Genomic DNA, 60,948 nt, shown 5'->3' with positions numbered 1-60,948 from the left:
AGCCATCGGCTCACACATGGCAATATGTCCTTCTCCAAAGTCCTTTTGCTTCTTGGTGTTTTGTGGTCTGTTTCTTGCCAACAGCTTAGTCCTATTTTCTGTATTTTCTTTAAAGGGTATGAATTTGGTTGGGTGTGGTGGCTCACGCCTGTAATCCTAACACTTTGGAAGGCCATGGTGGATGGATAGATTGAGGTCAATAATTCAAGACCAGCCTGGGCAAATAGTAAGACATTGTCTCTACAAAAACTTTAAAAAAAAAGTAAAAAATAAAAACACTAGCTGGGCATGGTGGCATACACCTGGGTCCCAGCTACTTGGGAGGCAGAAGTAGGAGGATTCCTTGAGCCCAGGAGATTGAGGCTGCAGTGAGCCATGATTACACCACTATACTCCAGCCTGGGTGATAGAGTGAGACCCTGTCTCAAAAAAAAAAAAAATTTCCATTTGATTACAGAATGCCTATTTTACTCATTCATGCTGATAACTGTAGGTTTATTCCATCAGAGAGACAATGTCTGGTTTAATTAAGGCCATCACTGATCAAAGAAAATTTTTGGACTTTTTTGGATTGAACTAATTTGGGGACATTCTGGGCTTTAGGATAGAGTCAAAAAATAACTTTGTTATGTACAAAGCCATAGTTTCCTGATCTCATCCTATTTTATGGACAATAACATATTTATAGATTGTACCTTTTTTTTAACTGGGGTTTTACAAGTCACTATAATAAGCCATAAATATATGTATATGAAACACTTCACTCTTTCAAGTCACATGCTATAAAATGAGTTTTATGTGGTCATATCTATATTATATCCTATCCAGTGTCTTTTACTGCAGAATACACATAGTTTAAAACTAAGAAACATCTGACAGGAAAATCAGTATCTTTTATGATCTGCATAAACTTTTTAATGTAATTTAAGAAAAATCAGTGCCAAAAATGATACTTCAAAGATAACAGAAGATTCAGAACGTAATGGGTTACAACAGTTCCAAAAAGACCACATTGTAAGGTTATCTTACTAGAATACGGTCTCTGACACATTTAATTAACATTCTGTTTTATTTCAGTGGGGTTACAGTGGAGAGGATTACAAATAAATGCCCTCGTCCACTAACAAAGAGCAGCATTGAGGCTTATTCTGAAAATCCAGTCCTGAATGGGCTGACACACCTAAAACAATCTTTGGAATACACCTCAAGTTAAAGAAAAACCCAGAAGTCATTTGGCCCTCCCCTCAATAAGCTCTGCGGCATTCATATGACCCCCAGGCAATACTCCCATCTTCTTTCACCCAAGGGGAAGGGTCATGGAGGGAACCGGTGTCTGCTTCCTCATCTGGGGAGAGTGGCCCCACCTTGGGCGGTAGGTCATTTGACACCGTCATGAAAGGGGTGAAGGGGTAAGGAGGCGGGGTAGGGTACCCCGGAGTGTGGTGCAGATCTTCCAGAGCATGCAGCGAGTATGACTGAGCCCCAGCCAGGGATGACCCCCAGCTTGAGCCCCTGTGCTGGGCGATGCTCCCGGACTCAAGCTGGGAGAGGCAACTCGTGCTGGGTGGCAAGGTCAGCAGGGCATCGGCAGACACAGGGTCAGGCTGGCTGAGACCGTCAGGCAACGTCTGCTCCCATGAGTCCCTCTGAGGAGAATGGAAAGGCCACGGAGGTTATTCACTAGGTGACACTCTGATGATACATTGTGTGCTGCCAGACTGTGGCTTCAGGGCAGCCTTCGTCCCCTCTCTCTGCTGCCTGAAGCCTGGCTCTCAGGCTGCTCTTCTCTCCGGCTTTTGACACCAGCAGTGAAAGTTTTCCTCCCTTCCTACTCTAGAATTAGATTTGCTATAGATATTGAGATTCCTTTTCCCAGAAGACAACATTAAATGAGTGAAATGTGAGACTAATAAAATGCACATGTATGCAACATTTTACTGTGTGCAATGCACTCTGTCTTGGATTCTTTTTGAGTCTCCCATTAGTCTGGGTCCTAGAATGCCATTTACACAGTGGGGAAGGTCAGCGCTTGGCCCACTCCTCGGAGTAGGCCTTCAACTCCATGGTGAATTTTTGAGGGGACTGAGAAGCCCACTCTGTCCTCATTAAAGCAGGAGGAAAGAGGTAGGAATCCCGTAAGTTTGGAGCTAGAAAGATTTGGATTCATTCGTGGCTCCTCCTGACTCTGAGCCCGACATTGCTCATCTGTAAAATGGGACTTTCATAAATATATCCTGAGTTGTTGCAAGTATTGAATGAACACATCACATTTCCTGGCATAGAGTATACTTAATAATGTGAATTCTCATCCTCTCCCTTTTGTCTAAACTCCTGTCTTTAGAGCTTCATTACTTTGTGGTAGAAACCTTTACTATTCTCTATGAGCATTAGCAATCTTCAGATCTTTATGAACTCACCTGTTTGGAAGGATTGAGAGAGAACAAGGATTTTTAGGCTAAAAATGTGGGGAAGGGGAGGCAGGGGACTTGGAAAGAAAGAGGAGCCCTATGTACCCTCCTTGGGAGATTATGATCCATCTCATTACTGCCTAGCATGTCTGAGATGCAGCTTCAGTGTTCCTTCCTTAGGGGCTGCAGGAATGATGACGACTGGCACTAACAGGGTGGGGGAACATCAGGCAATATCAGTAGAGCATTAACAAAATGGATATAAATCCTGCTGCACATTCCTCCCGGTTCCAAGCCCTGCGTAGACGCTCCTGGCTGTCATGGCTAACAGGGATCCTTGAACAAGGCTCCCTCGGAGGGTGTCCTGGCATCTCTAGGCAGCTGCAAAGCAGCCTCTGGAGTCTACAGGGTGAGCCAGACCTGGCTTCAACCCGGATGCCAAGCACAGCGGCTGGCCAGAGGGCGAGCCTCGCCCCTCTTTTACTCCCTCACACGAGGTCTCTGCATACTCACAAATAGGAAGTGAGCTGGGTCTCCGGGGAAGGGCGGTGGCAGGAGCGGCGGTAGGGGCGAGGCGCTGAACAGAGAGCCCGCGTTGGGCGTCAGCGCCGGAGGCCGGTAGTCTCCGTAGGGCTCCTGGGGGAAGTAGGGCTCCAGGAGAGCCGCATGGCTCTGCCCTGCGGAGGACTCACAGGGAAACGGCTTCCCCACGCTGGAGGTGTAGACGTCATTTGAAAACTGTTTACTGTTGTGGAAGTCTGAGTCAGATAAGAAAGATCTTCTGACACCGTAGTAACCTGACGTGACCGGCGAACCTGTTGCCAAATGAAAAACACATGGGCAGAAAATTCCTCCCAGGGCGGTCAAGGCCTCGGTTGCAGCTGAGTCTCTGCCTGGGAAACGATGTTACTAACGCGTGCCTGACTCCAACGCTAACATGGAAATAGAGAAATGTCTTGAAAAGCGTGAAATATTCCTGCATTAGCCCAAATAACTAACGTTTGAAAACATTGTCGCCTTTAGGGGTGAGTTCATTTTAGACAGTACCGTGTCTGTTCATTCATTCACATTTACTGAGTACCTTCCCGGTGACCGGCGCTGTGCTAGGAAGACATAAATGAAATAATCTCTTGGCATTCATATTTTAACCAAGGAAGCATCTTTTTCACAACATCGGAGCTACCTCTCCATATACATAGAACTGTTAACAAGAGGTGCTCCTGGCCTGTTATCTGAGATCGCTATGTCTGGATAAGGTAACACATATAACCCCACCTCAAAGAGGCAGGCTGTACTCTGCCTTCTAATTCTTCACACATTGACCTTACACTGGGTCGCACGCCTGGCAGACATCAATAAATGACTTTCTTTAGGATTAGATGGCCACACAGAAGCCAATTTTAGAGGCCTGTAGTTTTAGGGTTTTGATGAGTTTTATGTTATTTGCTGCCCTCTTGTGGCCTCATGGACTCCTTCACTCAACTCACCAGGGCCCAGCACGTTTAGGAAGACAGTGCCGGCTACATAAAGTTTCCCTTGGTGGTGCAGGCTCGGTGGCTCACACCTGTAATCCCAGCACTTTGGGAGGCCCAGGCTGGCGGATCACGAGGTCAAGAGATTGAGACCATCCTGGCCAACATGGTGAAAACCCATCTCTACTAAAAACAATACAAAAATCAGCTGGGCCACCATGCCTGTAATCACAGCTGCTGTAGTCCCAGTTACTCAGGAGGCTGAGGCAGGAGAATTACTTGAACCCGGGAGGTGGAGGTTGCAGTGAGCTGAGATCTCGCCCAGAGCAAGAGTCCGTCTCAAAAAAAAAAAAAAAAAAAGTAAAAAGTTTTCCTTGGTGGAGAGAGGGAGGGACAGAAACTGATAAGAGCTTCATTTAAGGTAAGCCCAGCAGTGAAATGGTTTCCAAGGAAAAAGGTGTGTTTGCTCAACACTTTCTGACCCCGTAGCTCAGTTGTAGCAGAAAACACTGATCATTCAGAACATGTTTGAGGGCATAGACTTGAGGTCTATAAAACTGATGGTTTAATTGTTCCAGCTGGCCTTGGGTGTGATCTAATGCTAACACCAACACCCTTAGGTCATAGGTCACAAAAAGGCTGAACTGGGGAGAAGATATAAGTGCCTGTCTTCCTTACCTTACCCCAACCACAGCAGCAGACCACTTCTGAGCTTCTGATTCTATAGACACAGAATTCCAGCCCGTTCCACAGGATGTGGCACTTTATATTATGCTCATTCCTCTTTCACCTGAGTCACAATGATCTTTCCAGTCAACCTGCGAGCCCAAGGGGGCAGATCTCATGCCTTATACATTTTCTTTAAACCTAGTAGTATAACATTGTGTTCAAGAATGGCATGTGAATTTATTCATCCAGAAGAAGAAATCAAAATTCCCCATCAAAACCTGTGGCACGACTCCACTCACTTCACTTTCATCTTACATTCTATAACTTCTAACCTGCTCATGCATTTGAAAGCTGAAGTTAGGGTTTTCATTATAAGCATACTTCCTTGGGAAAAAATCTGTGCAGCTGAACCTTAATATAAATAAATAAGGTTCTGTTTCATACAATGAAATTATATTTATGAGAGCGGTTAAGGTTGAGAATATGAAAACAAGGTTTCCAGGCTCTCATCTATACTCCCAATTTCCAAATCAAAACAACCACGAAGAAAAAAGCCTCTGCTCTCTTAGCATGGATTTTCTCTGTACAAAGAGAAAGGATAATTTCTAGATAAAGAGAAGCTATGGAAATTTTTCTTTTTTTTTTCTGTAGAAGGCAGGAGATGCCACCAAATTTCAATGGCACTATATATGATTGGGAAACAACATACAGACATTTAAATATTCGGGATCCTCGATTGCTCTTATTCCTTTCCCTTATCCAGCTCTGAAGGTGATAAAACTATTAGGGAATGTGCCGCGTCTGAGTTGAACTAAATGAGATTGTCTTTGCCTGTGTGGTGTGTGTTTATACAAGAATGTCCAACAGTATTATTAGGAATTCCCCTTTTACATCCCCACAGGAGTATTTAATGAGACATAGGCATTGAAATGAATTCAAAATACTGAACCAAATGCCTGACTCCCTCTGCTCGCAGACGGCTTTCCCCTTTCTGTTTGAAAGCAGATGCCTCATCTATCAGATCATGGTGTCAGAACTTTAGACAATTTAAAACTGTATCAAGGGCATAATTTATATTGCCTTTGCCCCAAAAGCTTGGGATAAAAGGGCTGCTTTCAAGACAAAATGAATTTTAAATTCAGAAATTACTGCATGAGTTCTGTCCTTCGCTGATTTTGTATTTTAGACAAAACTATTTTAAAGGAGCAGAGTTTTGGAAGTGTTGTAAGGTCGTTATGAAAGAATGGAAGCCCAGATGCTTGATTTAAATTCAAAAGGGAATAATTGCTTATTGAATTAAAGTACTCACCTGGCATCTGCACAAATGGAGACTGAGAGGAACTGACGCTGCCCTGGAAGGTAAACAGAATTCAAGTGTTTTCTTTAGTTGTAAGTTTGAATTTAATAAAAATTAGGAATACACCTTATAAGCTTGGTTTTATGATATTCAGAAGTATTATCTGGGGAGTTGGGTTGACCCTCAGGTCAACTGAGAATAAGAATTCAAGTACCATAGAACAAAGTTTTACAAGGGACAAAGAGCAACCACACTTTTACATTTTGATAAACATGCCAGAAAGCACTGGCTGGATGAAATGTAGTAATTTATCCTTCATCTTCTACTGTTCCAGTTAACATTCCCTCATCCAATATATATTAAGTGACTATATATACGCATATCCAGTAGCCTCCCCTTACCCACGAGGGATATGTTCCAAGACTCCCCAGTGGGTTCCTAAAACTGAGGATAGCACCACACCTGATTGCCATCATGTCCTCCACCCACAAACTCAATGCCTTTTCCATCTTAGCTAAGAATTTATCATGCATTGTGGCCACAGTTTTGCAGTTCGAGGTGCAACAGCAAAACTCGCATGAATTTCTTTCGCCTTCTTCACAATTTCACAGACAAAAGATTTGTTCTTACCATACCAATGTCTGACCTCAGCATACATTTTTTTTCTTTCCTTATTAAGTTGAGAACGTTTACTTTTTCATTTAAAGGAAGCACATTCCGGCTTCTCTTTGGCATATCTAAATTGCCAGTGTCACTACTCTTGTGCTTTCGGGCCATTGTGAAATACAATAAGGGTGACTTGAACACAAGCACTGCCATACAGAGACAGGTGATCCAATCACTGAGTCGGCTACTGAGACACTAACGGGCAGGTGGTGTAGACAGTGTGGATTGGCTGGACAAAGGTAAGATTCAAGTCCTGGGCAGCACAGAGTGGGACTGAATGAAATTTCATCACACCACTGAGAAAGGCATGCCATTTAAGATCTAGAAATTGTTTATTTCTGGAATTTCGCATTTAGTATGTTCAGACTGCAGTTAACCATGAGTAGCTGAAACCTCAGAAAGGGAAACCATGGCTAAGGGGCGCCTACTGTATGTGTGTATGTGCATACATGCACTTAGTGTTTGGCTTCAGCACTGAAGGGCCACTTCAATGTTTACTGTCTGAATCCATGTGGAGGAAGAAGCTCCACCAACTGTAGGGACCTTGACTGTGATGTGCCCTCAGTGCCTAGAACAGGGTGTAGTTCATAATAGACGTAAGAAAAATATGTGGAATGAAGACACAATCTTCAAAGAACCCACAGGCTAGAGAGCAGGGAGAGGTTGGGGAATGTGGTGGGTTGCATTATGTGCCCCCTCCAAAAGATATATATATATATATATATATATTTTTTTTTTTTTTTTTTGAGATGGAGTCTCACTCTCTCACCCAGGCTATAGTGCAATGGCACGATCTCGGCTCACTGCAACTTCCACCTCCCGGATTCAAGTGATTCTCCTGCCTCAGTCTCCTGAGTAGCTGGGATTACAGGCACGCACCACCACACCTGGCTACTTTTTGCATTTTTAGTAGAGATGGGTTTCACTGTGTTGGCCAGGCTGGTCTCGAACTCCTGACCTCAGGTGATCTACCTGTTTCGGCCTCCCAAATTGCTGGAATTTCAGGCATAAGCCACCCAAAGTTATATTGATACCTTAATCCCTGATACCTGTGAATGTGACGGTATTTGCTAATAGGGCTGTTAAAGATGTAACTACTTAAATTAAGATGAGGTCATATTAAATTAGGGTGGGTCCTAAATCTCATGTGACTGATGTCCTAATAGGAAGAGGAGAGGGACGCACAAAGACACAGATGCAGATGGGACAAGGTCATGTGAAGACAAAGGCAGCAGTTTGAGTGATACAACCTCAAGCCAAGGAACATCGAGGATCACCAGTGACAACTGCCAGCTAGGAAGAGGCAAGGAAGGATTCTCCCCAGAGGCTCCAGAGGGAGCATGGCCCTGCTGACACCTTGATTTTGGACTTCTAGCCTCTAGAGCTATCTATGAGATGATACATTTCTGTTGCTGTAAGTCATCCCATTTGTGGTAACTTGTTACTGCAGCCCTAAGACACCAATACAGGGGTGATTGATGACAAAACAGAATATTCGGTGTAGTATGAGAAGTGGCAGGGTCAGGGAAAGATGGGGTGATGCGGGCACCTAAACTGGTGTCAAGAATGGGGTGGGAGACACATCTTGCAGGATGCAGTGCCTAAGCTGACCTCTGAAGGAAGAGTATCTAGGCGTGTAGAGTCTTAAAATACGCAAATCATGGCTCCGAGATGTCCTGGAGCAAAGTAAGTGGAGAGGGTGTAGCTTCTGTGGAAGTTAAGAATCCTCAACATCCAGTTCATTGAATCCGAGCTCTTTTGCAGTGACTTTAATGATTCTATAGACTCTCAAGAGTTGGAAGAAATTTTATAGAGTCTCATTCAATGATTACATTCTCTCCATATTACTAACACCAGGTGCATCTAATATCCAGGCACACAGAACTTAGCACCCTCTGAGGAAACCCATTTCTTCTTTAGGAACTTTTACCAATTACAAAGTTGGCTGGAAAGAATAACTTTCTAGTTCTAATCCCTTTGGTCTTTATAGAATAAGTTTAACACTTCTTGCATACACAGCCCTTCAAATATCTGAAGACAAGCCTATGAAAAATACCATAGACTGCATGGCTTAAATAACAAAAATTTATTTCTCACAGTTCAGGAGACTGGAAGTCTGAGATCTAGGTGTGGTTTTTAGTGCGGGCCCTCTTTCTGGTTTGCAGAAAGCTGGCTTCTCACTGTGTGTTCACATGGCTGAGAGAGAGAGAGAGAGAGAGAGAGAGAGAGACAGAGAGAGAGATCATCTCTCTGGTGTCTCTTCTTATAAGGACACTAATCCCATTAGAGGGATTCACCTGCAAGATCTAATTACCTCCCAAAGGCCCCTTCTCCAAATGCCATCACACAGGGGATTAGCACCTCAACATTTGAATTTTAGGGGAATGCAAACGTGCAATTGCAATCTGTAATATCAACCTCGAGTTCGAACTTCTCCAGGCAAAATATCTTCCAACAACTCAGAAGCAGCATGGTAATTAAGAGTAAAGCCTCTGGAACCAGAGTGACTACATTTGAATCCCAGCTCTACCTCTTATTAGCTGTGGGATCTTGGGCACATGAAGATTAAATGAGATTATTACATCGAGCACTTAGAATAGTGTCTGCCACATGGTAAACAGCATATGTGCCTTAGCTATTATTACTATTATGCATTTGTTGGTTCCTTCAAATCTGTGGTATATTTCTCCAAACCTTTTGATTTATGGGTTTTCCTGTTTAATATTTTAACACTTTTAAGTGGCAGAAGGGAACTCTCGGGCATGTAATGGTCAGAAGTAGGTCCCTTAATATTTCTATGAGAAGGAAAGGGGCAGTGATTAAATCACAGATGCACTTGTATTTGGGCACATATTCCCATGTAGCAGGCGCCCATGTTATCCAGTGTTACCCTCCCATTTTCAGCTCTGTGGTGTGGCTGGGTCTTTCCTTGAAGATCTGTGCCAACACATATGTCTTCTGGCTTCAGCCTCAGCCTCCTTCCAGGTTAAGTAGGATGTGCCAGGGGGTGGTAGCTGTCCTGGGTGCCGCCCAGGGAGATGTCCCATTGTTCTTCTCCCACCTTCTCTTCCTGCCTGCTTCCCTTAAACTGCTCTGGCCAAGGCTGGGGCCAGGATCAAGGCCCCTGTGAGACACAGCACACATGCCCAATCCGATGAGCATCAGCATCAGCACCCTATTTGCCCTCAGCATGTTAGCCATTTATTTATCAGCTGGAGTGGCTCTGCCTCCTGCCTCTGCCCCAGGCAGGGAGAGAGCCCAGTCTATGTCATTGTGGCTGACACAGCCCCTTCACCTTTTGACATATCTGCTCTAAAAGTTTTTCTGTCTTTCTCCTCTACTGCCAGCAATCTCCAGCATCTTCTACGATGCCTCCTCCATCTTCTGCCCAGGCCTAATTATTACTGTGGAACTGACAGTACCGACTCCTCCCCAGCCCAATTTTTATACCAGAAGACTCTACAAAGATTTCACAATTAAAGGTCTAGTGGATTTTATTTATTACTTGATGAAGCTTTTTGTACTCTTGTCTCCTATGTGATTTTGTTCTCTACCTGCTGTGGAAATTGTACTCTCTGTTTTCATTCTTTATGATTACCCTTACAATTTTACCATGTATATTTAACAAAACCTACAAACAATATCTTAAACCTGCAATTGACAGATAAGAACTGTCCCTCTTCTAATTTATGGGTGTGCTATTCTCTTTTCTTTTAGCTTGTTTTTTGTTATTAAGCTGTCACAAATTAGACATCAATATCATCATTTAATTCAGTAATTCTGTATTAGATTTACTAATTTGAATTAAGGTTCAAATGTCTACCATTTGCTTTGCTTATTCCTTTCCCAGACTTTCTTTCTAGGTTCATTTCCTTCTTCTGAAGTAATTTTTTGGAAAATTCCTTAAGTGTCAGTGGTGTTGACAGTAAACTCTTTCAATTTCTATTTATCTGAAAATATTATTTGTTTTGACTTTGTATTTGAAAGATAATACCGCTGGATTCACCATTTTAACTTTGTAGTTTTTTTTTTTTTTCTTAGCACTTTGAAGATGTCATTCCACTGTCTTTTAGCTTCCACAATTGCTGTTGAGGCGTCTGCTATTGGTCTTTTATACCATTATCTTTTTTTTTCTTTTTTTTTTTGTGATGGAATCTCACACTGTCACCCAGGCTGGAGTGCATTGGCACAATCTCAGCTCACGGCAACCTCCGCCTCCTGGGTTCAAGCGATTCTCCTCTCTCAGCCTCCCAAGTAGTTGGGACTACAGGCATGTGCCACCATGTCCAGCTAATTTTTGTACATATATATATATATATATATATATATATATTTTTTTTTTTTTTTCTTTTTAGTAGAGATGGGGTTTCACCATGTTGGCCAGGATGGTCTCAATCTCTTGACCTTGTGATCCACCTGCCTTGGCCTCCCAAAGTGCTGGGATTACAGGTAGGAGCCACCGCGCCCGGCCAGTATCTGCTATTGGTCTTTCAGTTATTCTTTGTGACAATCTTTTCCTTATTTCTGACTGTTTCCAATATACTCCCTTGGTCTTTGAGGTTCTTCAAGTTCACCTCATTTTATCTAGAGGCAGATTTCTTTTTATTTATCTTGCTTGATAGAATGGGCTTCATGAATCTAGGGATTCATGTCGTTCATAAATTCTGAAAAAATGTCAGCCATCATCTCTTCAAATATTGTCTTGTCTTTATTATGACTGTTCTCTCCTCCTGGGACTCTGTTTAGATACATGTTAGAACTTTTACTATTATCCTCAAAATCCCTTAACCTCTCTATTTTCTCTGTGTCTGTGATTCTTTCTTCTATATTTTGGTAGAGATTGGCATAGATTTCTTCAGATGTGTTTTCAGTTCACTAATTCTTTATTCAACTGTAGTTAATTTGTTATTTAACTCACACATTGAATTTTTATATTCATGATTTTATATTTTTTTATTTCTATAAATTCCATTTGATTTTTAGAATCTATTTGGTAAATTTTGACAGCCTCTTGTTGAGTGCTCATTATGTATTAAGTGTTATGTATTTTGTGTTCAGTAATTCTAATATATGAAAGTTCTGGGAATTTAAATTTATTGTCTATTGTTCATGTGGACTCACTCATAGTGGTTTGTTTTCTTACGCATGGGTGATCTTTGATTGAAACTCACATCTTGTTGGCCTAATCTGTGAAGATCTGGGGTCCTGAATTGAGGCTGCTTTCCTCTAGAAGATTTATGTTTCTATCTATGGGGAGCCAGATGCCTTCCAGGTTCCCCACATTAATCCTGGAGTCCAAGGTTCAGCCTCCCAACCCTGGCAACAGGTCAAGAACCAGTCTTCACATGTAAAGCCAATTGGACACCTGTCCTCAGGAAACCTGTCTTTTTGGAATGATCACCTTCTCATCATTTGGTGCTTTGCTTTCTGCTCAAACCCTTTTTCAATCTCCCATGCCAACTTCTGCCCCTACCCCCAGCTTTGGAGATTTCCCTTACTTTCTGCTAGCTCAACAACTCACTAAAATTTGTATTATGTAAGATCCAGTTTTGTTGTGGGAGAGTTCTTCTCAATCCCCTAATACCAGAGTTGAATCTGTAAATATTGAGCCTAGACGTAGATACCTTCCTGGTTTTAACACAGCACAAAGCTTTTATTTTTCCATGACTCCCAACATTTTCCAGCAGACATTTAAATTATAACAGAAGTAATTCATAAGCACTTACTTATAGTAATTTCATAAACACACTGTTGGCCATTGCTATGGTCAACTGTGTTATATGTATCATCTCATTTAATTCTCACGACCATCCCAGAAGATAAGTAATATTATTCTCATTTTGCCAGTGAGGGAACCTAAGCATAGAGAGAATAACCTGATTTCCCTTCTAGGAGAGGATTGGTTGTGGCGATGGTGGTAGTCGGTGGAATTAGACAAGGGCCTTTCTGATATCAGAGCCTGTTTCTTAACCACCGCACCAGTCTGCTTTGGAAGCATTTTAATAACTCAACAATTAAAAATAGAAAAGCATCCTAGTTTGAAAAAATTTAGTATAATGGAGACTTAGGGACATCCAGAGAGATCATTTATTATATAAATTATATAAATTTATATATTATATAAATTATATAAAAGCTCACAAAGAGGATCGGGTGGGGTGCTTTCCTGTCTGTCTGTCTGTCTATCTGTCTCTGTCTCTTTCTCTCTCTTTCTTTCTTACACACACACATGCACACACACACACATCCTTAATCCTTTGAGTGACATTCTACTTTTGAAGGGGTCAGCTTTATTGAGATGTAATTTACATATAATAAAATTCACAAAATTTAAGGGTACAATTTGATGAATTTTGGCAAAATTTGATGAACACTTGTGACCTATCACCACAATCATGATGTAAAACATTTTCATCAGACTAGTCAGTTTATATATATAATTAATGCTGCCCCCTCTGTGGTGACCTGGGAAATATTTTGATGGATAAACACAAAAGTCAGTGATAATGGACCTCTTCAGTTGGTATCACAGACCCTAGAAGACTCCTAAAGGGCCTGCATGGGGCTGGGAAGGGTGCCACTGGTAAGATTTCAGAGCTACCACTTGCTTCTCCATCCCATTTCCAGATTTCACGGGTCAGGAGAGAAAAGCCTAAGCCAGGGTCCTTCAGCATGTGCACTCAATTGTCATTTCCTACGTGAAGGGAAATCTTACATTTCTTTCTTGGTTCAATATATTGTATTCACACAGTTGCCTCTTATCCTGCAAATCCTCCAAAAAATAACATTGAAATTAACATTGAAGAGCCCATAACTTTTGACCAAGCGAGATGGTATATAATTTTTATTTTGCATACTGCAAACAACAGGATCCTGCAATGCCAGCTAGCCAAATTTAGAGGTTTATATTTGAATGAAATTTGCCAGCCTGCAACTTCCTGCAGCTAACACGGCAGGCTCACAGCTGCCCCCAAAGCCCCTCCATGAAAATGAGTTAATTTGAACTAATAGGTCACCAAGGTAGTAAAGTGATAAGATTAGGAGTTTCCCTTGAGTACATTTATAGTCATTTTATTATCCTATAATAATATTTTTAGGTGCCAACCTAGTTGAAGGACATATTGAAATGTACTAAGGAAGTGATGTCTGACTAGCATGACATGTTTCATACTGCTGTATAATTTTATTTCTTAATTCAAATTGAGATAAAATTTAGTTTAGAAAATAAGTCTTCAAACTTAAAGATATTGCTACTAATGCTTAAGTAATAATAATCATAGCCACTTGTGAACAGGTGATATCCCTCTTTGAGATATTCATAGTATTTTATACATTTAATTTTTCATTGTCATCATTTCTATGGTTGTGAGGCAGGTGGAGCTGATGATACCATATTGAACATCTGACACCACATTTTAATGTCTACATTTAGATCCACCATAGGTCATGTGGTTTTCCTCCAACTTTGGAATTAAAGGAAGGTTAATGCTGGATGTTAACACAGTTAGTCTTTAAATGGGCACTGATGTTAGGTTGTAACATCTCCCCAGAAAAAAAAAATGGATATAGAGATTTACATGCCTTAGTTAACAGGAGAAGTATATAGTAGAACCAAGGGCATTTCGGTTGGTGTGAAATCTGGTGTGTTGGCTAAACTATCTCAAACATATCTTATAAATCTTATTACTTTTGAAAAGTTTGAAACAGGTTTTGATTTATAGGCCACTTATCTGAGTTATATATTTGATTGTAAATAAGAAAAATACTCTATAATGAATATAAACTACAGTTATAAGCATCTACTATGCATCAGAAAAGGGGCAAATCAATGTGTGGAGGATTTGAATTGGGTGCTGAAGGCTGAGAGGATGCAGACAGGAGAAAGGAAGCTCCCAGGAAGGAGGAATTTTGTGAACCAAACACAAGGTGGGAAAGCACAGCTCTTCTTCAGGGAATAATAAGCAAGTTGGCTTGTCTAGAGCAGAAGTTTCATTTCATTCATTTTATTAAAATGTATTCTGTGCCTACTCTGCACCAGGATTGTGGTAGTTTCCAGAAATACAAAGAGGAGTAAGACATAGATTCTATTCTCGACAGCACACAGTTTCATCGCAAAAACAGGTGCATAAATATATATGTAATTGGTGCAATAATAGAAATAAGGGTTGTGGTTGAGAAGACTAGCATTTCCTGGTGCCACTTCCCGCCAGACTCTGTGTCTGGCACTTTACATATGTTAGTGTGTCTGTGTGATCATTTTTAGTGACAACTAATGTCTGGGTTCTTTATGTACTCTGTAGAGTGTGAGATGATTTACATGCATTATTTCATTAGATCATCACCATTAACCAATGAGATAGATTGTTATAATCCCTAGCTTATTGATGGGAAAACTAATAGATACTTCTGAAGGACTTGTCCAAGGTCACAAAGCTGCTAAGTGACATAGCCTGAATTCTAAATGTGATTTAGTGCAGGTATGGGGGTGGGGGCAGGGATGAAGTTTGGGGTGGTGATGAGGTGATTTACTGTCCTGGGGGAATGTGATTTAGCACATCAAAACATAGATGATATCTGAGTCTGGTTCTGAAGGCTAGATAAAAGGAAATCAGTTTAAGGGCTATTGTTGCTGGAGGGAGAAGCAAAGGCTCAAAATGTGAGGAACTGCATGTCACATACCTGGAAATGTGGGCAGGAAGTGTGAAGACAAGAAAGCTGAAGAGAAGCTGGAGGAAGATGCAGGAACCAGGTTATAAAGTTCTTTTTTTTGAGATGGAGTTTCACTCTTGTTGCCCAGGCTGGAGTGCAATGACACAATCTTGGCTCACTGCAACCTCCACCTCCTGGGTTCAAGTGATTCTCCTGCCTCAGCCTCCCAAGTAGCTGGGATTACAGGCACCCTTCACCATGCCCGGCTAATTTTTTTTTTTGTATTTAGTAGAGACGGGGTTTCACCATGTTGGGCAGGCTGGTCTCGAACTCCTGACCCCAGGTGATCCACCCACGTTGGCCTCCCAAAGTGCTGGAATTACAGGCGTGAGCCACCATGCCTAGCCTTTTTTGTGCCAGGTACAGTGGTTCATGCCTGTAATCCCAGCATTTTGGGAAGCAGAGGCAGGGGGATCCCTTGAGCTCAACAGTTTGAGACTAGCCTGGGCAAGACAGTGAGACCCCCATCTCCACAAAAAATAAAATAAATTAACTGAGCATGGTGGCACATGCCTGAAGTCCCAGCTACTTGGGAGGCTGAGGCAGGAAGATCTCCCGAGCCCAGAAGGTCAAGGCTGCAGTGAGCCAAATTCATGCCACTGCACTCCAGCCTGGGTAACAGAGTGAGAGCTTGTCTCAGAAAAAAAAGAAAAGAAAAAAAAGAAATAAAAAAGAGTTTTTTTGAGCCACGCTAAGGAACTTAGACTTTGGTAGCAGGCAGTGATCCTTCAGAACTCTCTTTCTTTTTTTTTTTGAGATGGAGTTTTGCTCTTGTCACCCAGGCTGCAGTGCAGCGGCATGATCCCGGCTCACTGCAACCTCTGGCTCCTGGGTTCAAGCGATTCTCCTGCCTTAGCCTCCCGAGTGGCTGGAATTACAGGCATCTGCCACCACATCCAGCTAATTTTCATATTTTTAGTAGAGACGGGGTTTCACCATGTTGGCCAGGCTGGTCTCAAACTCCTGACTTCAGGTGATCCACCCACCTCGGTCTCCCAAAGTGCTGAGATTACAGGCATGAGCCACTGCACCCCGCCCAGAACTTTCTTAGCAGTGTAGACATGGTGAAAATATTGCTCGAGGAAATTTAATCTGGTGCTAAAATGACAGGTTGGAAATGACTGGTGGGGTGAGTGTATGGGTTGTTATAGGTGAATAGAGCCCAGTGATGAGGGTCTGATGGCCCTCAGTAGGGCTGGGATTTCAGAAGGCCAGCAGGTGCCATTTCTACTCACTTCTATTTGGCCTCCTTTTAGAGGATTATCAACAAGGGCTGATACTCTCCCATAGGTGCTGAGGACTGCTGGCCACCTGTCCTGGATGCTGTACAATTTCCAGGGCTCTCTTCCTCTTTTCTTTGTTATCACCAACCTTACTGCTGATACCTGTATGAGAGGCGGCTGGCAGGTCTTCCTCATACTGACATATTTACAAATAAAAAAACCCTACTTTTTATATGACTTAATTTAATGGGGCATGGTATAGGCCCAATTCTAAGGCCAAGAAGAATTTTTGACTGAGGAGGGAATATTGAAACATATATCCTCAAAAGCATTTACCTGTTTCTACAAAGCCTAGGTTATAGGGGATTTATCTTACAAAGAAAGAGTTCATCTGGTTTTGTGCACCCTGTCTCATTATCACCAGCCTTAGGTGACAGTAAGGGCTATGTTATTGACATAAAAAGATTAAGTGATTTGCTCAAGGCTTTCAAATGTGTAGGGGTAAAATGAAAACTAAAAGCCATGTTTAAATTCTCTCTCAGGAAGGGATTTTGCCACAAAAACATTAATTTATGCATTTTTTGTAATAGTGCATGTAATTATCTAACAAATTTTGGTATTCATTAACTTGTTGGTGCAACAACTTAATTTCTCTTTAATAAAATGCCATAGCAAATTTTCTGGGAGAATTTACATGAAACTCACTGGGGTGGCCTTTGGGATGTAGGACAAGAGAACTGGGGACAGGGAAGACTTCAGTGAGCTTCTGCTTTTCACTTTAACTCTTATTCTGTCTGAAATTTTACACTGAATTTCTTTTGTAATTAAAGCAACTATTTAACAAAAATTAATAAATAGACTTTAGGTCATATATTTATTGCAAATCTCAAATCTTTTGAAAACTGTGATGTCAACTGTCTTCAATTGCTGGGATATAAACTATTTTATGTCATTTGGAAAGCTCAGATGGTTGCAGAATTCCCATTTTCAGATAATTTCTTAAAATTTTACTGTTAAAACTCTCCTGCTTGGCACAAAATAATGTTCAGGCTGTCTCTGTGAGAAAGTGATTTCTGTTGCCTAAGTTACAAAATGAAACACATTTTTTACCCCTGGATCTTGGCATGCCTTTGGAATGCTATTTGTATTTATGTAGCTAAGTTAGAACAACAGGAGTCACTGAGATGCACTTTGGTCAGAACAGAATCTGCAGAACTACATCCCTGCCAGATGGACTTGCCACGGCTGTTCCGCTGCAAAAACTGATTATTTTTGCAAGCTGCATGAAAGAATTCACCACCAGGAATTATTTTAAATTTTATGACATTAAAAAAACCCTGCAGAACCAATAGAGCAGCTGAAAAAATAAGTTGCTTGCAAAAGGTTTGCCTTTATTATTATTTTAAAAATTTCTGTGATTGTGAGGGAGCAGGTGGTTGGGTGGGGAACACAGAAAGCACTGGGAATGTGGTTCAGATCTCTAAACAGGGCAGGACAGTGGGCTAATTAAAGTCAGACAATAGGCCATTTAGAAAGGCTTAGTAAAGCATTCATTCAAATGAATGCCAAGAATATAGTGTGTACCTCTGTATTCAAACATTGGTGTTTTGAGTTTACTAGACACTGCCTCCTCGGAAGATTTTTTTTTTCTTTTTAAATTCTTTGTAGGCTCGTGGAGGGGGTTAGCTGGCCGTGTTAACAAGCAATATGCAAAGCACTGTGCTATGAGATGGAGCAAAAGGTATAGGGAGATGTTCCCAGGGTGAATACTGATTCCCTTTATCAATAACCTTGCAAAATTTCAAATGAGAAATAGATTCTTCTGCTGGCATTCATGAAAAAGTAGCAAGGATAAATAAGATATATTTATTAAAGGAAAATTGCAGGTTTCTTAAGAGCCTTAGCAGTCAAACACAAAGAGAACAACAGGGATTTCTAAAAATTTAAGAAAAATAAAGATAATATGGAAAGAAATAAAAAGCTAAGAGAAGAAAAGAAAAGTAAAGAGGCTGGGTGCGGTGGCTCATGTCTGTAATCCCGGCACTTTGGGAACCTGAGGCGGGTGGATCACCTGAGGTCAGGAGTTCAAGACCGGCCTGACCAATACCGTGAAACCCCGTCTCTACTAAAAATACAACAAACAAACAAACAAACATAGCCAGGCATGGTGGCGTGTGCCTGTAGTCCCAGCTACTTGGGATCCTGAGACAGGAGAATTACTTGAACCCAGGAGGTGGAGGTTGCAGTGGGCCGAGATCATGCCATTGCACTTCAGCCTGGGCAACAGAGCGAGACTCCATCTCAAAATAAAATAAAATAAAATAAAATAAAATAAAATAAAATAAAATAAAATAAAATAAAATAAAATAAAATAAAAAAAGAAAAATGTAGCAATAACCAATAAAACACACATTGGGCCACCTGATGCCCATTTGCTGTGCCCAGGGAGACACAACAATCTTACTAAAATCAAAACATGTTGTAGGGTCGGTTCAGGTTATGAGTTGAAGAGGTGAAAAATAATTTTTATGGTAAATTTTAAGAAATCAGAGAAGACCGTATTTCCTGTAATTGCAGTGGTGCCAACTGTTTGGCACTCATACCTGCAGAGCTCGGGATGCCTCGGTCCAAAGCTTACCCTTTTTCCCATCACAGATTCAATATACTATCCACATGTTATGTTCTCAGGTGTGACAATATGCTGATGGTTGTGGAGGCTGTGATTTCTTCCTTGGATTTATGTATGACCAACTCCTTAATTTTAAGGCCTGTGTACCAGTTTTTGCTCTTACCTGTATTCGACTTCTTCTTCTTTTGGCATTTTCATTGTTGTTTAGCACCACCATTAGAATGCCAAAGAGCAGTAGTATGGTATTAGATTTCTACATTAGTAAAGGGTTCTATCTGTTTCTAGCATGGAATACTAATAATTGGCTTAGTATCTAGGAAATGAGGGCATTGGTAGTCTTCCTCTCCCCATGTTTTCTCATATTTCATAAGAAGGTAAAGCCTTAAGGAAAGTATTCTCCCCTTTCCTTATCAGCTGTTATATTTATTGAGAATATATGTAAGGCTCCACAGTGTGTACAACTATGAGAGAATTCCAGACACCACGGGGGCTGGGAGAGCATTGAAGGGGTGGGTCACCAGAGACAGCAGGTCAATTGATCTGGTAAACTCTATGTTTCACTGGGCTCAGGAATCTCTTCCAGCCCTCGAAAGGGGGCTGATATTGTCTCTGCCTTCTAAAGTGGAAGAAGTGGCATTCTGCATCCAGTCCCATGAGTGAGCCATGGATGCCAGCCTCTCAAATAACTTGCCGATATTCAGAAAAGAAATCCAAAGACATGCCAGGGGAGTAAGCTTCAGGTAAGAAGAAAAGCTCAGAGAGAAATGGGTCATGTGAGTAGGCCCCAGAGGTCTCTAGAGAACAGAAAAGAGGCTTCTGCAAGGTCAGGACGGCACACTCTGACTCCGGTTCAGGAAGCGATTTCCTCTCAGACAGAGAGGGCCAGGTGCCACATAGAGCCCTACGAGGCCAGGGGGTCCAGGAGTGGTGGAGAATGACCAAGAGGGACTCTATTCAGTGTTCTCCATATATTCCCCCCACTGGATGCAGCTGTTTCTGGGACAGAAAGCAGGTTCTGGGATAGAACTGGAGATAAATTCTATAAGGAAATTGAAAACTTCTTGGGTCCAGTGTCTTCTAAGATGTCTGAGTATCGTAGGAAAGGAAGGTCCTGGTACTGGTTTGGGCTGGGTGTGGCATCATCTCTTGAACAGTCTACAGGCACACTGTGGGGCTGATTGGGGAGACAAATGTGTTCCCGAGAGGGAGCAAAAGTCATAATTGGGGCCACCCATCACACAGGAAATCTGGAGGGTGACATGAGAGCTGAGCAGGAGGGCCTGAAGCAGAGTGACCACTCCAAAGCTCACCCATCCTTGGGCTGGAATCATAATGTAAGAGGGCAATAGGGTGGGTGAAGTGAAGACCTGGAGTCCCACAAACCTAGTTCCAAATCTAAGCCTCACTACTTTCAACCTGATTCTTATTTTTCTGATCTCAAAAACAGATATGGGTACCACCCTCTGAAAGCTGCCATGCTTGTGTTGATACATGAAATATATTTTAAAATAGATAAATGAAATTATTTGTAAATTTCCTATTTCAGAGCCCAGTGGTAAGTGATAATTATTGTTATTATTCATTACTATTTATCCCAGAGAGAACTGAACAGGTGGGAAGGGGACTCAGGTCTGAACGTCAACTCAATTGTACCCCCATGCTCATCTTTGACCCAATATTAACGTTAGCATCAGAACTTTTGGAGGCTACATAATCATTCTTCTGCTTTATGTGTCTTTTCTATTCCCTATATTCCTGGCTAACTCAGATTGCAAAACTCTAGTTGAATCAGAGAAAAGGGAATTTATCTTTTTCAGATTACAGAGGGGGTTCAGCTTGGCCTTGGATGTTGGGGGTAGGGGTGCCAGTGGGTGGGACACGTTCTGAGGTCTGGGAAAATCTACTGAGTCAGGAGGAGAAACAGCTGCACCCAGCGGGGGAAACACACGGAGAACACTGAATGCTGACCCTCTCCCATCTGCACCCCTCAGAAGATTTTTTAAATTCAGGAAATGCAGGCTTCAGAAAGTCACATCACTTGTTAGGTCAGCAAATTGGTGGCAAATCCTGATCAAAATATTCAGACTTTCATTTCTTTCTTCTTGTCATTTGAAGCTGTTTTTTTTTTAAATTGGCAGTTCGTGATGGATAAGTATAATTATAGGTTTGTTATCCTAAACTGATTGAGTTTTTGGATATTTAGTACTACAGAATGGGAGCAGTTGAAATTATCTTAATGAAATGCACCAGGTTGGAGTTTCAACTCTAGCCATCTCGACTGGAAGAATGGAGGACAGTGGTATAGCTCAATCAGCATGTGGGTAACTACAGCTTCCACTTTTTTTTTTTTAATTTATTCCTAGGAATAAAGTTTTCAAACCTACAAAAGTTACCCAGTAGCCTTTCTAATGGTTTCACTTATGTATATTATATTAAAATTAATAGTAGTGATGACAGGAGGATCTAACTTTCAAGGCTGCTATCCAGAGCTCCCTATAATCCAGTGCCTATCTACCTTAGTGTGGCACACCTTTGCTGAGACATTTATCAAGTACCGCTATGTACCAGATATTGTAAAAACCATAAAAGCTGCCATATGCTGAGCATTTACAGCATGCCATATGCTATACCAGGTGCTTTGTAGACATTATCAAATTTCACTTTCACAACACCTTCCATGGTAGCTATCACCGTTCCCATTTACATAGGAGGAAACTGAGGCCCAGAGAAGTGAGATCAATTTCACACACAAGAGTCAGAACCTTGGTCTGTCTGACTCTGATATTCAGGCACTTAATCACTTTACCACACTATTATTCTTCCTGGGCTGGAGGCTCCGAAAGGAACAAACAGAAATGGCAAGATGTTAGCCAGTTGAGGGACAGATTTAAGAAAACAAGAAGTGACAGTGCAATGTAAGAATATTTTAGCAGAAAAATATTCCGGAGGCTTTGGGAGCAGAGGGGAGTGTCTGGGAGACCTTAACAGGCAAGATGAGAACTGAATTTTGAAGGATTGTGCAGGCCTCCCAACCTTCTCTTTCACTTCTCTATGCTGCAGACAAAATTGGTTCATCCGCTGCACGTCACAGGGAATTGCTTCCTTTCCCCTGTGCCTTTGCCCCTTTCGTGTGTTCTGCTTGGATTCTACTCCTGCTCACTGCTCACCTGGGTCATCTTCTTCCTTCAAAGCTTAGCTCGTGGCATGCTTTCCTCCAAGAAGTCTTTTTCTCTTTCCTTCCCTCCCTTCCTTTCTTCCTTCCTTCCTTCCTCTCCCTCCCTCCCTCCCTCTTTCTTTCTTCTTTCTTTCTCTTTCTTTTCCTTCCTTCCTTCTCTTTTCTTTTCCTTCCTTCCTTCCTTCTGTCTCTTTTCTTTTCCTTCCTTCCTTCCTCTCTTTCTTTCTTTCCCTTTCTTTGTCTCTTTCCCTTCCCTCCCTTCCTTCCTTCATCTCCTTCCTTCCTTCCTGTCTCTTCCCTCCCTCCTTCCTTTCTTTCTCTTTCTTTCTTTCTCTTCTTCTTCTTTCTTTCTTTCTCTGTCTTTCTCTCTCCTTCCTTCCTCCCTCCCTCTTTCTTTTTCTTTCTCTCTTTCTTTCTCTTTCTTTCTTCTCTTTCTTTCTTTCGTCTCTTTCTTCTTTCTGTCTTTCTCTCTCCCTTTCTTTCTTTCTTTCTTTCTTTCTTTCTTTCTTTCTTTCTTTCTTTCTTTCTTTCTTTCTTTCTTTCTTTCTTTCTTTCTTTCGTGAGTCTTGCTCTGTCACCCAGTCTGCAGTGCAGTGGTGCAATCTCGCCTCACTGCAACCTCCGCCTCCCGGGTTCAAGCGATTCTTGTGCCTCAGCCTCCTGAGTAGCTGGGATTACAGGTGCACACCACCATGCCAGGCTAATTTTTGTATTTTTAGTAGAGATGGGGTTTCACCACGTTGGCCAGGCTGGTGTCAAACTCCTGACCTCAAGAGATCTGCCCACCTCGGCCTCCCAAAGTGCTGGGATTACAGACGTGAGCCACTGTACCCCACCCAAGAAGTCTTTTTCTACCTACCTGCTTCATGCTTTGCTTTCCCTCCTCTGAACCTCCCTCATGTTTACTGATGGTCACACTCAACTCTTTTGGCACTTGGAGCAAAGCCATCTTTTTATTTTTAATCACTTATAATTTCTTACCCCACAACTGAGCAGTACATTTCTTAAGGGCAATGAATTTCTTATATTGTTTTGAATTCTAACAAACATCACTCCTCACATGCAGTTGAGTGTTTAATAGCAATGGCATTGATTGAGCACCTACCATGTGCCAAGCCCTTGGCAAATATTAAATGTAATCCTTATGATAACCTTGCAAGGTAGATGTTATTATCTTCCTTTAGCAGCAAGGTTAAGTAACTTTACTGTTACCACACAGTTGGCAAATGGCAGAGCTGGGATTTGAATTCAGGTCATCTGGATCTAGAGCCCAAACTCTTCGCTATGCTGTGTTTTCTATGTCTTAGAATATGAACTTCAGGCTGGGCACAGTGGCTCACGCCTGTAATCCCAGCACTTTGGGAGGCCGAGGTGGGCAGATCACGAGGTCAGGAGTCCGAGACCAGCCTGGCCAATATGGTGAAACCCTGTCTCTACTAAAAATACAAAAATTAGCTGGGCATGGTGGCACTCGCCTGTATTCCCAGCTACTCAGGAGGCTGAGGCAGAAGAATCACTTGAACCCAGGAGGTGGAGGTTGCAGTGAGCAAAGGTCATGCCACTGCACTCCAGCCTGGATGACAGAGTAAGACTCCGTCTCAAAAAAAAAAAAAAAAAAAAAAAGAACTTCAGTAAACCTGAGTGTTGTAGGTTCCCAGACAACAGAGTAATCTGAAACATCAGCTCAATGGTGCTTCAAATTGGGTAAGAGCTAGTTGTCTGAGACTCAGGTCTATTTTAAATCCTAAACAATGAGATTAGGATTTAAATATTTAAAGAAATGGAAATATTTGAAGTATAAATAATGAAAATAACAAAGATAAATAAATGGAATAAACTTTAAAAAATTTAAGTCTTAAAAGTGAATACTGGGATGTAGCTCAGAATCTACAAAGTAGCTGATATGTAGGATGAACAAGTCTAGACATCCAACATACAACATGAGGGCTATAGTTAATAAAGTTGAATTGTGTTAGGGATTTTTGTTAAATAAGTAGATTTTAGCAGCTTTTGCCACAAAAAGTAACTAAGTATCAGTAAGTAATAATGATTTGAAAAGCAAACACTTGAGGTTGGAATGAAAAAAACAGACCACTTGGAATAGTTAAATTTTGGTCTGTACTTGTACAGTATATATAAATCAAGGCTGATGAGATAGGAGATGTATTAATTTGCTTCACTATAGTGGAAATTTTACTATATATATGTATCCCATAAGGTCATGTTGCAAACATCAGTTATACACAGTAAAATTTATCTGAAAAAAATAAGCACAGAAACTAGAGAAATCTTAGACGCATGGCCCAACTCTCTGCTTTTATGGACAGGGACACTGAGGCTCAGAGAAGAGAAGGGAATTACCCAAGACCATTTGTAGCCAGAAGGAGGGGTTCAAACAGACGAAAGAAGGAGCAGCTTCTCTTTTGGTGGAGGAGAGATGTGTTACCCAAAGTTTCATGGAAATCAAAGAAACTTTGAGATGATAGAATATGCAGCTTCCAATTGCATGTATTTTTTCCTCTTAATACTTCACAAGAAATCCAAATGCAAATCACAGATCTAGATGTCATGATGTTTACACTTGTGGTAACTGAATTGTGCACAATTGGTATAGCAAAGCAGCAGCTGAATGTGTAACTAAACAAACGTCCAACTAGCAGTCTTGCTGGAAGGACAGGCGGTTTTAGGGACTAAGATAGACAATGCACATCTGTTCTACAGTTAAAGTCTGCCCAACTTTATGGCAATTGCTCTATGTCATAAACACACCGAATGGTGCCTATTCACCTTCTGTTCCCCCAAAATTTCCCATCAAATACGTACTATTGTCATACTTCTATCCGTTGCTTGTAATATTAACCCTCCAAAATAATTAGGAAAGATTATTAACCAAGAAACCCAGCTGACAATATTGCCTTATCCTGTATGCCCTTGATGTAGAGATTTTAGCAGTGAAATAATTTAAATGTAAGAATTTAGGATAATGTACAGAAAGAAAATAACTGTAAGTAATACTGATTTGAAAAGCAAACACTTGAGATTGGCATGCAAGAATCACGCTGTGTGGAAATAGTTCACTTTTGGTCTCTATATGTAGAGCATGTAAAAATCAAGGCTGTTATTATCTAAATACATTTCTCACTTGGGATATTTCTCTTTAACATTTTACTCAATTCAGACCTTCTAAAAACAGAGCCAGAAATCTTCATTTATTTTTCCTTAGGTTTATGTAGGATATTAACTTGAAGGAATTTTCATGTCTATTTTCTTACTGTTCCTGGCTATAGCATTTTGATGAATGAGCCGAGCAAAAGAGCTGTTACTTTGTTCATAAATCAACAAATAAATTGAACATCAAATCCTGATTCCTAGGCTCAATCTTAGCTTCCCCTACACTACACGACACTTCCCCATCTCCCCAACAGTTTCAATTCCAAGCTGATTTCCTTTTCCTACACAGCAAGTTTTACATTTTTCCCCCCTCATGTCAGCTGATGTATATTCAACAATTTTAAATAAATCCATAAGATAGCTTAAGAAAAACTTGATTAAAAGGAACAATGGTCTGAAAATCACTCACCAACTTTCAAAACAAAACTGAAAAATTGTGACTATTAGGTTTATTGCCTTTTTTCTACATATAATAAAGAGGTTATTGAATTTTATGATGTTATTTGAAAATAATTCGATGTTTAGCTTTTATAGAACTCAATTGAAATAGTGTAGTTCAAAAAAAGCAGCAATCAGAACTTAATTATGTGTGTGTGTGTGTGTGTGTGTGTGTGTGTGTATTTGGTACTAGATGGTGGTGAACGGCTCACATTTATATATCTTGGTAGAAGATCTAGTAGTGTGGTAAAGAATAACAGAAAAATTCAAGAAAGAAAAAAGAAAAACCATTATTTAAAAATAGACATACATAGCAATAGTTGTGAAACCACAGAATTGTAGCTAAAATGTATAGAAGTGGTTTTAATTTCTAGTCTTTGGTAAAAGTCTCTTTTGATGCAAGGGATATTTTTTCTTGTTCCTACTGCAAAGATGTGAAAAACATTTCATGGTATCAAAAACAGATGTTCATGAGGGAAGCTGCGGTAAAGATGGATCAACAGAGTCTTGTGTAAATTTATCAGTGTCGTCACAAATAAAAGAGCAGCAATTTGGGCATCCAATAGATACTTCCTGAAGTATGCCTATCCGGCGGGGGACATAGTTTTCAGAATATGCAGAATATGTGAGTATTAGTTTTCTAGGATGGCTGTAACAAATTATCACAAACAGGGTGGGTTAAAACTAGCAACATTGATTCTCTCATAATTCTGGAGGCCAGAAGTCCAAAATCAAGGTGTTGGCAGGGCTGTGTGCCCTCCAGACTCTAGGGGTGAATTTGCCTTTGCTTTTTCAAGCTTCTGGTGGCTACTGGTAGATATTCCTTGACTGTGGCCTCATCACTCCAATCTCTGCTTAAGTGGTCACATTGCCTCCTCATCTTTTGTGTATCTTCTCCCCGGTGTGTGTGTTTCTCTCTCAAAACTCCCCCTTGTGAGGGAGGATACTTGTGGATACATGTGATTATACTGAGAACTCACCTAAATAATGCCAGGTAAGGGCCTCTTCTAAAGATACTTCACTTAACCACAAATTCTGCCGTATAAAGCAGAACTCACCGGTCCCAGGGATTTGGCATGGGATCTTTGGGGCTCCCATTTTTTTTTAACCTATTACAATGCATTTATGGTAAACCACATGGTAGGGCCTCTGACTGGTCATTACTCATGCTGTCAGCTGCAAATTTTGAGCATGTCTAATGAATGACTTCTCTAACTTAACTTACTCGATATATGAGAATCATTGTGTCCTAGTGCATTGGTATGAAAAAGGGGAGGTGGTCTCAGTATGAGCCATCAAATCAGAGCCCCACAGTGTCTCCCGTAACATGATGGTCCATGATTCTTTCTTATTGGATTGCGTTTGCAACAGGGACAGAAATAGGTCCTCAAGAGTCAATGACTAATGCATATGATATCCTTGAGATTTACAGATATTCTAGAGTAGTGGTTAAGAGGATGAAACATCAGTAGGTGGACAGTAAGGGCAATTCATGCAAATGTCTAAAGTCCAAATAACCGCATTTTGGGACTTTATGCATTTAATTATCTGAATTCAAAAAGTCAGTGAAGTGAGGATGAGCGTAAGATACTAGTGTTGAGATGCTGGGTAATATGATGGGGACAGGAAGTTAAAGATGAGTTCATATCATCTATGCACTTGATGCCTGAGAATAGCTACCATGGTTAGAACCGGTGCGTACTTTTTTTGTTCTAGAAGTTATCTCTACGTGGTATATTTCTTTTTAAAAAACCCGTTTGTTTGCTTGTATCAGCGATTATTCTATTCTAGTCCCCTTTGGCCATTCCCTTTAAATATGGAATGTGGGCTGGGCACGGTGGCTCACGCCTGTAATCCCAGCACTTTGGGGGGCCGAGGTGGGTGGATTACCTGAGGTCAGGAGTTCAAGACCAGTCTGGCCAACATGGTGAAACCCCGTCTCTACTAAAAATACAAAAATTAGCCAGGCATGGTGGCACACACCTGTAATCCCAGCTAATCGGGAGGCCGAGGCAGGAGAATTGCTTGAGCCCGGGAGGCAGAGGTTGCAGTGAGCCGAGATTGTGCCACTGCACTCCAGCCTGGCCGACAGAACCAGATTCTGTCTCAGACAAAAAAAAAAAAAAAAAAAAGGAATGTGGAATTAGGAGTCATCTGCTACTTGTAAACTGTGCAGCTTTGAAATAATTACTTCGCTTCTCTTGTTCTCAATGCACTCATCTGTAAACTGGGAAACTGTAAATATCAATCTCGGGGTTAGTGTGTCTATCAAATGAAACAACACATGAGAAAGTGCCCTTTAAACTGTCCTTACATACATGTTATTATAGTCTTCATATTACATGTCTATGCTGCCTGGTCTTTTGTCTTCAGTTTCAGTCTAGGGCTTGGTTGCTAAGTTCTTGTATTTTTCAAATGTGTAAGTATTTTTTCTTTTCACCAGGTTATTTGGTGTCCAATGGCACAAACTATATATTACATGTGTTTCTTGTATCCACTTTCTCCATAAAAGACCCACTGTCACTGGGTCAATAGCAAGACCTCAGCAAGTTCTTATCTGAAGAGAGATAAAAACCTTGGCTGTGACATGTGAGGCTTAGACACTTGCTCTTTATTCTATGGCAAAGTTCTCAAACAATGAAGTGCAAAGGCACCATCCAAGGAGCTTGTAAAAAAAATGACACAATGACCATGCCTTGGCTCCAACCCAATAATAGTAGACATGGGACAGGTCCAGGGATCTGTATTTTAAAATGAAATAAAATAATATGGCTTATAATTAATTATGTCTACATTGTCTCATTTTATAAAAAGTAAAAACTCACCAAAAAATAAAGAAAAGAAACAAAATCCGTGACTTGATAGTCACAGATCTTGAGCAAGAAGTCATATTAGGTAAATTTTAAAGAAAAAAGTATGTCCGCCATTTGGATATATGCCTTCATGCCCTTTAATGTAACTTTTCTTTTTCTATAACTCTGGTATAGTGCCTTATCATTTGTATACAGGCATTGATAATGATACAAGGTGTGAGTTACACACTCATTCACCCTGGGCAGACACCATGTTTATTCCCTGACAATGGATATTACCCATATGTGCAACTCTTGCCTTTCCAATTGATAGTTTGCCTGAAACTTTCATCAACATTCATAATTTAGTTGCTGTCTCATGTTAGTTGCAGTTACTGTGGTCAAGCAACCCGCGTGACTTCCACTTGAAGCTGTGGTTCATTTTAAGTAGATTCTGAATTCCTTCTCTCTCTCTCTCTCAAGAGACTAGATTTGGATTGATATTTTATTTTTATTATTATTACTATTTTTTGAGACAGAGTCTCACTGTGTTGCCCAGGCTGGAGCGCAGTGTCACGAACTCAGATCACTGCAACCTCTGCCTCCCAGGTTCAAATGATCCTCCCACTTCAGCCTCCTGAGTAGCTGACATTACAGGCATGAGCCACTACACCGGGCTAATTTCTGTATTTTTAGTAGAGATGTGGTTTCACCATGTTGGCCAGGCTGGTCTGGAACTCCTGGCCTCAAGTGATCTGCCTGCCTCAATCTCCCAAAGTGCTGGGATTACAGTCATGAGATACTGTGCCCTGCTGTATTGATATTTTTATCACACACCCCAGGTGATTCTGAGCAGGCACTGTGAGAAGCACTGAACTAGGAGCAGACAAGGAGCCAATTATTCAGACTTCTCTGTAGCAGATAAGCTCCATTTATTTAACTAGAAGAGAGGTGGTGGTTTAAAAGAAAGGATAACGGCTGGGCGCGGTGGGTCACGCCTGTAATCCCAGCACTCTGAGAGGCCGAGGCAGGTGGATCATGAGGTCAGGAGTTTGATACCAGCCTGGCCAACATAGTGGAACCCCTTCTCTACTAAAAATACAAAAAAACACAATTAGTGGGGCGTGGTGGCAGGCGCCTGTAATCCCAGCTACTTGGGAGGCTGAGACAGGAGAATCGCTTGAATCGCTTGAACCTGGGAGGCAGCAGTTGCAGTGAGCCGAGATTGCGCCACTGCACACCAGCCTGGGCAACAGTGCGAGACTCCATCTCAAAAAAAAAAAAAAAAGATAACATAAAATATGCAATTAAAGGTGTTCTTGGGTGGGAGGAAATTGAACGTTCATTTGAAATATGTCTCAGGAGTTTGATTTTGGAGCAGAGTTGAACATGGTGCCAACATTCTCAGCATACATGCTGGAAGAACCAGTACCTGCTGCGTATCAGCCCCTGCACTAGGTACTGGACATGGTTGTCTCATTTATTTCTGTTCATCTGCTCTCATGCTCTGCACCCAGCAGGTGCCAACAGATGCCTGACATTCATGTGATTATATTTTACTTGATAGAATAGGTGTTTATATGCTGATCTTGGTAACCAAATGATATTGCCATTTTAGAATCATTTCTGGAGATCTGGTGCAACTACTTAAACATTTGGGGTATACAGTAGAACTATTTATAAAGACATGGATGGCAGATAAAGATTTTAGACTCAGAACATCTCCTACTAGGATTTTAAAATCTGATTTTGCATGTTACACAGAAGATTTTTTTTAAGTTATCTCTGTTGGGTTTAGAGTAACAATTACGTGGATGAAGGTGAGTATTATTCCCACCAACCAAGCCCTTGGTAATCCATGGCTTGGGGAAATGAAAAAGTCAGGACACACCATCTTTTAATTGCCATGAACTACAGTAGCCAGCCAGTAAGATCACAGAGCTCCTGGCGCGCCTGCTGGCTGCTAACAGACGTGCCATGATTAGAGATATTTACAGCTGGAAGGGACCCCAGAGGTCATTTTGCCTAACTCATTTCATATTGGGTCCAGAAGAGTAAAATGACTTTCCCAGGGCCACATGACTGGTTCCCGGCAAGGGCCAGGGCCCCTCTCTACTGGTGTTCCTCCACTCCATCAGGCTCCTCAGTCAGGAGGAGCACCAGCATTTATTGACTGTGATTTATGTGATTTACATGACATCCAGTTATGAGGGAATAGGAATTCTGTTTCCAAGGGCATATAGTCAATAGCAGATGAACAAAGCATGAAAACTCTTTCAAAAAGGGCATGAAAACTCTTTCAAAAAGGGCAGGAAAACCAGCATTAAATAGACTAGGATGAGATTGAAGTAGAGGGAGTGTAAGTTAAGGTGTAAATGCTGGCACCACTAAGTGAGAGAAAGATTGTCTGTCACAGAATAATTCTATACTGCGTGCCAGTTAAAGGAAGGCTTTGTTTTGAGAATACCAGACCCAGGAAGTAGGTGATTGGTGTGTGGATAAAGGGAGAGGAGAGAGAACCTGCAAGCACCTCAGAATATATTAAATTGGGACTTACATTAAGTCTTGAGTTACTTGTCTGCCCGGATCGTTTTTCTGCCAGGAGATCTTTGACTGTATGCTTCACTCTCACTCCTTGATACACTCGTTTGCTGTAGTCTCCTGGGACTTAAGCAAATGGAATAGTCACAACGAATGTGGATGGAATCATTAGGTTAAGCTCCCAAAGGACATGTTTAGGGGGCTGATCATTGTGATGTCATTTTCTTGATAGAATGATAGAATTCCTGGATTTGAAGTGGCTTTGATAGAGTAGCTTCAATAGAGCCGTGTCTCCTGATCTTTGATAGAGACTCATCTAAGCTCTACTAAGTGACAGAAACACTGTTCCATCATCTACACAACAGCTCTTCAAAGTCCCTTCCTTGTACTCTGACTTGTCAAGATTTACTCTGGCAAGGTTTACAAATTATGCTTTAATCACAAGTCCAAGGATTGGATGCAACTTGAAATGATGCTTCTAAATACATGAGGTAGAAGTTAGATTTGTATGATTCAGGTTACAGCATAACAGTATTCCTGCCCTATTATACCTGATGGGAGTGAGCAGGTCAGCAGGAGTTTTAAGAAGATTACGTTCCTAAGAAGAAAGTTGTTTGTTATTGGTTTACTGCACTAAATAAATGTTTTGTTTTTGAAAATCGGTGATTCAACATGAGGAGTTACTGCTTCAAAATAAGGCCGAGGATAAATAAGGAATCATTCATTCATTTAACAAATATTTATTGAGCACTTACTATATTCACTTCCTGAAGATGTTGTAGTGCTTGGCAATTTACATGTATTGCTTCATTTGATCTGTTTTACAGATGGGGAAACTGAGGTCTGCGACTAAATTATTTGCAAGGTCTCACAGCTACTTATAAGCAATAGAGCTGGAATCCAGACTTAGGTCGGTTTGTAGTATCAACAACCAGAAAAATATGCTGTTTTCACCATGAGGGAATTACAGAGAGATAACAGACTATAGAGTAAAACGTTTCCCCAAGGTTCTAAAATTGACAGCATTGCTTCTAGGGATAGTGAGAACCTTATTACTGAGGATGGTGAAGAAATAATAAGAGAACCTTTTGTTTGGCCTATTCTAGAAAGCATTTATACACTGTATTAGTGGTTCCACTAGAGGAATTCTAAGATGTTTTCTAACTATAATTATTATAATTGTTGTTCTGTAGTAGGTTAGACAACTTCCATTTAATTAAAATTAAATACATGATAGTTGAGGTGTTGCTGGCTTACCAGCAAATTCAGCTGGTACAGAATTCAGCATCAGTGTGTATGGCAGAATATAAAAACAAATGTACGTATGAGGCACATAACCAAAATTATTCTCTAATCTGGTTGAATTTGTAGATAGTCCAGAATATATTTGATTTGTGAGTCAAATTGGATTGTAAAAAGAATGAAAGGAAGGAAGAAAGGAAGAAATTAAAGCTACAACCAGAGGTAGTATGGTGCATTGGAGAAAAGAGGTTGCTGGTAATCACAGTTACACATTAGTCACTGGCTTGGAACAATAATAATCTCTCAGTTCCATTTTCCTCATGTGTAAAATGGGTATAATCACCTCTTCTTAGCTGTCTTCAGAGGATTAGAAGGCAAAAATAGGATATACATGTGAAAATTCCTTGAAAGCTAACAAGCTTCATACAAAACACCGATACAAAATGAAGAAGAAAAACAAATCCAGGTTCCAAGACAATGTATTATTTAATTCAAGTAAAGCCACATGCAGCCTTATTTCAGCAAAACAAAGTTATTTGAATCATCATTTGTGTCTAATTTTGACAGGATTTGGTCCATATATGCTATAATTAAAGAAGCTTGAAATACTTCTTTGAAATCAGCCTCAAATTTAAAGCTTACTGATCTTATGATTGTTCCAAAGGAATCTAAATGTTGCTTCTAGAATTGTGTGTGATGCTCTACTTTTGGAAAAGCCTAAGGTCACATTGATTTATTGATTATTGATTGAGTGTTTTCTGTGTGTCAGAACTGGGGATACAAAAGAACATGGCTATCTAGTGGGGAGAGAAATACTTTAAAATAAAATAATTGTGATGCAAACGTGCTAAGTGCAAGAACAGAAATACACCTAGGATAGTCAGAGAAACCCAGAACGCATCACTTCCTTGTAGCGGGGAGAGAGACTCAGGGAAGGCAGGGTGATACCTGAGTTGGGGCTTAAAGCAAGGTAGGGTGTGTGTGGTGATGGCAAAATAGGTAGGAAGACAGCACGGGCAAAGTCCTGGAGGCAAGGACAGAAAGAGGAAGTGGCAGGAAGTGAGGCTGGGGAAATGAGTAGGGGTCAATCATGATGTTTCTGGTATAGGGAAGAGTTTGGAATGCATCCTCTAGGCCATACGCCATTGGGGGCTTTTAAGAAAGACAGTGATGTTGGTTTGATTTGCATTTTATATAGACTTTTCTGGCAGCTGAGAGGAAGGTGGTTTTGAGAATCACAAAGCTGCGGGAAGATCAGTCAGGAGGGTTCTAGAATAATCCAGGCAAGAGCTGATGGGGACTGAGTAGTGGTGGATGGGAGGGCAAGGATCAGACAGGTTTGAACATTATTTAAACATGAGAGAGAAGAAGATTCAAGGGTGAATCTCAAGTTTCCACCATGGAATTGCTCTCAGTACATAAGTTTCAGAACCATCGTGATGTGGATGGTAATGAAACCAAGAAAGAGGATGAAATCCCTTGGGGGAGTGATTGAAAGATAAAGTCACATGGTGGCACACATAGAAAAGAATAATGAGCACCTGGCATACTGGGGTAAACAGGTCAGGCTACTTCCAAGAGCTAAGAGGATCAGTATCTTTGGAATGCCTATAACACTGATTTCTGACACACAGGTTTGGAAGCTGTGGACTAAATGATTAAAGATGGAAGCCTGGGGAACAGTGACATTTGAATGGTTGTCAGAGGAGGAGAGGAGAACCCTATGAAGAAGATAAGGGAAGACTAATTGGAGAAGAAACAGGAAAAACCAGGGGAATAAAGCATCCTAGAATTCTGGGGAAGAGATTTCAAGAAAGAAATTAAAAAAAATCAGAGGCAACAGAGTAGTTCAGGAAGATAAAGACAGAAAAACATCTCTTACTTTCAATTCAGTGGTTGGCATTGAGCTTACCAAGAATAACTCAGAAGTGCGGGGTGGCTGGAAGCCAGACAATAATGTCAATGGAGGAGGTAGACACAGGAAGGGGAGACTATTTCTTCTTGAAGTTTGAATGAGAAAGGGAAACAAGAGATTGAGTGATAATTAGAGAGAATTATGGTGTCAAGGAGAGGTTTGCTTATGTTCTTATATCTATTTATGCATTTATGAGTGGGAGAGAGTTGAAAATATTTGAAGAGGACAGAGGGAAGACTAATGGCTTAGAAGAGAGGGACAGAATGATGGAAAGAGGTCTTGAAAAGGCAGAAAGAAATTAAGGTCAAGGGCACAAATTGACCCTCAACTTCTGAGACTGAAATACAGAAAGTCAGGGTGTGGGCGGGGTGGTGGTATGGCCAGTTACTACGACCGCTCTAGTGCACATCAAGCAGGCTGGCATAGGAGAGCAATTCAAAACTGGGCAGAACCAGGCAGGGGTCAAAGCCAGACAGACAAGTCAAAGAATATACGTCGGTGATTCTCAAATGTGATCCCTGGACCAGCAGCATCAGCATTGTCTAGGAACTTGCTAGAAATGCAAATTCGCCGACCCTACTCCAAATGTACCGAATCAGAAACCCTAGGGTGGGGCCTAGCCTTCCAGGTGATTCTGATGCTCTCTGACGTTGGAGAACCACAGATATACATATGAGTAAGGCCTTTAGAAGGTTCCTGTGGAGGTGGGGTGGTCAACTCTAATCTACGCAGTCCTGGCTGAGCAAGAGGGGGAGTATCTGACTGACTGAGGTCGATGTGGACTTAGACAACTCTGGGAAGGAGGAGGGCCTGGGAATTGAGGAGGTCCAGGCTGGATCCTTTGTATATTTGCAGACTGTCTCTACTTTGCTTTTTAAAGTGCTTTTTAATTGATGATTTTTATCTGAATTAGCAATCTATACTTTATGTGTATGCCAAAAAGCCTAGGGGAAATACACCTATTCTAAATAAGTTTAACAAATAACCACATGGTGATTAATAGAGGAATAAAGTTCATGAGATGGCAAATATCCAGATCAAAACTTCTGAAGTTTTGTCATAAAACAATCAGTCTTATGTACCAGTTGGCACTGACTTAGTGCAAAGCACGGGGCTATATGCCACAGGGGATGCAAAATAACTTTAGAACATATAGCAGATGTCCTCAAAGAGATCTTATTTTAGTGAGAGAAATCAGACATTCACATGTGAAAGAGCAGGGGAGGGGGAAGAGTACACTTTGGATTGTTGATGAAAGTTTTGTGGGAAGGGATGGGACTTAAGCTGGAATGAGAAGCATGTGGACAGGTTAGGAGGAAGGAGAATGACCTTGTAGACAGCAGGCATCTGTGAGCAAGAACAAAGAGACAGGAAGCAGAAAAGATGTGTGCAGTGGTAAGGAATGAGTACAATTGGAGATACTAGATTTAAATGCCATATAGATGTAATCGAGTTTCAAATGGGTATCTCCAGCCCAGACGTGGACTTCAGTCTTGGATATCCATTTATGATTGGATGTCTAGTAGACATCTCAAACTCCACACATCCAAATATGAACTCCATTCTTCCTTTCCACATTTGTTTTATCTGAAACTTTTCCTATCTCAGTTGATGGCAGCCTGTCTTTGTGGTGACTGAGTCCTGAAGCTGTAGAGTCATTCTAGGCTCCTCTGTCTCATCTTTCACAGCCTATTCTTTAGCAATTCCTGATGGTGCTACCTACAAAATACATCCAGAGTCTGCTGACTTTTCTTTACTCTTCTGATAATATCCAGGCTCCATCCAGGGCAATTTCTACAGTAATGTAGATTACTGTGGCAGCCTTCCAACTGTTTTTCCTGCTTCCACATCCACCCTGCCCTAGTCTAGTTTCAACACAGTAGACAGGATGATCCTTTGAAAACGCAAGTTCAATTGTGTCCCTGATCTGCTCTAAACCCTACAATGGTCCACCATGACGCTCACAGGAAGAACCAAAGTCCTCATAATGGCTTTACATGACCCTGTTCCCTGAAACAGGGTTTCATCTCCTAAGACTCATCTCCTTGCTTACTGTACCCCAGCGTTTCTGAAGTGCCCCAAGAATACTTCTGCCTTAAGACTTTTGCGCTGGCTGTCTCTGCTGTCTGGAGTACTCTTTTCCCCATTATCCACATGGCTAAATGATTTTGTCTACTTCAAGTCTTGGCTCAAATGTCATCTTCTCAAGGAGAACATATTTCAAGTTGCATCCTCCCCAGAAAATACTCCTGATCCCCTTACTCTATTCTAGTTTTTCTGTCTGTGTAGCACTTGCCATTCTATTATGTCCTATATCATTTCCTTATGGAGTACATCTATTGTTTATTGTCTGTCTGCTTCTTGCTAGAATGTAAGCTCCACGAAGTGGGGGCTTTGCTTGTTTTTACTCATGCATGCATCCCAAGTGCTAGTGCCTGGAACACAGGAAGCTTTCAGTAAATATTTGTTGAAAACAATTTGTTTTTGGTTGAAAATAATGGACATGTTAAAGGTCTTAAAAACTTGGCTGCAAAAATTTACAGTTTATGTTGTAACGTATGGAAACCACTAAATTTTTTGGACAGAAGAGTACTATGACTCTTATATTTTTTGGAAGTTCAGTCTGAGGATAGATTCTAGAATGGGCTGGGGATGAGGAAACTGAGAGGATGGGAAATGGTAAAACAGAGGCTAGCCAGAAATACTGGAAATGACAAGGAAAGGACATATTTAAGAGACCTTTCAAGGGAAAAGACACACACACCCCCCAACCCCCCCAAAACAGCACTATGATTAATAAGAGAAGTCAAGAAGGTCGGGGAAAGAGTCGGTTTTGATGGGGAAGAAGAATGCAGTTTTTAATATGTTGGCTTTGAGGTTGTGGTGACATGATAAAATAAAAAATAAAAATATTCTGGAGATATGAGAACCTGGACCTGGTAAAAACTGTACATCTAAGAAGCATCTTTAGAATTATGGTAATTGAAGCTAAGAAAGTAAAGTTCTCCAAGGAAGACTTTGTAGCAAGAGAAGAGTAGAAATTCAAGCCTGAAGTCTTGGGAAATGCTACCATTCTGATGCGCAGGGGAAGAGAGGGGCTGGAGAAGGACTTCAAGCGGTAGGGGTGCACGGAGGAGAGGCCAGAAATGTAGGAATATACCAGAGTAGTAGCATCAGGAAAATGAAAGAAAGAGGGTTAGAGAGAAAAAGGAACAATCAGTGTTGTCAAGTATCTGGTATTTAGTAGTTGCTCAATAAATGCTTATGAAATAAATGAAACGCCTTAGAGAAGTTGAGGAAAACGAAGGTAAGAAAGACAGTCGAGTTTGGGAAGGTGGAGGTCTTTAGAAAATGGGAAAGAGCAGTTTCCTAAGATGTGAGGGTGAAATCTTTCTCTGGGGTTTCATGGGAGTTTGGGTGGTGACAAACCAGGACTAATGGGATAACCAAGCTCTGAAGCAGGGGTACAGGTAAGTGAATGCTTACATTTTGCAACAGCACAAAAGGTGAATTAAAGTAAATTTGAACAAAGCAATGGAAACTGGTACAAATTCTTTAAAATATGCTGAGTATTCCTCATGTTTTTGAGAATTCTGAAAGTTTCATAACTTATCCTACCTCCCACCTTCTTTTTTTTGGAGAGGAATGATATTTAGAGTTTAAAAATTTTACCAGGATTCCTACTCCAAAACATTTTTTTCCCCTGTGCATTGTGTCTATTTAAAGAATCCACACCTGCATACACCAGGAGAGCTTAAGAGTTTTTATTCAAATACTCTAGATACAAACTTGCATTCAGATCAGTTGTTGAGAAAACAAAGACGTGTGCTTCCGGAAAGAAAGCACAAGCAAATTTAATAGGAATCGACTCATCCTGTAGAATTTGGAAAAAGATGTTTTTTTGCACTGTAGGACTGTGTTTGTGTCCATGCAACAAATTGTCTCAGTCATGTCATCTCCTTCTCATTTACTTTAATGACGAAGAATTTAGTCTATAGTAGACTTAATGGTGATGTTACCTTAAGATTGTTTTTCAAAATTAAACGTTTTCTCTATCAAATCAAACACGTATTCTGAAATCAATTTGTCATTTAAAATACAGGTGATTTTTAAACTGTTTTAGTTATTAAATATCAAATACACTTATGGCACTTAAAGCACCTTCTTATTTTTACTATTTTTGATGACATTCTCTGAGGTACCTGTTACTGCTTTTAAATTATTTAATGTTTTTAAGCAGGTTTTTGTGACTTTACGTAAGGGAATAAAGAGATAGTTCAAACAAAGAAAAAGAAAGAAAAAGCAAAATCATCCCATAACTTTAGAAATAAAGAATTTATATTCTGAGTTATGTGATAGACAATGACACAATTAAGATGGTAGAGAATGTCTCTCCGAATTACACTCCCTCTTGACACTAGAATGTAGCCACACTGTCACTCAAGACAGAGTAGAATTAAAATCCAGAACGGGTCATTGGTGGATGGATCTATATTTGGTCCATTCTCTGCCTGTCAGGGAGATGCCAAGAATCAGGTCCTGGACAGTGCAATGGCAATATAGTGTGTTGGGTCAGCGTCTGGCTCAGGTACCAGCTCTGGTGCTGTGGGCATCCCTCCCCTCACCCCACTATCCCAGCTCAGTCCACATTACTGAGAATCAGACTCCTGTCACAGAAGGGAAGGCAGATACCCATTAGGAATGAATAGTAAGCCTTACGCCCACTAGGAACTCAGGGTTAGTGGTTTCACTTCTAATCTGGGGAGATGATATGTTAGTTATATTGTGGAAAACCTCCAGGAGAATACAAGAAAAGGCCACACGGATCACAAGGTCAGGAGATCGAGACCATCCTGGCTAACACGGTGAAACCCTGTCTCCACTAAAAAAATACAAAAAAATCAGTTGGGCGTGGTGGCGGGCGCCTGTAGACCCAACTACTCGGGAGGCTGAGGCAGGAGAATGGCGTGAATTCGGGAGGCGGAGCTTGCAGTGAGCGGAGATCGCGCCACACCACTGCACTCCAGCCTGAGCGACAAAGCGAGACTCCGTCTAAAAAAAAAAAAAAAAAAAGGCCACTTATAGTCTCCAAGCTCATAAACTAATCTTGAAATATTCAAAATATTATTAAGCAGAAAATACTACACACGATGAAATCTTTTTTTTAAGATGGAGTCTTGCTCTGTCACCAGGCTGGAGTGCAGTGGCACGATCTCAGCTCACTGCAACCTCCACCTCCTGGGTTCAAGTGATTCTCCTGCCTCAGCCTCCCGAGTAGCTGGTACTATAGGCGCCCGCCACCACGCCAAGCTAATTTTTGTATTTTTAGTAGAGATGGGGGTTTCACCATGTTGGCCAGGATGGTTTCGATCTCTTGACCTCATGATCCACCCACCTCAGCCTCCGAAAGTGCTGGGATTACAGGCATGAACCACCACGCTCGGCCTATTTATGAAATCTTAAACTTGAAATAAAGACTAACTTTTAAAGATGCTAGGTCAAATCAGTTAACATATTAGGATTTTGTTGAAGTTTGATTTGCCCACACTGTAGGTATCCACAAACTCCTCCCAATGTACCTTCATAGCTGAATCCAATACCCAAAGAAGCTGTAATTAACACCTTGTAAAAATAGCTGCACTCCCATGTTCATTGCAGCATTGTTCACAATAGCCAAGATACAGAGACAACCTAAACAGCCATCTGTTGATGGATGAATAAAGAAATACGGTCTCTCTCTCTCTCTCTCTCTCTCTCTCTGTGTGTGTGTATGTGTATGAATATATAAAATTCAGACTTAAAAAGAAGGAGATCCTGCCATGTGCCACAACTTGGCTGGAAGTGGAGGACATTATGCTAAGTGAAACAAGCCAGACAGGGAAGAAAAATATTGCATGATCTCACTTGAATGTGGAATCTAGGGAAAAAAAAGGTCAAGTATATAAAGAATAAAACTGGTCACCATAGGTAGGATTGAGGTGGGGGAGGAAATGAGATGTAGATCAGAAAATACAAAGTAGCCAGTGTGTAGGATGAAACTCTAGAGATATAATGTACAACATAAGGACTACAGTTAATAACATTGCAGTGCTTTAGGGATTTTTGTTAAATAAGTAGATTTTAGCTGCTCTTGTCACAAAAAAGTAACTAAGTGACATGATAGATATATTAATCTGTTTCACTATAGTAACCATCTTTACTATCTGTATCTATATAATAACATGCTGTGAATCTCAAGTATACACAATACAATTTATTATTTTTTAAAAATTGTCACAGCTAATAACCAATTTTATGCTGCAGAAGATAGATGCTCTTAGAGCTCTTTCTATCTTCTTACCTTTTGAGATCAGACTTTGAAGAATTGCAGCATTTAAAAAATATTAATTTTTCTTTTAAGGTACTTTACAAGGCATTTTTGAAATGCTCCCTCTGTCATCATTTGTTAACATTTAAAGTGCTGACTTTTTCAATCTTAAATTTGTTCGCGAACAGGTGGGCTTTGCTCTCTGTTGACTATTCACATTTGTATCTCAGGATGAACATCCGGGGAAAGATCTATATTTAGTTAGATTCATGAAATAACAGCCCAGACTCTTCCTTATCATATGTAAATAGAATGACCTTACTTCTTAGCCTTAAAAGCCTAAAACAAGATGCATGAATAAAAGATGTTTCAGGTTCTATATGAATGTGAATTCTTCTTCTGCACTTTCTCTATAGTTGAGAGCTTACTGAAATTTGCTAAAATAAAATTTCACTATATATTGGAAAAGAAGGCTTTGATATTCAAGTACTTATTTTATGAAAATAATGTTCAACTGAGTTGATCTTTCAGAATATCTCTGTAAACTCTATAAAGCAAAACAAAATCAAACAATTAGTAATTAAATGTAACTAGAATTAGGAAAATGTTACCAAGAGTTCTAAATAGGTAGTCCTTGATCTGTGTTTTATATTTTTATATGTTCTATGCCAGAGTTAGGAGATTTCTCCTTAACCTTTGTTTTATGTTATGACTTTGTGTTATCAAAAATAAAAATTAGGATTAAAGTTTTTTTAAATTATAATAATTGATGTTGACTTACCACTTTCCATTCTGGATGTTTCTGGTGGATTTCCTTCTTAACAGCAGTGCAGAATTTCTTGTGAATGGTGTTCACTCCTTGGTAAGGGGTCCTGGTCTGCTAGAAAGCTCAGCCTGACCCTGGTGGGAAAGCCTTCTGCACACGGTAGTGATGCTTCTGAAATGACTTGCTCTAGATTTGATTAAATGCAAATCCTTTGGTGTGTGTTTCTCTACAATTTGCATCCTCAATGTAGATGATATATGAAGGTACTTTTTCCCTCCCCATGAAGATTTTTATTCCCCATGAATGAATTTCCATTAGGAACAAACTCTCTTAAAAGTTTATTATGAAAAAAAGGAATCTCTTATTTCTTTTATGAATAACAGTGGAATTTTCCACCCTCTTTAATTTAGAGTTATATTTAAAAAAAATGTATGTATATATGTATGCATGCAAAAGCCCATATTTGCCAGTAGGTACTATGCCTATAGTACTTAGGTTATGGGTACATGATTTTTAAGAGATGGGCATCTTGCAGGTGGAGATGAAAATTCTAAGAAAATGTTTTCAATTAGGAATAGGAATCACAATTAATGTCACTTTAATACAATTGGTTTGCCATTTTATTATGTCTAAAACATAAATATATGATGTATAGCTGAGGTCCCTAATCCTATTAGTACATCAGAATCAATTGTGAAGCTGGTTAAAAATATCTTTGTCCAGCTCCCACTGCTGTGGAATTCAGAATCTTTTGAAGTAGGGCCTGAATAGTTATGTTTTAAAACAAGCTTTCTCATTTTTTTAAAAAAGAGTCTTTTTGATACATAGTGTTGTCAACTCTTCTAGAGCAAAAAATTTTTAAAAACCAATTTTTAGGTACTTTCTGACATTCCTCTCATTCATCTTCAACTACTCACGATTGCTGCTTAACCTAATTTTGGTTCTACCTCCCAGTTCTAAACAGAGTTAGAGTTCATGGACATCTTCCTAGGCATTCTAGATTTGTACAACACGTGGCATTTCAGGACTTCCAGTGGGTATCATCTAGTGGTTCTCAAGCTTAGCTGTGCCTCTGGTACTCTTGCCCGATGTCAGACCAATGGAATCTAGAATCAAAATATGTTCTAGAGACTCTGGAGTCCTGGAGACTGGTTGAGGGGTTTTGCAAAAGTCCAAACTATTTTCACAATAAAACTAGTCAGTCATTTGCCTTCTACTCTCCCATTCTCTCATGAAGGTACAGGAGAGTTTTCTAGAGAAAACAGCGATATCACAACAGATTGTGATATCTGATATTGGAGAAACAGATATGAAAATCCAGCTGTTTTCTACGTAGTTAGTCATTAAGAAAGTTTACAAAAATGCAAAGCTGTTCCACTCTTCTCATTCAATTTTTGTTTTGGTTTGGGAAATATATTTTTTAAATAAAAGTTTATTAATGTTAACATAATGATTTATTATTGTTTTTAAATGAATCGTTTTAAAATTCTTAGTTTTGATTTTTAACATAATATGGCTATAACTCATATTAAGTAAAAAAGCTCTTGGGGGTCCTCAATAAGTTATAGGAGAATAAAGGAGTCCTGAAACAGGAATGTTTGGGAACTGCTTCTCAAGAGGGACATCCGTAGTTTAAATGAGGTTCTAGGGCATTCTAATGCACAAATCTGAAGGTGTCTGCACTTGTGCTTTCCACATTTATACAAGAATACCAAAATACATTTGACTCAATTTCCCAGCTTCCTGTACCATTTCCTTCACTCCTTTTAGGCAAATGAGAAGACAAGGAAAGCGTAGTCACGCTGACCCGGCAGCCACCAAGACTTGTATTTTTTTTTCCAAGCAGGGGAGCCCTAGGAGTCATCCCAATCTGTTCTTGCTAACTCTTCATACCAAAAGCTCTATATTCAAATGAAACATAACATTATTAAGTGAACTAGTCACAATTTCTTTGTAGATACCTGAGAAGCATGTGGATTCTTCTAAATACTGTGCTTTTAAAAGAGGCTAGAACTTTTTAAACCTTTCAAGCAGAAAAGGGAACCATTTAAAAACAGACGTGACTCCCCATTGCTGATAGAATAAAGACGAACCCTCACAGCATGGCACCTAAGGCTCCCCGTGACCTGGTCCCATCCTACCTTTCTACCTCATCTGTGCTTGCTTCCTTCCAGGCAGCCTGTGCCCTGGTGTAGGTTTTTCATAGTGTGGTCTTGGGCCACCTGCCTCAGAATCACCTGCAATGCTTATAAAATTCAGTCTACCCCAGACTGACTGAATCAGAATATCTGGTTATCATGCCAGATAACCTGTGTTTGAAGCAAGCCAGATTAGTGGCAAGAGTAAAGTACTACAAATCTTTCAAGATTCAGCACAAATGCTACCTTCTTCACGTAGATTGTAATTTGCTTGTATATTCACCAAGATTGAGTTAATAGCCCATTTCGTGGTGCTCCTTGCATGAATCTGTAATAGAACTGATTTCATGCTGCTTTCCATTCTTGTCAGTGGTTTGCATATCCATCCCCCAGCTCCAACTGTATTGTCTCTTTCTCTCTTTTCTTCTCTATAGTCCCACAGCACTGCACTGTGTTTATGGTGCTGTGCACACAGTAGGGCCCCAGTGAGGGCCAGCCATGCTGAACCCTCCGCAGAATGCATCAGAGATGATGGCTTCTGGGTAAGTAGCAATATATAAATGATAAGGTATATCAAGGAGGAGTCCATTATTTTTCATGGTAAAGAAACATGACCGTGAGTACTGTAGTCCCAGCTTATCCACAGGGGATATGTTCCAAGACCCCCAGTGGATTCCTGAAACCATAGATGGTACCAAACCCCATATACACTATGCTTTTTCTTATACATATATGCCTATAGTGAAGTTGAATTGACAAATTAGGCACAGTAAGAGATTAACAATAATAACTCATTATAGCAATGTACTGTAATAAAAGTTATGTGAATGTGGTCTCCATCTCTCTTTCAAAATATAACATTTTTGGATCGAAGTTGACTATGGGTAACTGAAATCTTGGAAAGCCAAACTGTGGATAAGGGGGAATTACTGCATAATATTTGTCTTTCCACAAACCAAACAGAGCACCGAAGAGTTTCTACCCATCTCCCTGTGGGCTGGACTATGTCTGAAATTCAAAGATGTAATGAAGTTTGATGTAGAAATATTTAGTGCCCTGTAGAAGCATTTGAGATATGAGACGTCATTGGAAGAGCTGAAGTGCTTTGAAACTGAGAAACTGATTTGCAATAAACACTTGCCTGTTCTTCAAAATACCCTCTAGTACACGTGCTGCATTTGCTCAGATGCAATTACTCACTCCAAATTGATTACACATGATTAAATATATTTCTTAAAATCTCAGAAAAGATTGTTTTCTTATACCAAGGACGCAAGTCTTCCATAGAACTGGGGGGATGGTTTCTGCTGGATGCATGTGGCTTTGGCTGTTTGCTTCAGTTGCTGAGGGATTCAAAAACCTGGTACCTGTGTTATCAGGCAGGTTGCTGGGTCATAGCAAGGTCTGATGATGGTCTGGGGCACCCTGTTAACAAGGAGGGAAAACAAGGGTAAGTTTGGGTAGAATAAACACACATCTATAGAGCAGAGAAATGATTGGTAGTTTTTCCTTTATCTGGTATTGGGAACACCCCTCAGATACTCCAAACCACAACGTTTTTATATCAGCCTCCTTATTCATTCCAGGACTGGGCACCTGCTCTTCGGGTTGTGTAGCTCCTGATGACTTGGCAGGGGTTTTGCCGACAAGTTTGCTAAAAGGTAGATACAATGAAGGTAAAGGTGTGGAGGGCAGGTGTGAGGGACCCTGAAGCAGGCACACTAGGGTGGGAACTAAGGCACCTTCTGTTTCCCTTATCCTGCCTTTGTTCTAAGGCTTCGCTATTTCCCAGGCCTGTCTATATGGGCAGTGGAAGGAGCAGGTAGGGCTGCTCAGTGGTGTGGGCTGACGCTATGCTCCATTGGCACAGTACATGGGGGGCCTAGGAGCAGGTGAGACAGGATCCATGAGGAGGCAGAGGAGAAATGTGCTGGTGACACAAGAGATGCCCTCAAATGGAGAACAGAATGGGCATGAACAAGCAGCAATATACAAATGATAAAGTATATCAAGGGGGAGTCCATTATTTTTCATGGTAAAGAAACATGACCATGAGTACAGTAGTCCCACTTTATCCACAGGGGATATGTTCCAAGACCCCCAGTGGATTCCTGAAACCATAGATGGTACCAAACCCCATATGCACCATGTTTTTTCTTATACATATATGCCTATGGTATATCCTCACATGCAGATGCAAGTTTCTCTCCTCCCTACACCGGAGAGATGTGAAGAGCTGTTTGATTCAGGAACCCCCAAAAAGGTTGCTGTGTCTGCTCCAGTGACACAAACTCAAGTTTCTGGGTCTGCTCCGTTGACCGCATGCTTCTTTGAGGGGTGCACAGTGACCTCTGGTGAAGGATGAGCAGAAGGAAGAGGCTTGTCCACCACAGTTTGCATGCAGAAGTGAAGATGGCTTGAGGACAGAGCCAGTGGCTGACCCGGGGTACAGCAAAGGGCAGGAAAGGTACCAGAGAGGCTACTCCAGGCCAACTAAACTGTTACTTAAAGAGACCTGCCCTGGGATTTGGAATGGGATGAGCTGGGCACTTACTGTCTGGATCTTTCTACGTGTGGTCAGTTTTGTGGCCACCAGCTTTCCCTTGAATCTGAAAACAGCTGTCTTGCCAATACCATGGCATCTGGGCATATGGAAGTTCAGTTGGAGAATAAAATGTGGATGAGAGACTGTTTCCACCGGGAGGGGCACTTGAGATCTGACAGCTTACATTCCCTGGTTTACATGGGAGAAAACCCAGTCCTAGGTCTGCTGGATCAGAGTAAATCACCAGCACTGGGGAAATGGTTAAATTGACCCTGGCATTTTGTTTGGTTACATTGGAGCTACAGACATTTGGGGGTCTAGAGTCCCCACCTGAGGGGTATGGCTTTGGTGGTAAGACATGCTCCAGGGAGTGGCTGGCCCGTAACCACGGGAGAGGATGGATGAAATGGGCTGGGGAAGCCTTTGGGATGCAGTTATTTTACTTCTTAGGGTACACCATTTTGTGACACCCAATGTGCCCTCCAGAAAGCAATGAGAGTGCTGAAAGTATTTCTTTGGGGCAGGGAAGATGGCTGGATTTATTTCTAAGCAGTGTGTAGGGCCTTGGTCCATCAGCCTCACACTTAGAGAAATCAGTCAGTTTCCCAAGCCCATTCCCAGAATTCAGGAGAGAAGGAGTTTTAGAGATTGGTAAAAAAGCTGAGTGAGCTGGGCTGGTGGTCTTGAAGGTGAATGCCTGCCTGCTCATTTCTATCTCGACTCTAATACTTCTTCCTTTGGTAAAGAGTCTGCCTCTGGACCCTTTAACTATGGTGTCATGAGGGAAAGAAGCAGAGATGCTAGGGACATAAAGAAACCCTCTTCCCCACTATGAGTTAGTCCTGGATTATCAAAAATGCCAGGATTTTAGAATAATAAGTTTCCTATATATATATTCAGGAATGTGTATATACATATGTGTATGGGTATATATGTATGTATAACATGTGTATATATGTATAACATATGTATATATGTGTATATAACATGTGTATATATGTGTATGTGTATATATGTATAACTATGTATAATATGTATATTATACATACATACACATACATATATGTGTATATGTATGTATATGTGTATGTATAATACATACATACACATATGTATATGTATGTATATGTGTATGTGTGTATAACTTAATATGACAGTTGAAGATTTTGACTATGTAAGTCAAGAAACAGATTTAAGTAATTTTATTGAAATAGAGATTTTGGGCTGGGCATGGTAGTTCATGCCTGTAATCCCAGCACTTTGAGAGGCCGAGACGGGTGGATCACTTGAGCCAGGAGTTGAGACCAGCCTGACCAACATGGTGAAACCCTGTCTCTACTAAAAATACAAAAACTAGCTGGGCGTGGTGGCGCACACCTGTAGTCCCAGCTGCTTGGGAGGCTGCGGCAGGAGAATAGCTTGAACCCAGGGGGTGGAGGTTGCAGTGAGCCAAGATCACACCACTGCACTCCAGCCTGGGTGACAGAGCAAGAGTGTGTCGCAAAAACAACAACAACAACAAAACAATAACAACGACAACAACAAAACAAAGTAGGGATTTTCTTTCACATTTATGAGGGGCAAGGCAGCCAGCTGGCCAAAGGGTAGGAGGCCCTGGCTAGATGTGTTGTGCTCACCCACTCTGCAACATTGTGACATTGTAAATAGCTGACCCCTTGTGTCCACAGACTTCTCATAACTCCATAATTGCAGAGTGGCTGTGTTTGTTGGTGTCATTATTATGTAACCTATGGGCAATGGTACTGGTGGTGTAACATGAAATAGTACCCAGGTCCAGATGTTAGATTCAGATGTTATGACTTGCTAAAGACAGCTTTTACAATCTTTTAATTCTGCTAGAGTTTTAGCAAACATATCTGGGTAAAAGAGCTAGCCAAGTCCATTCAGGGATTCTTGCTTTCTGGCTGGAGGCTTGGCTTGAAGCCTGGCTTGAGCACATCTCCAGGAAGAACCGAGGGGATGTGATAAAACCACCTTCAGAAATAGTCTTTATCCAGATACAGCCGGGTATGCATTGATGAGAAGGGTTCTTTCTCATTGATCTAGACAAAATATGGTATCTCATTGAAGGTAAGGTGCCACTGATTGTTAGACACACCGTGACTTTATGTATCACTGAGAATGAAGGAAAAAGCTGCTTTAGACTATACCATAATGCCTAGCAATACCCCTGAAACATAGATTAGTCACAGCGCCTCTCCTTACTTTGGAGTTTTTTTTTTTTTTTTTTTGTAAATCAATTTTGAGGGACTTGGCAATTTCTCCTGCTTTCAGTTGCCTTGTCTGGCATTTAAAAGGCAACCCTTTTGCATATTTCCTATCAAAATGATGTAAAACACCTTTGTATACCTGTAAGTATTTACTTAAGGTTCCATGAATACTAGGTGTTTGCTTTGTAAGGAAACACAGAATTGTGACCATTCCTCCAAAAATGAATATTTGTTTTACCATTCCCAAATTTATGTTCACAGCTGTTTCTGTGCTTTTTGTGGATGTGGTCATTTCTCATTTAAATGCTTATCATAGTGCACTCTTTTTGAAGACATTTGGAATGACATTTAAATCCATCGTAGGCAGTACTAACAAGGCACCTCATCTGTCCACATTTGCCTGCGACAGTCTAGGTTTGCTCTTGTCATGGCGTCCCATCTGGTTAGTGTCCCTTTTCATTCTCAAAAGAGTGTGGCTTTGGAGGATAAAATTATGTGGTCGTCTTGCACATACCTCAATGGAGGTGACAGCATAAACAGCTATGTCTAAGTTGTCATGATGTGGGCGGTCACAACTACACCACAACCATTGCTTGAACAACAGCGACTATGGGTACAACTCCATTTCAGAGACACTGAATGTAGTAAAAGATACCTATGTAAAAACATAGGTATATTCCTGTCCATAGGATAAGGAAGAACTTTTCCAAAATTGATGTGCCTGAGTGTTCATTTTTCTCAAGCTGCCATCCCTTTCCTCTAGTAAGGAATAGAAGTTAATTCTCATTCAGTCTTTCAAATGGATCACCTACAGTGTGTGAGGAAATTGCAAAATCCATTCTCTTAAGGGGCGGATGATTTAGTGGGGAAGACAGGCATAAATGAATGATTAGAATGCAGTGTGAGAAGTGCCATTTGGAGACTGTTATCCCAGCCCCCTAAGTGTTTATATCAGTGTAGTATTTCTCAATCATTTAAAAATTCATGTTTCTTTTTGATAAACATTAAAATCTCCTCCTCCTAAAGATTCAGAAAGTGGCTTCTTGCTCTTCATGTTTTCTTGTCCTCCTTCTATTTGTCCTTCTTCAAATCACTGTTCTAGTTCTGCACAAATTAAGGCAATACAAAGAGTGCAGGAGCCCTAATATGGCACAAATGTCCAGGGAGTTATAAATGGCCTAGAAAAGGGGTTCAGAAAGGAGGAAGGTCTTTTAGAGGAGTTGGCATTTCAGCTGAGTCTTGCAAGATGCGTGTATATGTGTGCATACATGTGTGCACCCGTGTTTTGAGATATAATTAAAAGTCTACGTACTCATTCTTTCTGCCATAGATGGTCATTATTATTAGTTTCTTGTGTATTTTTTCAAGGGTTTCTTTACGTACTTACTAGTAAATACAAATATAAATTCTTATCTGGTTCCCAGCTTCTACAAACAAGTTAGCACACTATACACTATTCTATTCCCCCTTCCTTTATTCTTCCTAACTTAATTACCTTGGAGAATATTCTTCTAAATTTCTGCATAGCATTCTTTTGTATGGATGCACGATCATTAATCTTATTGGTTTCCTATTTATAAACATTTGAGTTGTTTATTGCAACTCAAATTGCTATTACAAACATTACTACACTATTCTGCTATTGCAAACATTGCTATAGTAAATAATCTTGGACATTCATCATTTCATCTAGTGCAAGTAAGTGTATCTGTAGACTAGATTCTCAGGATGGAATGTTGAATCAAAGGTTATGTGGATTTTAAATCTTGATAGATATTGCCAAATTACCCTACATAGTCCTTGTAGGAGTTTTTCCCTCCCGCTAGGAATGATGAGAGTGTCTGTTTCCCACAGCCTCACTGACAGTATGCATGATAGGGAGAAAAGTGGCCCCCAAAGATGTCCAAATCCTAACACCTGGAACCTGTAAATATGTTAGGTAACACAGCAAAGAGGAATTAAGTTTGATCATCAGCTGACTTTAAGATAGGACTTTTTTCTGCGTTATCCAGATGGGCCCAGTGTAATCACAAGCGTCCTTCAATGTGGAAGAGGGAGGCAGCAGAGGAGTCAATCACAGGAAGATGTGATAATAGAAGAAAGACAGAGAGAGGAGAAATGCTGCTGCCTTTGAAGATTGAAGAAGGGGCCATGAGCAAAGGAACACGGGCTGCTCGTAGAGGCTGGAAAGAGCAAGGACACAGTCTCTCCTGGAGCCTCCAGAGGGAACACAGCCCAGCTGACACCTTGATTTTAGCCCAGTGAGACCCAAGCTGGGCTCTAACCTACAAAACTGTAAGATACACATTTGTGTTGTAAATGTGAAAGCCTTTAAGTCTGTGGTAATTCTTTGCGGCAGCAATTGAAAACTCTACATCATGTTATCAAATTTAAGGACCTTTGCCAATCTAAAAGTAATAAACGCTCTCAGTGTAGTTTCACTTTGCATTTCTCCTATTAGGAGTGAGTTCAAACATCTTTTCATACATTTATATCCTCTCCTGTGATCTGTTTACTTTTATATTGGGTTGACTGGTTTTTGTCTTATCAAATTCTAGGAGGATGTTATAAATTAAGGCTCTGTAATAGGAGTTGCAAATAACTCCCCCTAGTTTGCCATTTATCTTTTGATGTTGCTTATGTCTAATATTCATAGTTTTTTATTTTGTACAGAAGTTTTTATTTTTACTTAGCTGAATATATCAGTCTTTTCTCCAGGGCTTCTATTTATGGGGTCGAAATAAGTAAAGTCTTTTTCATGCCAGGTTTATAAAGGAATTCTCCTTTGTTTTCCTTTAGTATTTTTATTATTATTCTAAAAAATATTTAACTCTTACATCCCACTGGAACCCAGACAACAAAACTATTTTTTGAATACTTTATGTTTCTCACCCTGATTGAGATGTCGCTTATATCATAATCCCAATTCACACATATATTTCCGTGTATATCTTGACTTTGTCTTCTGTTCCCTTAGTCTATTTATGGACCCAAATGACATCACTGAACCCCTGAGATTTAATATTTTAATATTTGGTAGGGCTAGTCACTCCTCTTCATTATTCTTTCCCCGAGTTTTCCTAGCTATTCCCATAATTTATTTAATTATTCATATGAACTTTAGAATTAAACTGTTTAGTCCAAAAAAAAAAAGGAAAAAGAAGGATAGAGAAGAGAAATAAGGAGAAAACAACTCTTCTGGTATATTTATTAATTGGGTACATGTTATATTTGCAAATTAGTGATTTTTAATATGTTCCAATAATATTATTTTGTATCTTTTCATAGTTCTTAAATTTTATTTGTATGTTTTACACATCTTATCAATTATAGTGATTTTGTCTATTTGTTTATATTAAAAATTGAGTCTTTTCTTCTATTATACTCTCGCTCATTGTTTATGTATATGAAAGTGGTTGATTTCTGTATATTAGTTTGTCATTCCTTTATGGTATGGAATATCTTATTGTTTCTAGTAGTTTTACAGTAATTTATATTGTGTTTTCAAAATATACATTATACCATCTGAGGATATTATTGGTGATTATATAGCCATAGAAAATTATGCTTTTAATCTGGATTTTCAGATTCATTTGTGTAGAGTTGAACAAAGTAGCCTATTATGATTCCTTTAGTTTCTTATTTATGTGTTGGGGTGTCTCACTTATTTCTCCTTCCTTCCTTCCTTTTTTTTTTTGGATGGAGTCTCACTCTGTCTCTCTCAGGCTGGAGTGCAGTGGTGTGATCTCTGCTCACTGCACCCTCTGCCTCCTGGGTTCAAGCAATTCTCCTATCTCAGCCTCCTGAGTAGCTGGGATTACAGGTGTACGCCACCACACCTGGCTAATTTTGTATTTTTAGTAGAGATGGGGTTTCACCAAGTTGGCCAGGCTGGTCTCAAACTCCTGACCTCAGGTGATCCACTTGCCTTGGCCTCCCAAAGTGCTGGGATTATAGGCATGAGCCACTGTGCCTGGCCACTTATTTCTTCTTATGTATGTTGTGCTTTCTTTTTAAAACTAGGTTAGCTAATAGTTCATTTTTTTAAATACAGCTTTTGTATTTATTAGTGTTATTTTCTAATTCATTAATCTGTGCTTTATTAATCCTTCACTTCTACTTCCTTTTGTTTTATTTTGTTGCTCCTTTCCTAAATTTCCATATTTGTTTCCTAACTTCCCTAAACCACTGTTTAATTTGTTCGTTTTTATCCCTCTCAGCGTACCAAACTACCATCCTAAAAGTTGTAACTTACAAACTACTTATCAAATTCAATATTTTTTCCTCCATCTGCCTCATCAGTTCTCTTTGTTTCTGATATAGTTGGACCTTGTTGAGAATTCTTTTTATCTCCCAGGACACTGCACACTCCTGGTTTTTTAGCTTTTCAGATATGTCTTCTTCCTTCTTCTTTCCCTGAAGCTTCTTCCCCTACAATTAAGGCGTGTGAGTTTTCTAATGTTCCGCCAGCCCCTTGCTCTATGTTCTCTTTCTTGGCGACCTCTTTCCTCTTCATGTCTCTTTCCCTACAGACTACTTTTAAATCCATATCTTATACAAGAAACAACTTTACCTTCTCAGCTTCAGATATACATTTTGAGCTGCTTCTAGAAAGCTGTGTCTGAGTCTGCTAGGAATTTAAACTTAATGTTTGGAACTGAACTCTTCACCCTCCTACCCTCACCCAACCTCAGATCATGCTCTGACTTCCATATCTCAGTTAGTAGCATCACCATTTTTTGAGTGTATAAACCTTGAAAACTCTGAGTTATGCTTTATTTCCCCCTTTCATTTCCAGCATTCCACAGCTGTCGGTCTTGCCTTCATCGTGGGTTTCTCTTCAGGCCCCTTCTCTGAACCTACGACCTGAATCCAGTCTGTGCTGTGTCCTCCTTGACTTACGGTAGTTTTCTGTTAGTTTTCCCGTGCTCAGCATCTCCATTTTAGTCCATCTCAATTAATGTTAGAGCTCTGATCATTTCCTCCCCAACTACAAATCTCAGATGACTGCCCCTGGCCCACCAGTGAAGAACTGGTTCCTCACCTGTCATCCAAGTCCTCCACAATGAGGCTCTAACTTCTCTCAAAACTGTATTCTCCTTATGCCTTATTCTGTTATCCTCATTTCTTCCTAAATTTTTTTGGTAAAATTATTATTTATTTATTAGATTTCCAACTTTTATTTTAAATTCAGGGGTACACATGCAGGGTGTGCAGGTTTGTTAGACAGGTAAACGTGTGCCATGGTGGTTTGCTGCACAGCTCATCCCATCACCTAGGTATCAAGCCCAGCATCCATTAGCTATTATTTATGATGCTCTCCCTCCTCCCACTCCCTCCGACAGGCCCCAGTGTGTGTTGTTCCCACCATGTGTCCATGCGTTCTCATCATTCTGCTCCCACTTATAAGTGAGAACATGTGGTGTTTGGTTTTCTGTTCCTGCTTTAGTTTGTTGAAGATAATGGCTTCCAGCTCCATCCATGTTCCTGCAAAGGACATGATCTTGTTCCTTTTTATGGCTGCATAGTATTCCATGGTGTATATGTACCACACTTTCTTTTTTTGTGTGTGCAGTTTTTTGAATACCTTCATTGAGGTATAGTTGACATACAATTAATTGCACACTTAAAGTGTACAATTTGCTAAGTTTTGACATATACCCATGAAAGCATCAGTATAATAAAGATAACAACCATATCTGTGTGCAGTGGCTCACGCCTGTAATCCAAGAAACTCAAGAGGCAGAGGCAGGAGCATTGTTTAAGGCCATGAGTTTGAGATCAGCCTAGGCAACATAGTGAGACCCCATTTCTACAAAAAATAAAAACCAATTAGCCAGATATGGTGGCATGTGCCTGTAGTCCCAGCTACTTGGGAGGCTGAGGCAGGAGGATTCCCTGAGCCTAGGAGTTTGCTGCAGTGAACCATGATTGCACCACTGCACACCAGACTAGGTGATAGAGTGAGATCCTGACTCAAAGAAAAAATGAAGGCCAGGCACAGTGGCTCATGCCTGCAATCCCAGCACCTTGGAAGGCCAAGGTGGGCGGACCGTGAGGCCAAGAGATCGAGACCATCCTGGCCAACACGGTGAAACCAATGTACCACATTTTCTTTATCCAATTTATCATTGATGGACATTTAGGAGCATTTCTATATATATTTTAATCCTCAAACTTTGGTTCATACTGTTTTCTCCACTGGTAACATTTTCTTCTGTTGTTTACTAAAATTTTATTTATCCTTCAAATCTTATCTTATACACATGTCCTCTGTGAAGACTTTCCTGTTGTCCCTGAACTGAAGGTGATTCCTTCCTCATTTGATCCCTGCAGATCTCTCTATTGTATTTGTTTTTCTTCTCTCAACTGTACTTATTCCTTTACTTGCTTTGTGTTCCCATTAGATCTTGAGTTCTGAGAAGGCTGAACTACCTATCTCCTGTAAAATGTGACCCAGAACCTTTTAAATAGTAAGTGCTCAAATATTTACTGAACATAGGGAAATTCTCTGAAAGGTGGTGAGGAAATAAAATGGAAGAGTCACTGAATGACTGAGTCCAGAAAAATAGCTTGATATTTTTCTGAACTGTAACATGAGAGATAAATAAACTTTATTTTGAAGACACTGTAACTCAGGGCCTGTTACAGCAGTTTAGCCTTTCAGGCATATACAATTGGAAACACGACTATGTTAAGTATGTTATGACATAAATACATCACTAATATAGACATAGGAAGGCTCATTCATTCATTGATCCCTGGGGATGATCAGTTCTGTATGATAAATAAATAAAGACCCAAGGGAGATCCCTTTAGCCTACATAAGTTTAGGGAGCTCTTCAATGGCCTGAGCTTTTGCAATAAGGAGAAACAGCAGTCTGGCAGCTGTGGCAGGAATCTGAGATCAAGTGGAGAGGCTCCTGACACGACTCTGACCAGCAAAACCATCTGACCGCTAGTGAGACTGAGCCCTGAGCTCAGCTTAGAACAAAAGGTGAAGTCACACTTCACTCAAGGATAGAGTCAACATTAAAAAGTGAAAATAAAGGTGAGTCAAAATAGAAAAGAGAGAACGGGGCAGGGGAGCCTGAAACTTTAGGGAGCTGAGTTACAGAGGCTAAAGGAAAGGTGAAGGAGTGAGTTGCAGTGTCAGTCCTGATATGCCCGAAGGGCAAGTCCTTGATGGTCAAATAGAAGAAATGCCATCCTCTGCCTTGGTCTGAATACTGAGGGGTTGCTGGGGCTGGGGTGCCTGGAGAGCAGATGTAACAAAGCCCAGGGGCAGAGAGAAACATCTAGAGTATCATTCTTAGAAAACATAACAGAATATCAATGCCTGCAGGGTCAAGGGTTCCATCACACCTTGCACGCTGCTAACCTGAACAGACTTGGGACCAAATCTGTACAGACTGACCATCATTCAACCTGGCATAAATTGACACTAAACTTGGCCACTTCCTGAATCTGATTTTGTCTGTTTTCCACCTCTCCTGTCTGATCCTTTGAATGCTTGAAATTTCCCCATCTCCCCAGGTTTCTAGAGGTGGAGTGAGGGAGCCCAATCAGCTGCCTAGTTTCCTGAGGTTGGACCCTGGCACAAACCCTTCTTATCAACCATCCTGAATTGACTTCACCAGTTGACAGCCTCATCTGCACCTGACACCAATGTATGAACATTGCTCAGAGTTCTAGAAGCTGTATTTAAACCTCTCCCCTCAGACTGAATCTCCTATCTGCCCTCCTTTCCCTAACTCTCCTTATTCACATGCCTAATCTAGACTACAGTTCTTTTGGGGGTGTTGAAATCCATTGACCTGACCTACTAACCTCCCTCACATAAAAGTTCTTGACCCTGGCCGGGCGCGGTGGCTGACGCCTGTAATCTCAGCACTTTGAAAGGCTGAGGTGGGCGGATCACCTGAGGTCGGGAGTTCGAGACCCCTGGCCAACATGGCGAAACCCCGTCTCTACTAAAAATACAAACATTGGTCAGATGTGGTGGCACGAGCCTATAGTCCCAGCTACTCGGGAAGCTGAGGCAGGAGAATCGCTTGAACCCGGGAGGCGGAGGTTGCAGTGAGCCCAGATCGGGCCATTGCACTCCAGCCTTGGCAACAAGAGCGAAACTCCGTCTCAAAACAAAACAAACAAACAAAAACAAAAAAACCCGAACAACAACATAATAGTTCTTGACCAGGCTGGCATAAAAAGGACATCTTTTAATGATGCGTAGCTGTAGGCTAGAGGGGAATGCAGAAAGGAGGCTTTGAGCATGAGTAGTTTTTGCTTTCGATTCCCTTTTCCTGCCTTGGGCGATCACGATTTCCCCTCTTGCCTCCTTTCACCAGGGACATTCATTTGGGAGTATTTTCAGTTTAAGCCACTAGGTGGTGCCTCAACCCTATCCGCAGCTCGCCAAAAGGGCTTGCCCCGGCAGCTGGGCAAGAGCGAGGATTTTTTTGGGAACTGCAGTGACCTGGAAGGAAGGTACTCTTTTCTTCCTGAAAATCGCGGACATCAACCTGAAATGCTCCTTCCATGACTGGTTGCAGAGAAGGAATCCATTTCCCGACCTTCCCTGCCTATCCCTCCAATTCTTTCCCCTACGCTTTGCTGTGGATCACTACATAGCATGGCACATAGAGGAGGTGCCTCTTTCTCTGAGTGGTCTGGGCATGCAGAACTCTCTAGTTTACCACAGGTGGGAAAGCCATGTGGTTAAGGGCACAGGCTCTGAATCTATAGGGCCAGGTTTGAATCCCGGCTCCACTTACAAATGATGTAAACATGGGCGAGTCACATAGCTTCTCTGTGCCTCAGTTTCCTCATCTGAGAAATGGGGAGAAAGACATTGGCCTGTCTCAGGATTGTTCCATTGTAATGATGTAGCTGTTATTTATTAGCACTAGATTTATTTGATCCAGTTAGACACTAGATGAAACCAAGCAAACTTTGGTCCTTGGTAGGCTCCATTTGCCATCTTCCTGGCCCTCACGATAAAATACGAGCCCACATCTTTTCTAGTCTTCTAAGAAGGATTCTTGGTATGCCTCCTCCTTCCAGGACTGAGAGAACGCTACTTCTCCTTCTGACCACAAAGCTGACACAAGATTGGTAATCTGCTCCCCTGGCCTTGAATTTTTTTCTGTGGGAGGCAGAACCCCTACACTGTAACTCCAGCGTTCCAACTCAAAGTTGGCTGCCCCGCCCCCCACATCCTGCCCACAATCAGCTTGCTCTCGGCACTCCCTTCCCTTGTAACCATTGTGCATCTAACTTGGCACTTTTGTTCTGGTTTACATTTCTGGGTACTCTGATATAAAACCTTTGAAATCAGTTTGGTATAAAATCATTTATTCAGTGATTCTTATAGCCAGGTACTGTGCCAATATGCTTTGTATCTGCTGGGCATTGTTACTGGAGTGCGTGTCTTCCCTCCCAGCAGTCTAGGGGTGGGAACCGGCTCTCCTGTCTGTCTCCACATTGCAAACAGTAGGGACTGCAAAGTCATTGGTTCACTGGCCAACTATTGGATGCACGGAGCTGTGAAGGGAGAGAACACAGTCAGCCCCCTGGATACAGTAGTCCTCTATTCTTTATTAAGTTTAAAATGAAATTCCCATCTTCTTAGGGGCTTACTCTGAAAATCACTAAGAGAATAACCTCTACTCTATTGATAACAACTCTTGGCCTCTCCGACTTCTCTGAACTGTTTGTGCTTTATGTCCTTCCAATTTGTCCTCCAGTTAGTGGCTTCTTGACTGACTGTTGGGGGTAAGTGAGGACTGGATAATGGGGAAAATAAAATCTTCCACGAGCTGAGGATTTTTGAGATGATCCCCCTCAGGTGTCAGGGTCTTGAAGCCTTGGGAGCCGTTCCCTGCCGCTAAACAGCTGTTTGATTTCCTCAGCTGGAGAACTAGCCCTTTCTTCCTGACCGGCTCACGCAGGAGCTGAACCTTTTGGTCAGGAGAGGATTTCTGTGTCTACACACAAAAGATATACATAGTCTCACTCATCCCTGACAAACAGATTTGTGCCTTGGATTCTGTGGTGAAAATATTTTGTTTTTTTTTTTCTTTTATTAAAGCTTGCCCATTTTTTGTTGAAGGCTGCTGAAGGATGTTGAGTGGTCCTTCTCCTGATATCCCTAAATGGGCACTAGGGCCATAGCTGGAAACAAGAGGTGTGAACTATCTTCCATTGTAAGGAGACCCACCAAGCCCTGGAGGTCCCTGGAAGCCACCCCCACCCAGACTGGTTAGGAGGTAACGAGTAGCTCCTTCTACCATTAGCCACTTGTATCCCTCTCGCAAGTCTACATAAGAAAACTAGGAAGGGGGTGCTATGGTTTGAATCTGTGTGTTCCCCCAAAATTCATTATGATGGAACCTAAGACCCAATGTGATAGTATCAAGAGGTGGGGCCTCTCAGAGGTGATTAGGCCACGAGGGCTCCACTCTCGGAAATGAGATTAGGGCCCTCGTGAAAGGGTTCAAGGGAACTAACTCAGCTCTTTTTGCCCTTCTGCCTTATGCCATATGAGGACACACTGCCCCTTCTGCCATGTGAAGATGGAGTAAGAAGTCCCTCACCAGACACCAAATGCTGGTGCCTTGATTTTGGACTTCCCAGCCTCCAGAACTGTAAGAAATAAATTTCTTTGTAAATTACCTAGTCTAAGTCTAAGATAGTTTGTTACAGCAGCAGGAATCAACTAGGATGGGATTGTGTGAAGAAGGAGGAATGGGGAAGAAAGCCATGAGTGTGAGGCATTTGTGTTGAGAAATTATTTCTTCTCTTCCCCCTGAGGTGAAATTTATATCCCCACCCTCTCACCCCCAGCCAGCCCAGTGAGGCGAGGCTCCAAGAAAATTACTTGTAGAAATTAGAGGTGCCTTGGAAAGGGAGGCTGACATCTTGGCCCCCAGTTGGATGACTTGCTGATCTGCTCTGGGCCCCACTAAGCAGGAGAAAGAGAACTGAGAGATGGCAGGGCAGGGTGGGGGTGTGACCAAGGCAAGTATGAACATGTCACCCATGGGCCTAGAGGTCACAGGGGAAGGTAGCTTGAGCCACTTCAGATAGCTTCTGGCTGGGTGCGGTGGCTCACACCTGTAATCCTAGCACTTTGGGAGGCCAAGGTGGGCGGATCACGAAGTCAGGAGTTCGAGACTAGCCTGACCAGCATGGTGAAACCCCGTCTCTACTAAAAACACAAAAGATTAGCCAGGTATGGTGGCGTGCGCCTGTAGTCCCAGCTATTCAGGAGGATGAGGCAGGATAATTGCTTGAGCCCAGCAGGTGGAGGCTGCAGTGAGCCGAGGTCATGCCACTGCACCCAGCCTGGGCAACAGAGTGAGACTCCATCTCAAAAAAAAAAAAAAAAAAAAAGCTTCCAGATGAGAAGGGGACTCTGGCAATGAGTTGTCATGGTGCTGTCACAAGTACCCCTAGAGGTGGAAGCTATGGGGAGCTGAGAGGTAGGACCAGAGACAAGTCTCCTGGGTCAGGGAAGTGTACTATGCTGGGGCCTGGGAGCCCTGAGGAGAACTCTCACATGGGCTCCTTGAAAGAGCAGGGATTTGAACACCAACCACATTGAAGGTGTTTAGAGCTTGTCCATGCTTCCCTGAGAAGCAGAGTAACCTATGGGGAGAGGAACCATAGCAGTCAGTTGTAAGAGACACCTCCTTCCAGCCCTCTGCCTCCTTCCTGCTGACCAACTGAAGAAAGCAGGCCTTGAAGAGTGGGTGGAGGAAGCACCTCCGAGCCTTTACGCCCAAGTCTTAGCTTAAACAAACCGTACTCACAGGAGGAGAGGACATGACGTGTTAATCAAGTTTGAGATTAAAGTTTTAATTGGAGTAGTTTTTTTCCCCCAAGTGACCAAAACAAAAATGACTTTATAATCACATATAATAAAAGGTCAGTAGGCAGAGCAGTTCTTGGACTGGTCAATTAATTTATTCAATAATGTCACTGGGGAATAAGGTCCTTTCCAATTCCGTTGGCTGATTCTTACTCTCGCTACCTCAAGGTCCCCAGGTGGCAACCACAGTTCCAGCTGTCATACACAAACAACAACCTCCAAGTCATAACAAACCACTCCAAACTTAGTAGAGTAAAACAAACACCATCTTACTTTGCTCACAGATTCTCTGGTTCACAAATTTGGACAAGGCCCAGTGTGGATGTGGGTAGCCTACCTCTGCTTCACAATATCTGAGGCCTTGATTTCTCTTCCACACTGCTTTTTAAAAATGTAATTACATATTTTTAATCAACTAATAATAATTCTACATATTCATGAAGTACATATTGATGTTTCAATATACATAATGTGATCAGATCAAGGTAATCAGCATGTTCATCTTAAACATTTACTATTTGTTTGTGTTGGGAATATTCAATTTCCTCCTTCTAGCTCTTTGAAACTCTACTTTATTAACTACAGTTATCCTACAGTGGTGTAGAAAGCTAGAACTGATTCCTCCTATCTAGCTGTAATTTTGTATCCTTTAAAAAAATCTCTCCTATCTCTTCCTTCCTCCTACCCTTCCCAGCCTCTAGTATCCTCTGTTCTACTTTTTACTTCTAGGAGATAAGCT

At 41.1% G+C, this 60,948-nt stretch overlaps 1 protein-coding gene across 2 annotated transcripts; it reads right to left on the bottom strand.

Moving 5' to 3' along the window:
• Window positions 1-897: 897 nt before the first annotated feature.
• On the bottom strand, window positions 898-41,574 carry POU2AF2 (POU class 2 homeobox associating factor 2). Of its 2 annotated transcripts, NM_198498.3 has the most exons (5): window positions 41,436-41,574; window positions 31,207-31,316; window positions 5,859-5,901; window positions 2,922-3,223; window positions 898-1,646 (listed from the first exon to the last, which is right to left on the bottom strand). In NM_198498.3, the coding sequence occupies exons 1-5, from the start codon at window positions 41,443-41,445 to the stop codon at window positions 1,245-1,247; spliced, it is 867 nt and encodes a 288-aa protein (NP_940900.2). In that variant the 5' UTR covers window positions 41,446-41,574; the 3' UTR covers window positions 898-1,244. The 2 variants fall into 2 exon arrangements, with proteins under 2 accessions (NP_940900.2, XP_011541106.2); XM_011542804.3 differs by lacking the exons at window positions 31,207-31,316; window positions 41,436-41,574 and adding an exon at window positions 19,237-19,297.
• Window positions 41,575-60,948: the final 19,374 nt, after the last annotated feature.

This window comes from Homo sapiens, chromosome 11, assembly GCF_000001405.40.
Source record: "Homo sapiens chromosome 11, GRCh38.p14 Primary Assembly".
In the NCBI taxonomy this organism is placed as follows: Eukaryota; Metazoa; Chordata; class Mammalia; order Primates; family Hominidae; genus Homo; species Homo sapiens.
The sequence above is the reverse complement of the archived record's forward strand: the minus strand, read 5'-3'. Positions and strand labels throughout refer to the sequence as shown.

What these genes read in the sequence shown, in the direction of transcription:
- POU2AF2 (NM_198498.3), bottom strand. An exon ending in TCCATTTGTGCAGATGCCAG is followed by an intron (nt 3,224 to 5,858) that starts GTGAGTACTTTA and finishes ATTTGGCAACAG; the next exon opens with GTTCGCCGGTCACGTCAGGT. An exon ending in ACCCAGCTCACTTCCTATTT is followed by an intron (nt 1,647 to 2,921) that starts GTGAGTATGCAG and finishes CATTCTCCTCAG; the next exon opens with AGGGACTCATGGGAGCAGAC.